This window comes from Puntigrus tetrazona, chromosome 11, assembly GCF_018831695.1.
Source record: "Puntigrus tetrazona isolate hp1 chromosome 11, ASM1883169v1, whole genome shotgun sequence".
Lineage (NCBI taxonomy): Eukaryota > Metazoa > Chordata > Actinopteri > Cypriniformes > Cyprinidae > Puntigrus > Puntigrus tetrazona.
In genome coordinates, this window is record NC_056709.1 from 5,604,413 (window position 1) to 5,676,460 (window position 72,048).

At 37.5% G+C, this 72,048-nt stretch overlaps 4 protein-coding genes across 6 annotated transcripts; 3 read left to right on the top strand and 1 right to left on the bottom strand.

Moving 5' to 3' along the window:
• The first annotated feature begins 1,129 nt into the window (after nucleotides 1-1,129).
• On the top strand, nucleotides 1,130-7,093 carry LOC122354359 (mucin-3A-like). Its single transcript, XM_043252527.1, has 2 exons — nucleotides 1,130-2,900; nucleotides 6,435-7,093. Exons 1-2 carry the CDS (start codon nucleotides 1,241-1,243, stop codon nucleotides 7,091-7,093), a joined length of 2,319 nt encoding a protein of 772 aa, XP_043108462.1. The 5' UTR covers nucleotides 1,130-1,240.
• A 4,275-nt stretch (nucleotides 7,094-11,368) lies between these two features.
• On the top strand, nucleotides 11,369-13,266 carry LOC122354360 (mucin-3A-like). Its single transcript, XM_043252528.1, has one exon. The coding sequence runs from the start codon at nucleotides 11,596-11,598 to the stop codon at nucleotides 13,264-13,266; it is 1,671 nt and encodes a 556-aa protein (XP_043108463.1). The 5' UTR covers nucleotides 11,369-11,595.
• A 9,930-nt stretch (nucleotides 13,267-23,196) lies between these two features.
• Nucleotides 23,197-30,526, top strand: LOC122354618 (mucin-3A-like). 2 transcript variants are annotated; one of them, XM_043252873.1, is made up of 9 exons: nucleotides 23,197-26,648; nucleotides 26,917-27,038; nucleotides 27,154-27,218; nucleotides 27,306-27,508; nucleotides 27,839-28,004; nucleotides 28,246-28,407; nucleotides 28,478-28,542; nucleotides 28,657-28,753; nucleotides 28,883-30,526. In XM_043252873.1, the coding sequence occupies exons 1-9, from the start codon at nucleotides 23,327-23,329 to the stop codon at nucleotides 28,884-28,886; spliced, it is 4,206 nt and encodes a 1,401-aa protein (XP_043108808.1). In that variant the 5' UTR covers nucleotides 23,197-23,326; the 3' UTR covers nucleotides 28,887-30,526. The 2 variants fall into 2 exon arrangements, with proteins under 2 accessions (XP_043108808.1, XP_043108809.1); XM_043252874.1 differs by having other exon boundaries at nucleotides 28,481-28,542; nucleotides 28,883-30,525.
• A 1,190-nt stretch (nucleotides 30,527-31,716) lies between these two features.
• On the bottom strand, nucleotides 31,717-39,609 carry errfi1a (ERBB receptor feedback inhibitor 1a). Of its 2 annotated transcripts, XM_043252039.1 has the most exons (4): nucleotides 39,454-39,609; nucleotides 35,909-36,107; nucleotides 35,637-35,719; nucleotides 31,717-34,765 (listed from the first exon to the last, which is right to left on the bottom strand). In XM_043252039.1, exons 2-4 carry the CDS (start codon nucleotides 36,055-36,057, stop codon nucleotides 33,627-33,629), a joined length of 1,371 nt encoding a protein of 456 aa, XP_043107974.1. In that variant the 5' UTR covers nucleotides 36,058-36,107; nucleotides 39,454-39,609; the 3' UTR covers nucleotides 31,717-33,626. The 2 variants fall into 2 exon arrangements, with proteins under 2 accessions (XP_043107974.1, XP_043107975.1); XM_043252040.1 differs by lacking the exon at nucleotides 39,454-39,609 and having other exon boundaries at nucleotides 35,637-35,741; nucleotides 35,909-36,057.
• Nucleotides 39,610-72,048: the final 32,439 nt, after the last annotated feature.

The window sequence follows — 72,048 nt, forward strand, 5'->3', positions numbered from 1 at the left end:
TGTCTACGACTGAAGGGCAAAGGACCTCAGAATTCACTTCATCTGCAATACGGATGTCTTCATCTAATGTTGAACAAACAAGCCAGCAATCACAAACCACCCAAACCTCCGTCTACTACAGATTCACAGGCTACAGAGACAGCACAATTAACTCATCCAACAGCCGTGACACCTATGAGCCTGACCTCATTACAGTCATCTACCATTGAAGGTAGTTCTACATTGTTCACTACAGGTATGCCATCGTCTCCTGCACAACCATCAACTACAACTGAAGGACAAAGTAAGTCAGAATTCACTTCATCTATAACTGGAAACTTTACATCTAGTGTGGAACAAACAAGTCAGCAAACACAAACCAAAAAATCATCTACCATTCAAAATCCACAACAGGAATACTTTTACAACAGATCTAACACCTATGAGTATGATGTCATTACAATCATCTACCATTGAAGGTGTTTCAACACAAGAAGGTACATTGTCCACAACAGCTATACCTTCGTCTCCTGCACAATCATCGACTGCAACTGAAGGAAAGTAATTCAGAATTCACTTCATCTTTAACTGAAAACTTTACATCTAGTGTGGAACAAACAAGCCAGCAAACACAAACCACTACGATTTCATCTACCACAAAACCAGATTCTACAAAGACAACACAATCAACTTTTACAACAATTGTAACACCTGTGGGCATGACCTCATTCCAATCATCTACCTTTGAAGGTGGTTCAACACAAGAAGCTACATTGTTTACAACAGGTACGCCTCCGTCTTTTGCACCTCCATTGTCTACGACTGAAAGGCAAGGTATTTCTGAGTTCACTTCATCTGCAATACACATGTCTTCATCTAATGTTGAACAAACAAGCCAGCAATCACAAACCACCCAATTTCCGTCTACTACAGAATCACAGGCTACACAGACAGCACAGTTAACTTTTACAACAGCTGTGACACCTATGAGTCTGACGTCATTACAGTCGTCTACCATTGAAGGTGGTTCAACACAACAAGCTACATTGTCCACAACAGGAAAGGCTTCATCTCCTGCACAACCATTGACTACAACTGAAAAACAAAGTTCTTCAGAATTCACTTCATCTATAACTGGACAGTTTTTTCATCTAGTGTGGAAGAAACAAGCCAGCAAATACAAACCACTCAGATTTCATCTACCACTGAACCAGAATCTACATCGAGAGGACAGTCTACTTTTACAACAGCTATAACACCTATGAGTCTGACCTCATTACAGTCGTCTACCATTGAAGGTGGTTCAACACAACAAGCTACATTGTCCACAACAGGAACGGCTTCATCTCCTGCACAACAATCGACTACGACTGAAGGACAAAGTTCTTCAGAATTCACTTCATTTATAACTGGACAATTTTCATCTAGTGTGGAACAAACAAGCCAGCAAATACAAACCACTCAGATTTCATCTACCACTGAACCAGAATCTACATCGAGAGGACAGTCTACTTTTACAACAGCTGTAACACCTATGACTATGATCTCATTACAATCATCTACCATTGAAAGTGGTTCAACACCAGAAGCTACATTGTTCACAAAAAGTATGACTTCATCTCCTGAACCACCATTGTCTACGACTGAAGGGCAAAGGACCTCAGAATTCACTTCATCTGCAATACGGATGTCTTCATCTAATGTTGAACAAACAAGCCAGCAATCACAAACCACTCAAATTCCGTCTACTACAGAATTACAGGCTACAGAGACAGCACAATTAACTCATCCAACAGCCGTGACACCTATGAGCCTGACCTCATTACAGTCATCTACCGTTGAAGGTAGTTCAAAAGAAGAACCTACATTGTTCACTACAGGTATGCCATCGTCTCCTGCACAACCATCAACTACAACTGAAGGACAAAGTAAGTCAGAATTCACATCATCTATAACTGGAAACTTTACATCTACTGTGGAACAAACAAGCCAGCAAACACAAACCACTCAAAAATCATCTACCACAGAATCAAAATCTAAAACAACAGCTGAATCCACTTTTACAACAGATCTAACACCTATGAGTATGATCTCATTACAATCATCTACCATTGAAGGTGTTTCAACACAAGAAGGTACATTGTCCACAACAGGTATACCTTCGTCTCCTGCACAATCATCGACTGCAACTGAAGCGGAAAGTAATTCAGAATTCACTTCATCTTTAACTGAAAACTTTACATCTACTGTGGAACAAACAAGCCAGCAAACACAAACCACTACAATTTCATCTACCACAAAACCAGATTCTACAAAGACAACACAATCAACTTTTACAACAATTGTAACACCTGTGGGTATGACCTCATTCCAATCATCTACCGTTGAAGGTGGTTCAACACAAGAAGCTACATTGTTCACAACAGGTACGCCTCCGTCTTTTGCATCTCCATTGCCTACAACTGAAGGGCAAAGTACTTCAGAGTTCACTTCATCTGCAATACAGATGTCTTCATCTAATGTTGAACAAACAATCCAGCAATCACAAACCACCCAATTTCCGTCTACTACAGAATCACAGGCTACACAGACAGCACAATTAACTTTTACAACAGCTGTAACGTCATTACAGTCGTCTACCAATAAAGGTGGTTCAACACAACAAGCTACATTGTCCACAACAGGAACGGCTTCATCTCCTGCACAACTATCGACTACAACTGAAAAACAAAGTTCTTCAGAATTCACTTCATCTATAACTGGACAGTTTTCATCTAGTGTGGAGGAAACAAGCCAGCAAATACAGACCACTCAGATTTCATCTACCACTGAACCAGAATCTACATCGAGAGGACAGTCTACTTTTACAACTGCTATAACACCTATGAGTCTGACCTCATTACAGTCGTCTACCATTGATGGTGGTTCAACACAACAAGCTACATTGTCAACAACAGGAACGGCTTCATCTCCTGCACAACAATCGACTACGACTGAAGGACAAAGTTCTTCAGAATTCACTTCATTTATAACTGGACGATTTTCATCTAGTGTGGAACAAACAAGCCATCAAATACAAACCACTCAGATTTCATCTACCACTGAACCAGAATCTACATCGAGAGGACAGTCTACTTTTACAACAGCTTTAACACCTATGAGTCTGACCTCATTACAGTCGTCTACCATTGAAAGTGGTTTAACACAACAAGCTACATTGTCAACAACACGAATGCCTTTGTCTCCTGCACAACCATCGACTACGACTGAAGAACAAAGAATTTCAGAGTTTACTTCATCTATAACTGGACAGTTTTCATCTAGTGTGGAACAAACAAGCCAGCAAATACAAACCACTCAGATTTCATCTACCACTGAACCAGAATCTACATCAAGAGGACAGTCTACTTTTACAACCGCTATAACACCTATGAGTCTGACCTCATTACAGTCGTCTTCCATTGAAGGTGGTTCAACACAACAAGCTACATTGTCCACAACAGGAACGGCTTCATTTCCTGCACAACAATCGACTATGACTGAAGGACAAAGTTCTTCAGAATTCACTTCATTTATAACTGGACGATTTTCATCTAGTGTGGAACAAACAAGCCAGCAAATACAAACCACTCAGATTTCATCTACCACTGAACCAGAATCTACATCGAGAGGACAGTCTACTTTTACAACAGCTGTAACACCTATGACTATGATCTCATTACAATCATCTACCATTGAAAGTGGTTCAACACCAGAAGCTACATTGTTCACAAAAATTATGACTTCATCTCCTGAACCATCATTGTCTACGACTGAAGGGCAAAGGACCTCAGAATTCACTTCATCTGCAATACGGATGTCTTCATCTAATGTTGAACAAACAAGCCAGCAATCACAAACCACTCAAATTCCGTCTACTACAGAATTACAGGCTACAGAGACAGCACAATTAACTCATCCAACAGCCGTGACACCTATGAGCCTGACCTCATTACAGTCATCTACCATTGAAGGTAGTTCAAAAGAAGAACCTACATTGTTCACTACAGGTATGCCATCGTCTCCTGCACAACCATCAACTACAACTGAAGGACAAAGTAAGTCAGAATTCACTTCATCTATAACTGGAAACTTTACATCTAGTGTGGAACAAACAAGTCAGCAAACACAAACCACTCAAAAATCATCTACCACAGAATCAAAATCTAAAACAACAGCTGAATCCACTTTTACAACAGATCTAACACCTATGAGTATGATGTCATTACAATCATCTACCATTGAAGGTGTTTCAACACAAGAAGGTACATTGTCCACAAAAGCTATACCTTCGTCTCCTACACAATCATCGACTGCAACTGAAGCGGAAAGTAATTCAGAATTCACTTCATCTTTAACTGAAAACTTTACATCTAGTGTGGAAGAAACAAGCCAGCAAACACAAACCACTACAATTTCATCTACCACAAAACCAGATTCTACAAAGACAACACAATCAACTTTTACAACAATTGTAACACCTGTGGGTATGACCTCATTCCAATCATCTACCGTTGAAGGTGGTTCAACACAAGAAACTACATTGTTCACAACAGGTATGCCTCCGTCTTTTGCACCTCCATTGTCTACGACTGAAAGGCAAAGTATTTCTGAGTTCACTTCATCTGCAATACTCATGTCTTCGTCTAATGTTGAACAAACAAGCCAGCAATCACAAACCACCCAATTTCCGTCTACTACAGAATCACAGGCTACACAGACAGCACAGTTACCTTTTACAACAGCTGTGACACCTATGAGTCTGACGTCATTACAGTCGTCTACCATTGAAGGTGGTTCAACACAACAAGCTACATTGTCCACAACAGGAAAGGCTTCATCTCCTGCACAACCATTGACTACAACTGAAAAACAAAGTTCTTCAGAATTCACTTCATCTATAACTGGACAGTTTTCATCTAGTGTGGAAGAAACAAGCCAGCAAATACAAACCACTCAGATTTCATCTACCACTGAACCAGAATCTACATCGAGAGGACAGTCTACTTTTACAACAGCTATAAAACCTATGAGTCTGACCTCATTACAGTCGTCTACCATTGAAGGTGGTTCAACACAACAAGCTACATTGTCCACAACAGGAACGGCTTCATCTCCTGCACAACAATCGACTACGACTGAAGGACAAAGTTCTTCAGAATTCACTTCATCTATAACTGGACAGTTTTCTTCTAGTGTGGAAGAAACAAGCCAGCAAATACAAACCACTCAGATTTCATCTACCACTGAACCAGAATCTACATCGAGAGGACAGTCTACTTTTACAACAGCTGTAACACCTATGATTATGATCTCATTACAATCATCTACCATTGAAAGTGGTTCAACACCAGAAGCTACATTGTTCACAAAAATTATGACTTCATCTCCTGAACCACCATTGTCTACGACTGAAGGGCAAAGTACCTCAGAATTCACTTCATCTGCAATACGGATGTCTTCATCTAATGTTGAACAAACAAGCCAGCAATCACAAACCACTCAAATTCCGTCTACTACAGAATTAAAGGCTACAGAGACAGCACAATTAACTCATCCAACAGCCGTGACACCTATGAGCCTGACCTCATTACAGTCATCTACCATTGAAGGTAGTTCAAAAGAAGAACCTACATTGTTCACTACAGGTATGCCATCGTCTCCTGCACAACCATCAACTACAACTGAAGGACAAAGTAAGTCAGAATTCACTTCATCTATAACTGGAAACTTTACATCTAGTGTGGAACAAACAAGTCAGCAAACACAAACCACTCAAAAATCATCTACCACAGAATCAAAATCTAAAACAACAGCTGAATCCACTTTTACAACAGATCTAACACCTATGAGTATGATGTCATTACAATCATCTACCATTGAAGGTGTTTCAACACAAGAAGGTACATTGTCCACAACAGCTATACCTTCGTCTCCTGCACAATCATCGACTGCAACTGAAGCGGAAAGTAATTCAGAATTCACTTCATCTTTAACTGAAAACTTTACATCTACTGTGGAACAAACAAGCCAGCAAACACAAACCACTACAATTTCATCTACCACAAAACCAGATTCTACAAAGACAACACAATCAACTTTTACAACAATTGTAACACCTGTGGGTATGACCTCATTCCAATCATCTACCGTTGAAGGTGGTTCAACACAAGAAGCTACATTGTTCACAACAGGTACGCCTCCGTCTTTTGCACCTCCATTGCCTACAACTGAAGGGCAAAGTACTTCAGAGTTCACTTCATCTGCAATACAGATGTCTTCATCTAATGTTGAACAAACAATCCAGCAATCACAAACCACCCAATTTCCGTCTACTACAGAATCACAGGCTACACAGACAGCACAATTAACTTTTACAACAGCTGTAACGTCATTACAGTCGTCTACCATTGAAGGTGGTTCAACACAACAAGCTACATTGTCCACAACAGGAACGGCTTCATCTCCTGCACAACCATCGACTACAACTGAAAAACAAAGTTCTTCAGAATTCACTTCATCTATAACTGGACAGTTTTCATCTAGTGTGGAAGAAACAAGCCAGCAAATACAGACCACTCAGATTTCATCTACCACTGAACCAGAATCTACATCGAGAGGACAGTCGACTTTTACAACTGCTATAACACCTATGAGTCTGACCTCATTACAGTCATCTACCATTGATGGTGGTTCAACACAACAAGCTACATTGTCCACAACAGGAACGGCTTCATCTCCTGCACAACAATCGACTACGACTGAAGGACAAAGTTCTTCAGAATTCACTTCATTTATAACTGGACGATTTTCATCTAGTGTGGAACAAACAAGCCAGCAAATACAAACCACTCAGATTTCATCTACCACTGAACCAGAATCTACATCGAGAGGACAGTCTACTTTTACAACTGGTATAACACCTATGAGTCTGACCTCATTACAGTCGTCTACCATTGAAAGTGGTTCAACACAACAAGCTACATTGTCCACAACAGGTATGCCTTCGTCTCCTGCACAATCATCGACTGCACGACTGAAGAACAAAGTAATTCAGAATTCACTTCATCTTTAACTGAAAAGTTTTCATCTAGTGTGGAACAAACAAGCCAGCAAACACAAACCACTACGATTTCATCTACCACAAAACCAGATTCTACAAAGACAACACAATCAACTTTTACAACAGCTGTAACACCTGTGAGCATGACCTCATTCCAATCATCTACCATTGAAGGTGGTTCAACACAAGAAGCTACATTGTCCACAACAGGTACGCCTCCGTCTTTTGCACCTCCATTGTCTACGACTGAAAGGCAAAGTATTTCTGAGTTCACTTCATCTATAATACACATGTCTTCATCTAATGTTGAACAAACAAGCCAGCAATCACAAACCACTCCAATTTCATCTACCATACTACAGAATCACAGGCTATCAGACAGGACAGTTACTTTTACAACAGCTGTGACACCTATGAGTCTGATCTCATTACAATCATCTACCATTGAAGGTGGTTCAACACAACAAGCTACATTGTCCACAACAGGAACGGCTTCATTTCCTGCACAACAATCGACTATGACTGAAGGACAAAGTTCTTCAGAATTCACTTCATTTATAACTGGACGATTTTCATCTAGTGTGGAACAAACAAGCCAGCAAATACAAACCACTCATATTTCATCTACCACTGAACCAGAATCTACATCGAGAGGACAGTCTACTTTTACAACAGCTGTAACACCTATGACTATAATCTCATTACAATCATCTACCATTGAAGGTGGTTCAACACAAGAAGCTACATTGTTCACAAAAAGTATGACTTCATCTCCTGAACGACCATTGCCTACGACTGAAGGGCAAAGGATCTCAGAATTCACTTCATCTATAACTGGATTTCTTCATCTAATGTTGAACAAACAAGCCAGCAATCACAACCTACCCAAACTCCGACTACTAGAGATTCACAGGCTACAGAGACAGCACAATTAACTCATCCAACAGCCGTGACACCTATGAGCCTGACCTCTATACAGTCTTCTACCATTGAAGGTAGTTCAACACAACAAGGTACATTGTCCACAACAGGTATACCTTCGTCTCCTGCACAATCATCGACTGCAACTGAAGCGGAAAGTAATTCAGAATTCACTTCATCTTTAACTGAAAACTTTACATCTAGTGTGGAACAAACAAGCCAGCAAACACAAACCACTACGATTTCATCTACCACAAAACCAGATTCTACAAAGACAACACAATCAACTTTTACAACAATTGTAACACCTGTGGGTATGACCTCATTCCAATCATCTACCGTTGAAGGTGGTTCAACACAAGAAGCTACATTGTTCACAACAGGTATGCCTCCGTCTTTTGCACCTCCATTGTCTACGACTGAAAGGCAAGGTATTTCTGAGTTCACTTCATCTGCAATACACATGTCTTCATCTAATGTTGAACAAACAAGCCAGCAATCACAAACCACCCAATTTCCGTCTACTACAGAATCACAGGCTACACAGACAGCACAGTTAACTTTTACAACAGCTGTGACACCTATGAGTCTGACGTCTCATTACAGTCGTCTACCATTGAAGGTGGTTCAACACAACAAGCTACATTGTCCACAACAGGAAAGGCTTCATCTCCTGCACAACCATTGACTACAACTGAAAAACAAAGTTCTTCAGAATTCACTTCATCTATAACTGGACAGTTTTCATCTAGTGTGGAAGAAACAAGCCAGCAAATACAAACCACTCAGATTTCATCTACCACTGAACCAGAATCTACATCGAGAGGACAGTCTACTTTTACAACTGCTATAACACCTATGAGTCTGACCTCATTACAGTCGTCTACCATTGATGGTGGTTCAACACAACAAGCTACATTGTCCACAACAGGAACGGCTTCATCTCCTGCACAACAATCGACTACGACTAAAGGACAAAGTTCTTCAGAATTCACTTCATTTATAACTGGACGATTTTCATCTAGCGTGGAACAAACAAGCCAGCAAATACAAACCACTCAGATTTCATCTACCACTGAACCAGAATCTACATCGAGAGGACAGTCTACTTTTACAACAGCTGTAACACCTATGACTATGATCTCATTACAATCATCTACCATTGAAGGTGGTTCAACACAAGAAGCTACATTGTTCACAAAAAGTATGACTTCATCTCCTGAACGACCATTGCCTACGACTGAAGGGCAAAGGAACCTCAGAATTCACTTCATCTGCAATACGGATCTCTTCATCTAATGTTGAACAAACAAGCCAGCAATCACAACCTACCCAAACTCCGACTACTAGAGATTCACAGGCTACAGAGACAGCACAATTAACTCATCCAACAGCCGTGACACCTATGAGCCTGACCTCTATACAGTCTTCTACCATTGAAGGTAGTTCAACACAACAAGGTACATTGTCCACAACAGGTATACCTTCGTCTCCTGCACAATCATCGATTGCAACTCAAGCCGAAAGTAATTCAGAATTCACTTCATCTTTAACTGAAAACTTTACATCTAGTGTGGAACAAACAAGCCAGCAAACACAATCCACTACGATTTCATCTACCACAAAACCAGATTCTACAAAGACAACACAATCAACTTTTACAACAATTGTAACACCTGTGGGCATGACCTCATTCCAATCATCTACATTTGAAGGTGGTTCAACACAAGAAGCTACATTGTTTACAACAGGCAACGCCTCCGTCTTTTGCACCTCCATTGTCTACGACTGAAAGGCAAGGTATTTCGGAGTTCACTTCATCTGCAATACACATGTCTTCATCTAATGTTGAACAAACAAGCCAGCAATCACAAACCACCCAATTTCCGTCTACTACAGAATCACAGGCTACACAGACAGCACAGTTACCTTTTACAACAGCTGTGACACCTATGAGTCTGACCTCATTACAGTCGTCTACCATTGAAGGTGGTTCAACACAACAAGCTACATTGTCCACAACAGGAAAGGCTTCATCTCCTGCACAACCATTGACTACAACTGAAAAACAAAGTTCTTCAGAATTCACTTCATCTATAACTGGACAGTTTTCATCTAGTGTGGAAGAAACAAGCCAGCAAATACAAACCACTCAGATTTCATCTACCACTGAACCAGAATCTACATCGAGAGGACAGTCTACTTTTACAACTGCTATAACACCTATGAGTCTGACCTCATTACAGTCGTCTACCATTGATGGTGGTTCAACACAACAAGCTACATTGTCAACAACAGGAACGGCTTCATCTCCTGCACAACAATCGACTACGACTGAAGGACAAAGTTCTTCAGAATTCACTTCATTTATAACTGGACGATTTTCATCTAGTGTGGAACAAACAAGCCAGCAAATACAAACCACTCAGATTTCATCTACCACTGAACCAGAATCTACATCGAGAGGACAGTCTACTTTTACAACAGCCGTGACACCTATGACTATGATCTCATTACAATCATCTACCATTGAAGGTGGTTCAACACAAGAAGCTACATTGTTCACAAAAGTATGACTTCATCTCCTGAACCATCATTGCCTACGACTGAAGGGCAAAGAACCTCAGAATTCACTTCATCTGCAATACGGATGTCTTCATCTAATGTTGAACAAACAAGCCAGCAATCACAACCTACCCAAACTCCGACTACTAGAGATTCACAGGCTACAGAGACAGCACAATTAACTCATCCAACAGCCGTGTAACACCTATGAGCCTGACCTCTCATTACAGTCATCTACCATTGAAGGTAGTTCAACACAACAAGGTACATTGTCCACAACAGGTATACCTTCGTCTCCTGCACAATCATCGACTGCAACTGAAAGCGGAAAGTATTTCAGAATTCACTTCATCTTTAACTGAAAACTTTACATCTAGTGTGGAACAAACAAGCCAGCAAACACAAACCACTACGATTTCATCTACCACAAAACCAGATTCTACAAAGACAACACAATCAACTTTTACAACAATTGTAACACCTGTGGGCATGACCTCATTCCAATCATCTACCGTTGAAGGTGGTTCAACACAAGAAGCTACATTGTTCACAACAGGAACGGCTCCGTCTTTTGCACCTCCATTGTCTACGACTGAAGGCAAAGTATTTTGAGTTCACTTCATCTGCAATACACATGTCTTCATCTAATGTTGAACAAACAAGCCAGCAATCACAAACCACCCAATTTCCGTCTACTACAGAATCACAGGCTACACAGACAGCACAGTTACCTTTTACAACAGCTGTGACACCTATGAGTCTGACGTCATTACAGTCGTCTACCATTGAAAGGTGGTTCAACACAACAAGCTACATTGTCCACAACAGGAACGGCTTCATCTCCTGCACAACAATCGACTACGACTGAAGGACAAAGTTCTTCAGAATTCACTTCATTTATAACTGGACGATTTTCATCTAGTGTGGAAAAAACAAGCCAGCAAATACAAACCACTCAGATTTCATCTACCACTGAACCAGAATCTACATCGAGAGGACAGTCTACTTTTACAACAGCTGTAACACCTATGACTATGATCTCATTACAATCATCTACCATTGAAAGTGGTTCAACACCAGAAGCTACATTGTTCACAAAAAGTATGACTTCATCTCCTAAACCACCATTGTCTACAATTGAAGGGCAAAGGACCTCAGAATTCACTTCATCTGCAATAAGGATGTCTTCATCTAATGTTGAACAAACAAGCCAGCAATCACAACCTACCCAAACTCCGACTACTAGAGATTCACAGGCTACAGAGACAGCACAATTAACTCATCCAACAGCCGTGACACCTATGAGCCTGACCTCTATACAGTCTTCTACCATTGAAGGTAGTTCAACACAACAAGGTACATTGTCCACAACAGGTATACCTTCGTCTCCTGCACAATCATTGACTGCAACTGAATCAGAAAGTAATTCAGAATTCACTTCATCTTTAACTGAAAACTTTACATCTAGTGTGGAACAAACAAGCCAGCAAGCACAAACCACTACGATTTCATCTACCACAAAACCAGATTCTACAAAGACAACACAATCAACTTTTACAACAATTGTAACACCTGTGGGCATGACCTCATTCCAATCATCTACCATTGAAGGTGGTTCAACACAAGAAGCTACATTGTTCACAACAGGTACGCCTCCGTCTTTTGCACCTCCATTGTCTACGACTGAAAGGCAAAGTATTTCTGAGTTCACTTCATCTGCAATACACATGTCTTCATCTAATGTTGAACAAACAAGCCAGCAATCACAAACCACCCAATTTCCGTCTACTACAGAATCACAGGCTACACAGACAGCACAGTTAACTTTTACAACAGCTGTGACACCTATGAGTCTGACGTCATTACAGTCGTCTACCATTGAAGGTGGTTCAACACAACAAGCTACATTGTCCACAACAGGAACGGCTTCATCTCCTGCACAACAATCGACTACGACTGAAGGACAAAGTTCTTCAGAATTCACTTCATTTATAACTGGACGATTTTCATCTAGTGTGGAACAAACAAGCCAGCAAATACAAACCACTCAGATTTCATCTACCACTGAACCAGAATCTACATCGAGAGGACAGTCTACTTTTACAACAGCTGTAACACCTATGACTATGATCTCATTACAATCATCTACCATTGAAAGTGGTTCAACACCAGAAGCTACATTGTTCACAAAAAGTATGACTTCATCTCCTGAACCACCATTGTCTACGACTGAAGGGCAAAGGACCTCAGAATTCACTTCATCTGCAACGGATGTCTCTTCATCTAATGTTGAACAAACAAGCCAGCAATCACAACCTACCCAAACTCCGACTACTAGAGATTCACAGGCTACAGAGACAGCACAATTAACTCATCCAACAGCCGTGACATCTATGAGCCTGACCTCTATACAGTCTTCTACCATTGAAGGTAGTTCAACACAACAAGGTACATTGTCCACAACAGGTATACCTTCGTCTCCTGCACAATCATCGACTGCAACTGAAGCGGAAAGTAATTCAGAATTCACTTCATCTTTAACTGAAACTTTACATCTAGTGTGGAACAAACAAGCCAGCAAACACAAACCACTCGATTTCATCTACCACAAAACCAGATTCTACAAAGACAACACAATCAACTTTTACAACAATTGTAACACCTGTGGGCATGACCTCATTCCAATCATCTACCGTTGAAGGTGGTTCAACACAAGAAGCTACATTGTTCACAACAGGTACGCCTCCGTCTTTTGCACCTCCATTGTCTACGACTGAAAGGCAAAGTATTTCTGAGTTCACTTCATCTGCAATACACATGTCTTCATCTAATGTTGAACAAACAAGCCAGCAATCACAAACCACCCAATTTCCATCTACTACAGAATCACAGGCTACACAGACAGCACAATTAACTTTTTTGTAACACCTGAGTCTGACGTCATTACAGTCGTCTACCATTGAAGGTGGTTCAACACAACAAGCTACAGTGTCAACAACAGGAACGGCTTCATCTCCTGCACAACAATCGACTACGACTGAAGGACAAAGTTCTTCAGAATTCACTTCATTTATAACTGGACGATTTTCATCTAGTGTGGAACAAACAAGCCAGCAAATACAAACCACTCAGATTTCATCTACCACTGAACCAGAATCTACATCGAGAGGACAGTCTACTTTTACAACAGCTTTAACACCTATGAGTCTGACCTCATTACAGTCGTCTACCATTGAAAGTGGTTTAACACAACAAGCTACATTGTCAACAACAGGAACGGCTTCATCTCCTGCACAACAATCTACTACGACTGAAGGACAAAGTTCTTCAGAATTCACTTCATTTATAACTGGACGATTTTCATCTAGTGTGAAAAAAACAAGCCAGCAAATACAAACCACTCAGATTTCATCTACCTCTGAACCAGAATCTACATCGAGAGGACAGTCTACTTTTACAACAGCTGTAACACCTATGACTATGATCTCATTACAATCATCTACCATTGAAGGTGGTTCAACACAAGAAGCTACATTGTTCACAAAAAGTATGACTTCATCTCCTGAACGACCATATCCTACGACTGAAGGGCAAAGGACCTCAGAATTCACTTCATCTGCAATAACTGGATGTCTTCATCTAGTGTTGAACAAACAAGCCAGCAATCACAAACCACCCAACCTCCGACTACTAGAGATTCACAGGCTACAGAGACAGCACAATTAACTCATCCAACAGCCGTGACACCTATGAGCCTGACCTCTATACAGTCTTCTACCATTGAAGGTAGTTCAACACAACAAGGTACATTGTCCACAACAGGTATACCTTCGTCTCCTGCACAATCATCGACTGCAACTGAAGCCGAAAGTAATTCAGAATTCACTTCATCTTTAACTGAAAACTTTACATCTAGTGTGGAACAAACAAGCCAGCAAACACAAACCACTACGATTTCATCTACCACAAAACCAGATTCTACAAAGACAACACAATCAACTTTTACAACAATTGTAACACCTGTGGGCATGACCTCATTCCAATCATCTACCTTTGAAGGTGGTTCAACACAAGAAGCTACATTGTTTACAACAGGTACGCCTCCGTCTTTTGCACCTCCATTGTCTACGACTGAAAGGCAAAGTATTTCTGAGTTCACTTCATCTGCAATACACATGTCTTCATCTAATGTTGAACAAACAAGCCAGCAATCACAAACCACCCAATTTCAGTCTACTACAGAATCACAGGCTACACAGACAGCACAGTTACCTTTTACAACAGCTGTGACACCTATGAGTCTGACGTCATTACAGTCGTCTACCATTGAAGGTGGTTCAACACAACAAGCTACATTGTCCACAACAGGAACGGCTTCATCTCCTGCACAACAATCGACTACGACTGAAGGACAAAGTTCTTCAGAATTCACTTCATTTATAACTGGACGATTTTCATCTAGTGTGGAACAAACAAGCCAGCAAATACAAACCACTCAGATTTCATCTACCACTGAACCAGAATCTACATCGAGAGGACAGTCTACTTTTACAACAGCTGTAACACCTATGATTATGATCTCATTACAATCATCTACCATTGAAAGTGGTTCAACACCAGAAGCTACATTGTTCACAAAAATTATGACTTCATCTCCTGAACCACCATTGTCTCACGACTGAAGGGCAAAGGATCTCAGAATTCACTTCATCTGCAATACGGAATTCTTCATCTAATGTTGAACAAACAAGCCAGCAATCACAAACCACTCAAATTCCGTCTACTACAGAATTAAAGGCTACAGAGACAGCACAATTAACTCATCCAACAGCCGTGACACCTATGAGCCTGACCTCATTACAGTCATCTACCATTGAAGGTAGTTCAAAAGAAGAACCTACATTGTTCACTACAGGTATGCCATCGTCTCCTGCACAACCATCAACTACAACTGAAGGACAAAGTAAGTCAGAATTCACTTCATCTATAACTGGAAACTTTACATCTAGTGTGGAACAAACAAGTCAGCAAACACAAACCACTCAAAAATCATCTACCACAGAATCAAAATCTAAAACAACAGCTGAATCCACTTTTACAACAGATCTAACACCTATGAGTATGATGTCATTACAATCATCTACCATTGAAGGTGTTTCAACACAAGAAGGTCATTGTCCACAAAGGTATACCTTCGTCTCCTACACAATCATCGACTGCAACTGAAGCGGAAAGTAATTCAGAATTCACTTCATTTAACTGAAAACTTTACATCTAGTGTGGAACAAACAAGCCAGCAAACACAAACCACTACAATTTCATCTACCACAAAACCAGATTCTACAAAGACAACACAATCAACTTTTACAACAATTGTAACACCTGTGGGCATGACCTCATTCCAATCATCTACCTTTGAAGGTGGTTCAACACAAGAAGCTACATTGTTTACTACAGGTACGCCTCCGTCTTTTGCACCTCCATTGTCTACGACTGAAAGGCAAGGTATTTCTGATTTCACTTCATCTGCAATACAGATGTCTTCATCTAATGTTGAACAAACAAGCCAGCAATCACAAACCACCCAATTTCCGTCTACTACAGAATCACAGGCTACACAGACAGCACAGTTACCTTTTACAACAGCTGTGAAACCTATGAGTCTGACCTCATTACAGTCGTCTACCATTGAAGGTGGTTCAACACAACAAGCTACATTGTCCACAACAGGAAAGGCTTCATCTCCTGCACAACCATTGACTACAACTGAAAAACAAAGTTCTTCAGAATTCACTTCATCTATAACTGGACAGTTTTCATCTAGTGTGGAAGAAACAAGCCAGCAAATACAAACCACTCAGATTTCATCTACCACTGAACCAGAATCTACATCGAGAGGACAGTCTACTTTTACAACTGCTATAACACCTATGAGTCTGACCTCATTACAGTCGTCTACCATTGATGGTGGTTCAACACAACAAGCTACATTGTCCACAACAGGAACGGCTTCATCTCCTGCACAACAATCGACTACGACTGAAGGACAAAGTTCTTCAGAATTCACTTCATTTATAACTGGACGATTTTCATCTAGTGTGGAACAAACAAGCCAGCAAATACAAACCACTCAGATTTCATCTACCACTGAACCAGAATCTACATCGAGAGGACAGTCTACTTTTACAACTGGTATAACACCTATGAGTCTGACCTCATTACAGTCGTCTACCATTGATGGTGGTTCAACACAACAAGGTACATTGTCCACAACAGGTATACCTTCGTCTCCTGCACAATCATCGACTGCAACTGAAGCCGAAAGTAATTCAGAATTTACTTCATCTTTAACTGAAAACTTTACATCTAGTGTGGAACAAACAAGCCAGCAAACACAAACCACTACGATTTCATCTACCACAAAACCAGATTCTACAAAGACAACACAAACAACTTTTACAACAACTGTAAGACCTGTGGGCATGACCTCAATCCAATCATCTACCTTTGAAGGTGGTTCAACACAAGAAGCTACATTGTTTACAACAGGTACGCCTCCGTCTTTTGCACCTCCATTGTCTACGACAGGCAAAATTTCTGAGTTCACTTCATCTGCAATACACATGTCTTCATCTAATGTTGAACAAACAAGCCAGCAATCACAAACCACCCAATTTCAGTCTACTACAGAATCACAGGCTACACAGACAGCACAGTTACCTTTTACAACAGCTGTGACACCTATGAGTCTGACGTCATTACAGTCGTCTACCATTGAAGGTGGTTCAACACAACAAGCTACATTGTCCACAACAGGAACGGCTTCATTTCCTGCACAACAATCGACTATGACTGAAGGACAAAGTAATTCAGAATTCACTTCATCTATAACTGGAAAATTTTCATCTAGTGTGGAACAAACAAGCCAGCAAACACAAACCACTCAGATTTCATCTACCACTGAACCAGAATCTACAAAGAGAACACAATCAACTTTTACAACAATTGTAACACCTGTGAGCATGACCTCATTACAATCATCTACCATTGAAGGTGGTTCAACACAACAAGCTACATTGTCCACAACAGGTACGCCTCCGTCTTTTGCACTCCATTGACTGCGACTGAAAGGCAAAGTATTTCTGAATTCACTTCATCTTTAACTGAAAACTTTTTCATCTAGTGTTGAACAAACAAGCCAGCAAACACAAACCACCCGATTTCATCTACTACAGAACCAGATTCTACAAAGAGACAACACAAACAACTTTTACAACAAGCTGTGACACCTGTGAGCATGACCTCATTACAATCATCTACCATTGAAGGTGGTTCAACACAACAAGCTACATTGTCCACAACAGGAACGCCTCCATCTTTCCTGCACCTCCATTGTCTACGACTGAAAAACAAAGTATTTCAGAGTTCACTTCATCTATAACTACACATGTTTTCATCTAATGTTGAACAAACAAGCCAGCAATCACAAACCACCCAATTTCCGTCTACTACAGAATCACAGGCTACACAGACAGCACAGTCTACTTTTACAACAGCTTTAACACCTATGAGTCTGACCTCATTACAGTCGTCTACCATTGATGGTGGTTCAACACAACAAGCTACATTGTCCACAACAGGAACGGCTTCATCTCCTGCACAACAATCGACTACGACTGAAGGACAAAGTTCTTCAGAATTCACTTCATTTATAACTGGACGATTTTCATCTAGCGTGGAACAAACAAGCCAGCAAATACAAACCACTCAGATTTCATCTACCACTGAACCAGAATCTACATCGAGAGGACAGTCTACTTTTACAACAGCTGTAACACCTATGACTATGATCTCATTACAATCATCTACCATTGAAGGTGGTTCAACACAAGAAGCTACATTGTTCACAAAAAGTATGACTTCATCTCCTGAACGACCATTGCCTACGACTGAAGGGCAAAGGATCTCAGAATTCACTTCATCTGCAATACGGAATTCTTCATCTAATGTTGAACAAACAAGCCAGCAATCACAACCTACCCAAACTCCGACTACTAGAGATTCACAGGCTACAGAGACAGCACAATTAACTCATCCAACAGCCGTGACACCTATGAGCCTGACCTCATTACAGTCATCTACCATTGAAGGTAGTTCAACACAACAAGGTACATTGTCCACAACAGGTATACCTTCGTCTCCTGCACAATCATCGATTGCAACTCAAGCCGAAAGTAATTCAGAATTCACTTCATCTTTAACTGAAAACTTTACATCTAGTGTGGAACAAACAAGCCAGCAAACACAATCCACTACGATTTCATCTACCACAAAACCAGATTCTACAAAGACAACACAATCAACTTTTACAACAATTGTAACACCTGTGGGCATGACCTCATTCCAATCATCTACCGTTGAAGGTGGTTCAACACAAGAAGCTACATTGTTCACAACAGGTACGCCTCCGTCTTTTGCACCTCCATTGTCTACGACTGAAAGGCAAGGTATTTCTGATTTCACTTCATCTGCAATACAGATGTCTTCATCTAATGTTGAACAAACAAGCCAGCAATCACAAACCACCCAATTTCCGTCTACTACAGAATCACAGGCTACACAGACAGCACAATTAACTTTTACGACAGCTGTGACACCTATGAGTCTGACATCATTACAGTCGTCTACCATTGAAAGTGGTTCAACACAACAAGCTACATTGTCCACAACAGGAATGGCTTCATCTCCTGCACAACCATCGACTACGACTGAAGAACAAAGAATTTCAGAGTTTACTTCATCTATAACTGGACAGTTTTCATCTAGTGTGGAAGAAACAAGCCAGCAAATACAAACCACTCAGATTTCATCTACCACTGAACCAGAATCTACATGGAGAGGACAGTCTACTTTTACAACTGCTATAACACCTATGAGTCTGACCACATTACAGTCGTCTACCATTGATGGTGGTTCAACACAACAAGCTACATTGTCCACAACAGGAACGGCTTCATCTCCTGCACAACAATCGACTATGACTGAAGGACAAAGTTCTTCAGAATTCACTTCATTTATAACTGGACGATTTTCATCTAGTGTGGAACAAACAAGCCAGCAAATACAAACCACTCAGATTTCATCTACCACTGAACCAGAATCTACATCGAGAGGACAGTCTACTTTTACAACAGCTGTAACACCTATGACTATGATCTCATTACAATCATCTACCATTGAAGGTGGTTCAACACAAGAAGCTACATTGTTCACAAAAAGTATGACTTCATCTCCTGAACGACCATTGCCTACGACTGAAGGGCAAAGGACCTCAGAATTCACTTCATCTGCAATACGGATGTCTTCATCTAATGTTGAACAAACAAGCCAGCAATTACAACCTACCCAAACTCTGACTACTAGAGATTCACAGGCTACAGAGACAGCACAATTAACTCATACAACAGCCGTGACACCTATGAGCCTGACCTCTATACAGTCTTCTACCATTGAAAGTAGTTCAACACAACAAGGTACATTGTCCACAACAGGTATACCTTCGTCTCCTGCACAATCATCGACTGCAACTGAAGCGGAAAGTAATTCAGAATTCACTTCATCTTTAACTGAAATCTTTACATCTAGTGTGGAACAAACAAGCCAGCAAACACAATCCACTACGATTTCATCTACCACAAAACCAGATTCTACAAACACAACACAATCAACTTTTACAACAATTGCAACACCTGTAGGCATGACCTCATTCCAATCATCTACCGTTGAAGGTGGTTCAACACAAGAAGCTACATTGTTCACAACAGGTACGCCTCCGTCTTTTGCTCCTCCATTGTCTACGACTGAAAGGCAAAATATTTCTGAGTTCACTTCATCTGCAATACACATGTCTTCATCTAATGTTGAACAAACACGCCAGCAATCACAAACCACCCAATTTCCGTCTACTACAGAATCACAGACTACACAGGCAGCACAGTTAACTTTTACAACAGCTGTGACACCTATGAGTCTGACGTCATTACAGTCGTCTACCATTGAAGGTGGTTCAACACAACAAGCTACATTGTCCACAACAGGAATGGCTTCATCTCCTGCACAACCATCGACTACGACTGAAGAACAAAGCATTTCAGAGTTTACTTCTTCTATAACTCGACAGTTTTCATCTAGTGTGGAAGAAACAAGCCAGCAAACACAAACCACTCAGATTTCATCTACCACTGAACCAGAATCTACATCGAGAGGACAGTCTACTTTTACAACTGCTATAACACCTATGACTATGATCTCATTACAATCATCTACCATTGAAGGTGGTTCAACACAAGAAGCTACATTGTTCACAACAGTATGGCTTCATCTCCTGCACAACAATTGCCTACGACTGAAGGGCAAAGTTCTTCAGAATTCACTTCATTTATAACTGGATGTTTTCATCTAATGTTGAACAAACAAGCCAGCAAATACAAACCACTCAGATTTCATCTACTACTGAACCAGAATCTACATCGAGAGGACACAATTAACTTTTACAACAGCTGTAACACCTATGACTATGATCTCATTACAATCATCTACCATTGAAGGTGGTTCAACACAACAAGGTACATTGTTCACAAAAAGTATGACTTCATCTCCTGCACAATCATCGACTGCAACTGAAGGGCAAAGGAATTCAGAATTCACTTCATCTTTAACTGAAATCTTTTCATCTAATGTTGAACAAACAAGCCAGCAAACACAATCCACTACGATTTCATCTACTAGAGAACCAGATTCTACAAGAGACAACACAATCAACTTTTACAACAATTGTGACACCTGTGAGCCTGACCTCATTACAATCATCTACCATTGAAGGTAGTTCAACACAAGAAGCTACATTGTTCACAACAGGTATACCTTCGTCTCCTGCTCCTCATCTCTACAACTGAAAGGCAAAATATTTCAGAATTCACTTCATCTTTAATGAAATGTCTTCATCTAATGTTGAACAAACAAGCCAGCAATCACAAACCACCCAATTTCCGTCTACTACAGAATCACAGACTACACAGGCAGCACAGTTAACTTTTACAACAAGCTGTGACACCTGTGAGTCTGACCTCATTCCAATCATCTACCATTGAAGGTGGTTCAACACAACAAGCTACATTGTTCACAACAGGAACGGCTTCATCTCCTGCACAACCATCCATTGTCTACGACTGAAGAACAAAGCATTTCAGAGAGTTCACTTCATCTATAACTCGACAGTTTTCATCTAGTGTGGAACAAACAAGCCAGCAAACACAAACCACTCAGATTTCATCTACTACTGAATCACAGAATCTACATCGCAGGACAGTTAACTTTTACAACAGCTGTAACACCTATGAGTCTGACCTCATTACAGTCGTCTACCATTGATGGTGGTTCAACACAACAAGCTACATTGTCCACAACAGGAACGGCTTCATCTCCTGCACAACAATCGACTATGACTGAAGGACAAAGTTCTTCAGAATTCACTTCATTTATAACTGGACGATTTTCATCTAGTGTGGAACAAACAAGCCAGCAAATACAAACCACTCAGATTTCATCTACCACTGAACCAGAATCTACATCGAGAGGACAGTCTACTTTTACAACAGCTGTAACACCTATGACTATGATCTCATTACAATCATCTACCATTGAAAGTGGTTCAACACCAGAAGCTACATTGTTCACAAAAAGTATGACTTCATCTCCTGAACCACCATTGTCTACGACTGAAGGGCAAAGGACCTCAGAATTCACTTCATCTGCAATACGGATGTCTTCATCTAATGTTGAACAAACAAGCCAGCAATCACAACCACCCAAATTCCGTCTACTACAGAATTCACAGGCTACAGAGACAGCACAATTAACTCATCCAACAGCCGTGACACCTATGAGCCTGACCTCATTACAGTCATCTACCATTGAAGGTAGTTCAACACAACAAGGTACATTGTCCACAACAGGTATACCTTCGTCTCCTGCACAATCATCGACTGCAACTGAAGCGGAAAGTAATTCAGAATTCACTTCATCTTTAACTGAAAACTTTACATCTAGTGTGGAACAAACAAGCCAGCAAACACAAACCACTACAATTTCATCTACCACAAACCAGATTCTACAAAGACAACACAATCAACTTTTACAACAATTGTAACACCTGTAGGTATGACCTCATTCCAATCATCTACCGTTGAAGGTGGTTCAACACAAGAAGCTACATTGTTCACAACAGGTACGCCTCCGTCTTTTGCACCTCCATTGTCTACATCTGAAAGGGCAAAGTATTTCTGAGTTCACTTCATCTGCAATACACATGTCTTCATCTAATGTTGAACAAACAATCCAGCAATCACAAACCACCCAATTTCCGTCTACTACAGAATCACAGGCTACACAGACAGCACAGTTAACTTTTACAACAGCTGTGACACCTATGAGTCTGACGTCATTACAGTCGTCTACCATTGAAGGTGGTTCAACACAACAAGCTACATTGTCCACAGCAGGAATGGCTTCATCTCCTGCACAACCATCGACTACAACTGAAGAACAAAGTTTTCAGAGTTTACTTCATCTATAACTGGACAGTTTTCATCTAGTGTGGAAGAAACAAGCCAGCAAATACAAACCACTCAGATTTCATCTACCACTGAACCAGAATCTACATCGAGAGGACAGTCTACTTTTACAACTGCTATAACACCTATGAATCTGACCTCATTACAGTCGTCTACCATTGATGGTGGTTCAACACAACAAGCTACATTGTCCACAACAGGAACAGCTTCATCTCATGCACAACAATCGACTACGACTGAAGGACAAAGTTCTTCAGAATTCACTTCATTTATAACTGGACGATTTTCATCTAGTGTGGAAGAAACAAGCCAGCAAACACAAACCACTCAGATTTCATCTACCACTGAACCAGAATCTACATCGAGAGGACAGTCTACTTTTACAACAGATCTAACACCTATGAGTATGATCTCATTACAATCATCTACCATTGAAGGTGGTTCAACACCAGAAGCTACATTGTTCACAAAAAGTATGACTTCATCTCCTGAACCACCATTGCCTACGACTGAAGGGCAAAGGAACTCAGAATTCACTTCATCTGCAATATGGATGTCTTCATCTAATGTTGAACAAACAAGTCAGCAAACACAAACCACTCAAAAATCATCTACCACAGAATCAAAATCTAAAACAACAGCTGAATCCACTTTTACAACAGATCTAACACCTATGAGTATGATCTCATTACAATCATCTACCATTGAAGGTGGTTCAACACAAGAAGCTACATTGTTCACAAAAAGTATGATTTCATCTCCTGAACGACCATTGCCTACTACTGAAGGGCAAAGGACCTCAGAATTCACTTCATGTGCAATAGGGATGTCTTCATCTAATGTTGAACAAACACGCCAGCAATCACAACCCACCCAAACTCCATCTACTACAGAATCACAGGCTACAGAGACAGCACAATTAACTCATCCAACAGCCGTGACACCTATGAGCCTGACCTCATTACAGTCATCTACCATTGAAGGTAGTTCAACACAACAAGGTACATTGTCCACAACAGGTATACCTTCGTCTCCTGCACAATCATCGACTGCAACTGAAGCGGAAAGTAATTCAGAATTCACTTCATCTTTAACTGAAAACTTTACATCTAGTGTGGAACAAACAAGCCAGCAAACACAAACCACTACAATTTCATCTACCACAAAACCAGATTCTACAAAGACAACACAATCAACTTTTACAACAATTGTAACACCTGTGGGTATGACCTCATTCCAATCATCTACCGTTAAAGGTGGTTCAACACAAGAAGCTACATTGTTCACAACAGGTACGCCTCCGTCTTTTGCACCTCCATTGCCTACATCTGAAGGGCAAAGTACTTCAGAGTTCACTTCATCTGCAATACAGATGTCTTCATCTAATGTTGAACAAACAATCCAGCAATCACAAACCACCCAATTTCCGTCTACTACAGAATCACAGGCTACACAGACAGCACAATTAACTTTTACAACAGCTGTAACGTCATTACAGTCGTCTACCATTGAAGGTGGTTCAACACAACAAGCTACATTGTCCACAACAGGAATGGCTTCATCTCCTGCACAACCATCGACTACAACTGAAAAACAAAGTTCTTCAGAATTCACTTCATCTATAACTGGACAGTTTTCATCTAGTGTGGAAGAAACAAGCCAGCAAATACAAACCACTCAGATTTCATCTACCACTGAACCAGAATCTACATCGAGAGGACAGTCTACTTTTACAACTGCTATAACACCTATGAATCTGACCTCATTACAGTCGTCTACCATTGATGGTGGTTCAACACAACAAGCTACATTGTCCACAACAGGAACAGCTTCATCTCCTGCACAACAATCGACTACGACTGAAGGACAAAGTTCTTCAGAATTCACTTCATTTATAACTGGACGATTTTCATCTAGTGGGGAACAAACAAGCCAGCAAATACAAACCACTCAGATTTCATCTACCACTGAACCAGAATCTACATCGAGAGGACAGTCTACTTTTACAACAGATCTAACACCTATGAGTATGATCTCATTACAATCATCTACCATTGAAGGTGGTTCAACACCAGAAGCTACATTGTTCACAAAAAGTATGACTTCATCTCCTGAACCACCATTGCCTACGACTGAAGGGCAAAGGAACTCAGAATTCACTTCATCTGCAATATGGATGTCTTCATCTAATGTTGAACAAACAAGTCAGCAATCACAAACCACTCAAATTCTGTCTACTACCGAATTACAGGCTACAGAGACAGCACAATTAACTCATCCAACAGCCGTGACACCTATGAGCCTGACCTCATTACAGTCATCTACCATTGAAGGTAGTTCAACACAAGAACCTACATTGTTCACTACAGGTATGCCATCGTCTCCTACACAACCGTCAACTACAACTGAAGGACAAAGTAAGTCAGAATTCACTTCATCTATAACTGGAAACTTTACATCTAGTGTGGAACAAACAAGTCAGCAAACACAAACCACTCAAAAATCATCTACCACAGAATCAAAATCTAAAACAACAGCTGAATCCACTTTTACAAAAGATGTAACACCTATAAGTATGATCTCATTACAACCATCTACCGTTGAAGGTGGTTCCACACAAGAAGCTACATTTTCCACATCAGGTACATCTTCGTCTCCTGCACAACCATCGACTTCGACTGAAGAACAAAATGCTACATTGTCCAAAACAGGTATAACTTTATCTCCTGGACCACCATCGCCTACAACCGAAGGACAAACTATATCAGAATTTACTTCATCAAAAACAGGAATGTTTTTTTCTAGTGTAGAACAAACAAGCCTGCAGACAAATAACACTCAATTAACATTTACAGCAGAATCTATGAGCATGAAACCATTCCAATCATCTACAAGTGAAAGTGGTTTAACACTGAAACCTATACTATCCACAACAGGTACAACTTCTCGATCTACTATAACAGAAGGACAAAGTATCTCAAAATTCACTTCATCTATAATAGGAATGTCTTCCTCTAGTGTAGAACAAACAAGCCAGCAGAGACAAACCATTATTTCAACTTCAGTCACAGAACTACATTCAACACCATCAATTAATTCAACATTTCCACAATTGGAAAGTACTGGAACAATTTCTTCAGACTCACCAACCTCACCCACTAATCCTAACTCACAACAAACAATTACCCAGTTTTTTACCGCCCAAACATTTAATATTTCTACATCATTCCAGTCAAGTGCCTCTGCTCCAACTAGCACCCAGAAAACGTCATCAAAATCAACAGAATCTCATACAGTTGCAACAACTCAAAACTGTCTAGACAATTGTCAGTGTAATGGGTCCCCATGTATCTTCAATGTAACATCTGGGAAATGTCGGTGTAAATGCAGTCCTTTCACTTTTGGAGATTCTTGCAATTTTGCAAATGATTCTTCCACGGTTACTTGGTGTAAGTATTTATCATACTAATCCTTAATGATCATGCCATTAATCATTAATCCTATATATATATATATATATATATATATATATATATATACACAAACCATTACAAAATCATTACATTTTGTGGTAATTTGTTCACTGTTCACTATGAATATTGGATCAATATTCCGTTCGCGCACCTTGATACTTGTGGATAAATTGTGAAGTGTGATAAATGTTGTCCTAATTTGCAGCTCATTTTAAATCTTTCTCATGTTATTATTTATTTGCAGCTGAAAGCACTCCCACAAGGAATGCAAGTATCTCTCTCAGAATTATAATGGACTATCTTACAGAGTATGAAAATTTGATCTCTCCAGAATCAAAAAAACTAATTTCCATCATAAAACGTGAGGTAATTTCTTCACAAACCATCATATTTTTTTTTACAAAAAAAAAAAATCACAAACAATAATTTATTACATATAAATAATTCTATTTCTAAAATAAATATAAAATTTTTTTGACAGCTTTCAATCCTTTGTAAAAGAGCAGATACACAAAACTTCAAGGATGTGCACATACGTAGGCTAACGTAAGTTGATTTCTTTTGAGTTTTAAATATACAGACTATTTGCTAAGTAAAACACATTAATATATGGCATGTATTTTTCTCATTTAGGCAAGGCAGTGTAATTGCAGAAAGTATTGCAGTGTATAACTATCCTAACAACAACTCACAAATAATGTTTCTGAATAACGATTTGGAACCCACCTTGGAAAAAATCTTTAATGATTCAGATTCATTTAAAAATCTCAGCATAGCTCTTGGAAATGTTTTCATCCAAGATGCCCGAATTACCATGGAGCCAGTTACAATATCAAGTAAGTTTTTGTAAACTTTTTTTTTTTTTTTTTTTGTAAATTTAGCATATTTATAAAACAATAAGCAAGACTTAGTTTAAGGGACATGTGGAATACTGTTCTAATATGGCTAATATGGCCCCAACTAACTCTCCACAACACAAGGCTGCAATTCAACTAAATAAGCACTACATAACAGAAGCAAGCTGTAACACAATAAAATTAACACAACGCAACGGAAATAACCCACAGCACAATTAAATGAGTCCTATTTTGTTGTGTTGTGCTCTACTGGGCCACGGTACTTTTTCTTTAATTAGAATATCACATTTTTTTATCTTTGTTGTGTAGATATAACAGATCTACGTCCATTTGTGCAATGCACAGTGAATTTTGCAAACATAACACCAGAGATTGAAGATAATGAATGGGTGTGTGTGGGACCATGCAAAAAATATCCCAAATTCTGTAATCAACAAGGTGAATGCCGAAATGCAATAAATGGACCACAGTGCAGGTAAACCTTTAAAAATGTTAATAACTAAATGCATAGTGGCCTATATATATATACACACACACACACACTACAGCTTAATTTCAAGAATTTACATCATATTTAAATAAGCAATTCAAACTTAACAATAACTGCATTCAAATGATGAGCAATAACAAAATATTCACAAGTCAATGTCTTTTGAAACATAGAAATAATTTCTTATCAACTTATCCACTCCTATTTATTTTTTATAATTGTCTAGGTGTAACAGTTCTGCCTTTGAGGAGTACTATGGAGCTCAGTGTGAGCTTTACAGCAGAGGAGCCGGTTTCTATGCTGTTCTCTTTGGCTGTTTAGCAGCTTTTGCTCTACTTATCATTGTCTTGGCTGCGATGATTGTGGTGCTCTACAGAGCCAAGAAGAGGTCTGTATAACTGTTTATGTGACTTATTCAAAGTCCAAAACACACAAATAGCACTGTGATTTAATTTCAGCAGAACATCAAGCAAAAGGAGATTATCGTTTTTTGATGATGACTTCTTTGATTTTACATCAAGAGGTATGCAATCAATTTGTTGCTTTTGCATTATTTATTATATATAAACCAGCAGCAGTACAAGAAGAAACCCATATATCAGAAAACATGTGAGAACTTTTAACTATGTTATTTCAGGATCAACAGACAGAGGTTGTGGGCATCAAAACTTTTCAGTCACAGAAGATTCAGAATCTGGGTCTTTCAGCTCATACAATGAAAAAAAACCTGTACGGTAGGATGAGCAATTGTGCATTTCATTTAATAAATATACTATGATACAGGAAACAAGAAACGTATCAAGGTGGTTGTTAATTTAATTGATTAATTTATTTTTTATTTATTTCCCCCCTCTCTGCTACAGATAAAAGAGCAACTGAAGTGAAGTGGTGGGATGTCTGATGAACAGAACTTTTATGAAAAGACATTATTTAAAATATTCTTAAAAAAAACTTGCCCACTCAGGAAGTCAACATAATAATGCATACATTTGCTACACAAGAACAATGTATAAAGTCACTTATAAACTCAAACGCATTTATCTGCAAACCAGCACATGCATAGATCAATAATTAACACATTTGTAATTAAATATGTGGGGGTTGTTAAAATATGATCCAGAGCATTACACAAGCACTCACCAGACAACAGGAGTGACGCCACCGACGCAATCACAAAAGCACCCTGTTGCACACATGCCTTGTATTTTTTATGATTTTTATGATTTCTGTTATGCTTCAGTAAAGGGCACACTTTTTATGGTTTGTGGTTTATGGTTTATCTTGTAAAATCCTTTAAAATATCAGCAACAATAGTGGAATATAAGGAAGAAAAGGAGGAATGCAAAAAGATTTTTAATGTTTGTTTTTGTTGACTGTACTCTGCATAACTGTTTATTTTCTATTGGTTTTGATATCATAGCAGGGTTTTGCTTGTTTACACGGGGGAGGCATTTAATTTAACATATTAAATATTTTTGTGAAATCATATTTATAGTGAAAACAGCTGTGCTGAATATACAGTATCACAGGTTTTTATTTATTTTATTTTTTTATTTTTTTTACGAAAAACAAAGCATACATGTGTTACTATTTATTGGCTACACTGAACATCATGTTCATCAAAAAAATGTCACTAGGAGGCACTACAGACTTAATTATAATCTATGCTGTCTTCCCCTGTTTGGCTGATGTTATTATTTGTAATTGTAGGTTGGTCCATCTCAAACTCTCCAGTCCTATTTCGATTTCAAAATAAAAACATATATCTAACATACCACGTTTAGAACTTTGTACTGCTTTAACACTTTCATAATACAAAAAAGTTCTAAATGTTATTAGCGCTGACACACTGCATTGCACAGATTGATTAATCTGTTCTAATAAACCTCACTAAATTGTTTAAATAAACATTTCATTAAATTGAAGCTGTATGCAAATATGCCACACCTGCATGATCACATATTATGCTTGTCTGCTATGGACAAATAAAATAATATTCTAATCATACATCATCTTTTTTGAGTATACAAAATATTAATAAGTCACCTAACATTAGCCAAATTTTCTCAGCACTGACTAGGAAGTTAATTATTCTTGCAATACATTTAAACCCTTTGTGTGGTAATTAGCCACACTAGTCATAAGCTTACTTTTTCAGATTTTATTTTTTTCAGTCACTATTAAAATGCTGTAAATATGGCAAAGAATAAAAGGAAAGGGGAAAAATATTTGAGGGGGGGGATAGGGTGTGATTTTGGTTTAGTCTTAAGTAATTATAATTAGCTTTATATAAACCAATAGAAGTGTGTCCCCATATATGTGTGTGTGTGTGTGAGTAAGTGAATGTTTTCATTGGGTTGACAGATAATAGTCAGGGCCATCTAAACTAGTTGTTTGCTTTATTTGGACCTTAATGTATGTGGTTCAACCATAGATCCTCCCTATTGTCTGCTTTTGATCGAGCTGTGATTAATCAGGAAGTTTATCTTTTTTTTTAAGAGTTGAATTACTGGTTTGCAAAGCGTCATTTCCATTTTACAGGTGAGGTGAATCAACTTGAAATATTTCTTAAATGACTTTTCTGTGTCATTACTATTATTTTGAATATAACTATTAATTTTCAATAAATTTCACTAGATTAAGTTGTGTGTTTTTTTATACACACACATATATATATATATATATATATATATATATATATATATATATATATATATATATATATATATATATATATATATATATATATATATATATATTCATATAACATAAATGTTAGATAAAAATAGGGATATTGCCTTGACAACTAGCTGAAAAAAGTTTTGAAACTAACAATTAGAGATATATTTTAACTAATAAAAAGCAGAAACACAGTGAACTAAATGCAACTGAAGGTGAACAGGATAACTTTACTTCCTGTAATCTGAGCCAAATTTGTTGAGTAGAAAAGTTAACAGCTTTATCAGATTAACATGAAAAAGTGCAGTACAGAAGTAATTAAAATTTTAATTTCAAAAAGCCAGAAGCAAAATCAGTAACAGATTATGTGACATTCTAGGTGGTCAAAGTTATGGTTAATTTTAGTTTTTAAAAGTTATTTAGCATATTAAATTGAATGGTTTGAGACATACAGGGAATTTATTGTTCACTTCTTTCACCCACTTATCATTTCATCTAAAGCTTTTGGGCACAAAAAAAGACCATACTCATTCATTTCAGTTTCTATATATTAGTTAGTACTTTAAATTCTAAATTTTGGACATATTGAACATACTGTTTGCTCATTTTAACTGCTTATCATTTCATCCGAGGCTTTTGTGCAAAAAAAAAAAAAAAAAAAAAAAAAAAGACCAGAGCAACAGCATTTTCCCCAATCAGCAAGGCAGAAAATACCGGTCTATGTGAGTAATTCCCAGGTTTGCTAGATGGTGCCCTGTAAAACCGCTCCGAGACACGCATCCCTTCAAACCAACCCATTATCTTTGTGAAGGCAACCACAGAACTGATCTAAGATCGGTTTTTAAATGCAAAAGTACAGTTCACCTTCCTCCTGTCTGGAGCCAGGCCAATAGTAATGAGGCAGAGCACAGGGGCGTGGATGTGATAAAACAGGCAAAACAGCTATATCTCTGCGTTTCTCAGAGATACAACATACTTCAGAGAATGAAATACAACAGAATATTAGATAAAGACAAACTTGATTCATAAATATTTATTTTTATTACTTTACAGGATACAATAGGCTAAAAACTATTCAGTTTGGGTAAGAGAACAATGTTAAATACTTTTACACATCACAACATACTGTTCTTCTCAGTGCACTTTGCTAATTATATATATATATACACACACATATACATATATATACATACACATATACATATATATACATATACATATACATATATATACACACACACACACACACACACATATATATACATATACGTACATATGCATACATATGCATACCCACACACACACACACACACACTCAGCAGAGATGTCTATTTCTTCTTGAACTTGCCTTCATTTAATTTTTATTTTATTTATATATAGGTAAGACTGCTAAAAGGAAAATATGGTATAAATGTAAACATTTCCTGATAAACAAACTGGTAAAATAAAGGGTAAAAACCATGGCATCAAATTAATTCAAAATCCTGTGAGGTGGAAAGCTGTACTTGACCTCATAGATTCCAAACAGCGTGTCTTCATACTTTTACTTTCCCCTTTTTTTGCATGGCACTTGCTACATTTACTGAGTTATCATGATGGTTCTGGAAACAATATAGAATAATAAAACATCTCATTCACTAGCTGCCAGCAGCCAAAGTCTCTGGTGCCCACACCCACTGTAATCATGTCTAACAGGAATGCATGTACAGTAACAGGAAGATCAGTATGTGTGAGCTCAGCCAAACGCATCACAAATGGACTTTAACTCCACATAGCTCTTAAAAATCGGTCGAAGATACATTTTCAATGAGGAAGTGTTAATGACTGACTGTTTCGAATGGGCAAAACATGAAGAAATATAAATCAGGGGCAACCGTTTCCTTGTATGGACCTGTGTACGTCAAAGAGATTGTATTTGTTGAGTCTTTGTTGGGTATTTAAGAAGAAGTAGAACTATAATGGGAGGTAGTACTTGAGAAAATCCTATTGCAGACAATGGCTCACAGCTTCAAGTGGAGACAGCACTTTAAAAGAGGGGAGAAACTCATTCACAGGTTTTACAAGTATTGCTTTTTGTGCAACAAAAGAACACACTGCACCTCAGCGAGAAGCCAGGGATCGGAAATACTCCGTTCATTCAGAGGGCAACATTTCAGCTGCCGTTTTAAGCAGCTTATGAAAGCTTAAAAGCAGTGCCAAAACTGGGCAAATGTAACACATTCAGCTCTCAAATCACTCACACACACACACAACGTAGAACAGAAAAGCAATACTTAGCCTGTTCCTTTGTAACACACAATCAAGAATACAAATTGTACAGACAGGCCACATGAACAAAAGCACACAAAAGAGTGTCCTGACAAAAGCAGAAAGCATTAGTCCAACAGAAGAGCTGCGAAATTGTGTGCATATGTCAGATTGCGTGCTTGCATGCAGTATGCAATGCAATAAGATGGAATACCCTTCACTTAAAATGACGGCCGTAAAAAAATGGGGCCTATTTTATACTTCATATATGGTAGACACAAACACAAATGTAAAAGAAGCGTTTACTGACCCTATGTCCCTATGATCAGACGAACATGCTCAACTACATGTTCTGAGACATAAAAATAATCTTCAATGAGATATAAAATGAGACTATGAAAATGTACAACACTGAAGTATGGAGGTACCAGACCAGCTAATACCAAACAACTGCACCATCATTTCAACACTTACATTTCACATAGAAATTAACTTAAAAAAAGAAAAAAAAACAACAACAACAAAAAAAAACAAAATAGTTTGAGCTCGCTCTAAGAGAACTGTTACAACTATTTCCAAAACAAGAGAAATCCCAGTAACTGCAATTCATACGTAACTCGCTCAGAGCGATAGAACAAAGCTGCGACAAAGCAGCGGAAAAAGTCTTCATACCAAGTTTTTTCATACCAAGTCTATTTGGTGCGTCATTTTCTTTTTGCTTTGACAGTCCCAGTCCAAACTTGAATTCGAGGCATCAGTGCCTCGACTCGCCGTGCTGTCTGTTAAATACTTCTCATGTTTGTCCAGATACGATGGACGTTGTGGCAAAAGGAAGTAGTGCGTAGTGCTTGCTTTCCTGCCGTTCTCCATGACAGGCAGAATGCATGGGGAACCTTCACTATTCTGTCGTTGCAGGCCACGACTGACATATTTAGGGTCCGGGGCAAAGCTCTGTGTTGGGGGCATGATCCCGTTGAGGTACACTGGAAGGCTCTTTGGGCTCGGAGTGCGTGAACTACCGCTGGATAAAGGCTCTCTAGGAGGTACTTTCGGAGGTCGGTCGTCGTCGCTGTGGGCTCCAGGTGAGACTTCGGCTGACCAGCGGCGGTAGTCTCCAGTCTTGATTGGTCGTGGCGGAATAGGGACTCTGGGAGGAACTTCCGGTTTATCCAGGCCTTGCATGTTCCGGTGGTGACTGGACAGCCGAAAGGAGGTGGGTTTGTTGAAGCAGCCAGCGGGGCCAGAATGGGAGCGCCGCAGCTTCCTTTGCGTACGTTCCTGCTGTCGGAAACAGTTTTGCTGCTGCTGCGGTTGCTGTTGGTGGTGGTGGTGATCGCGGAGTTCCTGTTCTCTCTGCTGGGTTTCCCGCTCCTGCCTCAGTTTTTGTGGCTGCATCTGTGGCTTCTGCATGGAGGTTGGACCTTCAAAGTATGCGTAGTTTATCTGTCCACAGCCCCTGAAACTCCTCCGACTGGGCATTCCATAGCGGAAAGAAGAGTGTTTTGAGGAAGATTCTGAAACTAGGCAGCGATTGTCATCTCCATTGAAGAACTCTACCTCACTGTCCATAGCCTGATCCGGGGAAAGCTCTGCTGAACCAGGAATCGGGGGAAGGGGTTTGGTGACTCGGCTGGGTGTCTGTGGAGGACTGATGCGGTCAGATACTGTTAGACGTTGAAAGCAGGGAACCACTTGGTCGTCTTCAGCAGGGCTGGATGTAAAAGAGTCTGTGTGCAAGGTGAGCTGGGAAGGTCTTGGTTTTTTGGGGGGCAAGGGCTGGCCTACTGGGTTGTTTGGTGACTGAAGAGGAGTCCGCTGTTCTGTTTAAACAGGAAGGTAGCAGAGAATGATCACATATGAGCACACTTTTATACAAATTATGAAACCTAAAAACATAATCAATGCCATCTATGTAAAAAAAGTGACCACAAGTGACAACAAAAATTGCACTTCATCTTTAAGCTTATGACTTTTTCCAATAGTAATAATCACTGTTTTAATATAGTAATGTATCACTATACATTACATTTGGCAAATGCATTTATCCAAAAATCTGATTTTAAATCAGTTTGTTCAATCCCTGAAATCCAACCCATGACCCTGGTGTTGCTAGCACCATGTTCTACTATTTGAGCCACACACTTCAATGCATTATTGCACCTTTTATTTATCTATTGACAACACTGTCTCTACTATTTAGTACATGAGTTTATGGAACTGATAAACACCATTTTTTGGGCAAGTCATTGCAAACCCATATTTTTTTTTTTTTTTTGCAGATAACTTTACAGTTCTTTCCATAAACAGTCACTATCAGTCTCCAAAAAAAGAGGGAAAGAGAATTAAATATAAAAGTATCACATATAATATATATCACAAAATTAACCTTGTCAGACATACAACAACTTTATTTGAGAAAAAGATTATATGTGCAGTTAAAAACCTTCCCATCCACTTCTTTTAAATTGAATAAAGCTTGTCAACAAATAGCACATGTTGTAAAGTCTATTTTTAACGGGTTATCTGTTTGTTTGTTTGTTTTTTGCTGTTTGGTGCCATTGTCCATGGCTACTCTCAATTGTCAATAAATGTAAATAAAGATGCTTTAAAATCACACCATACAGGTTTGAAATGAAATGAAGGTAAGTGAACTTGTCATAATGACAAAACGTATGTTCTAATGTAACTTACTTTCCGCTCCTAAAAACGATGGCAGCACCTGTTGCCGGGACTGAATGTTATAATCCATAGAAGAATCAATGTTGAAGTATATGCTGTAGATTAAGAATAGGAGACCTAATAAGACACAATCTGAGGTTCATTAACATCATATGAACCATGTTAACATCACAAGCCATTTTCTGTTTTTCTGCTCAGTCATGCAAAGCATGTCCAGGGACTTGTAAAACTAATCCATGTTCAACACGAGAAAAACACACTTGTGCTTTTAGTGTTGCACTCACTTGTGTAGATCATGGTATTTCCAAGAGGGCTTAGCTCCGGCCATGCTATGCCAATGGCTGTCCCGCAGGAATAGGCTTTGCGCGGGTAAACAGATCTCCTGGGCAGTCAAGCCTGCAGTGGACATGCTCCAGCTGCAGTCGGTTCGCATTCAGGCCAGGAAATGCTCCTCCTGCCAAGCTGGCAGCTGCTGGCCTGTACCTGAAACACAGCCATGAGAAGACAAAAGCATAAATCTCAGAAACATCTCAAGTGTCTCTCAAAAGCAGCAATAAGAATAAATAAAGAACAAATACTGAAGACTCCGGCTTCTCAATTTCTCTTTCTCACTGAAAAAAGAACCCAGGAAGGAAGTATTTTCTCACATCTAGACTTTCAGAACAGATCTTACACTGAGCTCATGATGCAAACAATAGGAAAAAAACCCAAATGAGATGCTTCCATCTATAGCTTGAATGGAAAGAAAATTGAGACTTTGAGGAAAAAGCCTTGCAAGTAGAGATACATTCAGAAACTCAAATGTGCAATCAAATCTGATTCACATTTATTATATATTCATTATAATTAACTACACTTGGAAAAGAAATTGCTAGTAAATTTTACAATTACAAAGAAATGCCAATGTGATTTTTTTAAATATTAAAACACGTTTCAATATTTTGTGCTTAACTTATCTTATTTGTGTCTATTTTCATTTCGTCAGGGAATTGTAAGAAAAACAATAAAAAAAAAAAAAACAACAGATAGAAATGCAACCAAGAGCTCCTTTTAAGCAATGAAAGAGGAATGTTTCAGCTGTAAAATTTTATCATTACCTCAATTACGACCATATGAACATTCAAACCTAACTGAGATCACTGCAGTGGTTTTGGTGCTGTTGTGGAAGAACTGAGACATTGTCTACTTGTTTATGGAGCAGTGAGCCCTGGGCTATCAGCACACCATCCAATGCACCTCCTCCTCGCATCCTCTCACTTTGCAATGCAGTCAGCCATGTGCATGGGACTCCAGTCAAACTCTTTCAGAAAAGAACATTGAGCAACATTCTGCTGAGCTTTACGGCCTGTGGTATGACAAGCGCTCAGTTTGACAGCACTAAACAGCACTTATGCCCCCAAAGCCCCGAGGATAGAGCCAAACCGAATGCTCTTTTAGATGTCACACACATGAAACAGTGCAAACCGTGAAAGACTCAATCCAGTCTTGTAGGATTCACTGACAGAATGCGATTTATCACATTGCTGCATTCGATGAAATTTGTTCCCGTGCAATTGCTTTCTTCACAGAGGAAGCCATGTAATATCAATCAATGTATGCAAATGAGTCTCAAATTTCATGCCTTGGGAACACAACTAATGTTTTGAAGGAACTTGTTTCTAGTGTTACTATTAGGTGTAACACTAGAGATGGTCTAAAGCAGTAGCTTCTAAAGTAAAACGTTTTCGCTCTTTGAGAAACCAGCTTTACACCCCTGAGAACGTAAAGAGTGATGGACCCAGAGGCAAGGTTCATCCAGGTTTTAGCTTACAAACACATATCACACTCACAAGCTATCAAATCACCAACATTACGACAGTCTTCCAGAGATACAAACAACTCATGTACCCTATTAAACAGCAATTATCATTTTATAGAACATTTTATTGCAGGGCTGTTTTGCAAGCAACAGACACAATGTGTAATCATGGCACAATGCTTTTCTGCAGAACTCATTGTGATATGCGACAGATGCCTTCATGGAATATTGCAATCCAACCAATATCACACATTTTTCAGATTGTTTGTGATGCAGTAAAATCTAGTTAAAAGAAAGCAATGCACTGTCATATCATAAAAGAGTATGTGATCAAACCGGGTCAATTGGTTCAATATGGACGTGCATTTCTGTTTACCATCCCTGATCCGGTTCACAAATGCAAGCAGTCATGCATCCTGAAAGCTTTGGACCTTGGATACGGTCACTATGAGCACACAATGCAACCTGATCTGTGATAAAGAACCCCACGGGACAAGCGCTTCCTCTCACAACAGGTGCAAGACGGGCAGACTTCCTAGTGTCCGGCGCAGACATTTCTCAATGCCTTCGGGAAGACAATGCCAATGTGTTGCAAGGATGTTAAGTAAACAAAGTGTGGAAATTGTCCTCGTTGTGGTGTAAACCCCATGAACCATTCTATGAAACACTGACAGATGAACATTCATTAATTCTACCCTTTTTTACATTTAAATCTACTATCTCAGAACCAAAAACGTACATTTTGCTGCATTGTGCAAGAACGAATCAGCGAATCTTACAAAACCTCTCACTACTCACTACTTATTTTAGCTCTATTAAAACTAAGATGTCTACGATGAAGAACCACATTTATTCATTAAATCAGCATAATGTCCACATACAAGAACTGCAATGATATAACATTATAGTAAATATACCCTAAAGAAAATTTTATGCGTATGCATTGTCAAGTCGTCACTTTATAGGCTAGCGCTTTATACAATAAAGAATAATTCAAAGCAGCTTCAAAGTATTAGTGTCAATTATGCAGACTTGAGTTTGCATAAAAATGTGTTCTCTACAAGCTCTATTAATACAAGTGTCGTTATTTCATTATATTTTTAGATTACAAATCTTTAGATTACAAATGTGCTTAATTGGCAAAGTGAGGTATTTAATACCAATAGTTATAAAAAATAAGCTTATAATATTTAACTAATTTTCTTGAAGACCAGCATGCATCTGTTGGTAAACCCTAAAACACACGGCATTTCAAAGTGGCTCTAGTACACATCTATTTGTGCATATTCACAATACAAACACAAGTGTATACAACTATTTTAGGTCAATCATACCGACCAAAAATATTTCGAAAAGAGGTCGAGCAGTAAAGTGTAGAGTCATTGTACATGGCCTCAAATTACGAAATATCTGCGTCCTGACAAACCACTGATATGACATTGTGAGAAGGTATGAAGGAGAGACAGTCGCGCGCGTTCACACCCCGCTCTTGTCACCTCCGCCGCGGTTTCCTAGCAACCATACCCGATCTACCTGTCCGCTTCCGCAAACTGGCGGGATGAGTCACTAGCACTCTATCACACCTGACAAAACACACCTTATACATTTCTTGAAGTGCGAAAAAAATGACTGATATTTGCACTAAATGAAGCAACATTTGTTAACGTCACATATTGTGACACTATCACGCGTGTCTTGTCAGCTGATCATCATTATTATTGTCATAATTATTGTCAACAAAAAAACAATAAATAAATAAACGTAATTACGTTTTAGAACTTTTTCTGCACCACACTCCTAACTGAACACAAACGCCGCACGCACACGCACACGCACACACAAACTCCTTATCGGATGTCCTGTCACAGAATCTGATAATATCGTTACACACGTCACTGTCGTCATCACACACACACACACAGAGAGAGAGAGAGAGAGAGAGAGAGAGAGAGAGAGAGAGAGAGAGAGAGAGAGAGAGAGAGAGAGAGAGACCACAAACACAGACACTGCGACAAACGCAATAAAATTCACCTTAATCTCCTGACAGATTCTAGGTGTCCGGTATTAAAAGTTCATAATGCCGTAATGATCCCGTTAGGCCCGTTGGAAAGCTTTAGTTTATCGCTATAGATGCTAGAGGATGTTCATTGCAGCACTCGAAAGGTTCGTTCACAAACGGGTCTTCTGTGTGCGCGGTGCTTTAAATGCTCACTGTAGTCAGAGGACTCATAGGCCCCGCCCCTTTCAGGCTGGATTTAAAGACACAGTGCGCAAGCTGATGTTTATCTGTGAATGGCTCTGCAATAATGTTACCCTCTATGTGTTGTGCGGTGGCTTACTGTACATGTTTTGTATGGAAAGACATATGAGGTTTGATTTAAAAAAAATATAAAAAATGCAGACACACACATACTTGTTCTCAGTGTTAATGAGGGCTCTTAGGCACAGTTGTATTTATATAAAAATTGATGGTATTTTTTCTAAACGTCAAACTGCTGTCTCCGTCAAACTTGCTGAGACAAACCATGACACATAATTTGGAGAAATGTCTTTATAATTAAAAATTGTGTTTGCATTTTAATTTGTAGCCTAATGCACAAATTATTTTAATACTAATACAAAAAAATTACATGATATAATCAAAACAGTAAGAAAATGATGTCATCTATTAGCCTCATACATCAAACTTTACAGTTTCAGTCCTATTTACATTCAGAAGGTTTTTATAGATGGGTTTGTTCATATATCGCTTGCCTGATTTTATTTTATTCCGAAAAGCATGGTGAGCATGTAAAGAGTTCAGATGCAAAAGTGTCATATAAAATTGTTATAAAATTAGCATTTTTCTCAAGCTTCTATATGTGTAAGTTCACATTAATGGCAATGAATAGATTCTTTGAATAAGAGCCTGAGACAACAATGCTAATTTTAGAAGAAAATATCAGATACCACTTATAGGCTTCATGTTTTTTCTGGCTGCTGACAGAATTTAACATTATAGAATAGCTGACAAATATAAGTCAGATTATTAGTCTGAACATATTCAGTGTTCCCTGTATAGAAACACACGTCCCAAAGCAAAGTGCGATTAAAAATGAAATCCCCCTTTCTCTGAATCAGTATGAATGAGATTTGTAGTTTATTTCAAAGCCATGGTTTAAACAAACCTGTGCATTTCAAATATAACTAATAAAACAATAGTGTTTTTTTAAATGTACCTTTGAGGCAGACATCACAGCAAACAAACATTAGGTACTTGAAACCGGACAGTCTGCTGACATGTATGAGAGTCCAGAGTCCTAGAGTCAAGAATGATTTGAACAGACAGACAAAACCATGCAAAGCTAAAGGAAGTGAAAAGTGCAAGGAGAGACATTTAATGCACAGAATGAAGAAATAAGGGCCTACAGCCAGGTGAATCCACAGAGACTGACAGACATAAAGGTGTCTGACAGACATAAAGGTGGCTCCACGGCTGATAAGAAGCTAGCATGGATGAACAATGTTACGTTTTACTGCTACATTATGTTTACCAGCCTGTAGAAATGGAGCCCATATTGTCTGCAGGCTAAATGGATGTAGGTGATGTCTCTTCATTATGATCTGTGCAGGTCTGAATAACAGCTGTTGTATTATATATAATACACCTATGATTCACACCTCATATCCAGATGCCCATGTGAATGTTAGATAATGAAATCGCTTCCCAATGTTTATGCACATTTACAGTGGGATTTTAGTCAGGTGGCAGGTCTGCTGTGGACAGTACAAACCCTCAAAGCTAAAGACAAATAATAAAATGCAGCTTACCATATAATCATGCATTCTGTCCCAACCAAGCCTTGCCATGACTTGAATTGCCCTTATACACAAAAATCATGAAGAAGATTAACAGAAAATGTAACCCACACTACATTAAATACAAGCTACAATTATGACATACGTAATACCAAAGACATTTATGTTTGTTTTGTTTTTAAATTTTTTTAGCCTTTTGTTTTTGACGTTAAAAGCTGTGGGTCCAATCAAATTTTGGTGCAAATCCATTTGAAATTTGACAGGCTAATAAGGACAAATTGAGTGACATACCTCTTTTTACAAACAACATGAAGAAAAATACTTAAGTAAATAGAAAAGGCGTCTCAACCTACATTAAATGGTTTAGTATACAATATACAGTATACTGAAGATAAATGAAGATCATGTTTGGAACGACATGAGGAGGAGTAATTAATGACAACATTTTATTTTTGGGGTGAACTAACCATTTAAGTTTAACATCAAACTTTAACTTTTGTTTTTCACAGTGTAATTTTATTTTTAAAATTTTTACTGCATTGTAACCAATAAAAAATTCTACAATACATTCTATACAAATACTTTTAAAGTGCTAAATAAAATATGACCGCTAACTCCATGCCATAAGACTATTGTACACATGCACACTAAGGGTAAAGATTCGCATACGGTCAAACACAATACCACACCAAAAAAACCCTCAAAGTTCTAAACAAACAGAGCTGAGAGGCAGGAATGCAGCAGGAACAAAATGTGCTTGTGTTACAGTGTTGCAAATCTCTGTGTCTGGCCTTGGCCTCCGAACCCAATAGGCTTATCATCCGATATTTGGCCACGGATGAGCCGACTCACTTTAATCCCCTTATAATTTCAAGAACATTCCACACATTCCAGCAGGCCAATTGTGGCCAGCAGGAGAGCGAATGAAATGTAGATTTTTGGTGAACATGCACGCATGAATCGATAACCGTGCAGAGTTTGTGTGTAAACGTGTATGCTGTCATGAAACAGCATGCATTCACAAGGATTAGAAGCTATTCAGTTTGTGTATACATTAACCCAGCCAAGTCACAGTTTTTCCACCTGAATGACTCTGCAGCAGGATGCATTGTCACTTAAATAAAGGTCTGTTTCTGTGTCATTCGATGTACCTCATTTTGCAATCAGGTGTGGAGACAGAGCTGAGCTGATCTGAGCTCAGATTGCCTTGTGTTGATAGAAACACGGCCATGAACTTTCCTCTGTTGCCAGATCCCTCCCAACTCCCTACACACACATCATGCACACAAATTCAACATTCAACCACTCTAGTGTTGATATGATGTCATTGTACGCACACATAGGAAGTGCCTTATAAAGTCAAGCAGTCATGCACCTTCGGAGCAGTAAGGGTGTCTTAAGCAGGCTTGAAATGTTTGAATAACACGATAACATCAAAGTAGAGTTGGATACGCATAAGGAATACTGACCTGGATTTAACAGATTTTAAAGGCAAAATATGTTGGTGAAGTTTAGTAATGAAACAGGATATTCAGTGAGGAAAAAGATAATAAGGTAAAAAAATATATCATATTTGTCAAACCCTCTACACATTCCCTTAGTCCCAGTCACCAGGATCAGTCACCACCAACTTAATCCCGAACACACCGCCCCTGTGAACCATCACTTGTACTTCGACTAGTACACTACCTAGTTTTCCATCCCGAGAGCCAGCACCTCCACAAGATTCCGTAGAACCTATGTGCACAGACTCCTACTGCTTGGATGCTACTGAAAGGCGGCACCATGTACATAACAGACTCTGCCTCTATTGTGGCTCCATCCCCGTCGCTGCTCTCGGATGCCCGGAGTCATGCATGGAGGGGAGGTTAGTGTTACAAGCTCTACACGTTCCCTCAGTCCCAGTCACCAGGATCAGTCACAGCCCACTCAATCCCGAACGCACCACCGCCGTGAACCATCAAATTTGGAATCAAATTTACATGGACACTATTCCCTTATTCTTCTCTTCATCCTTATTATCTCTCTGTACTCCAAGAAAGACTGTTTTTGTGTACCTGAGGATAAACCAACACCAGTATTGAGGGAAGTGACTCTTACTTGTACTGGAACTTTAAATGAATGTGAACTTACCTGATCACACGTGCTTGAAGATATGTGTGTTGAACACGTCACTTACCTACTTCACTTGTGTTGTTTATATGAACTTCAATAAATGTCATAAAGCTTATAACAGCCTTTTCTCTTCTGTGTGTGGATGTGACAATATTTGTATGAAAATTTAACAGTTGCAGACCACGAAAACCATTTCAGCAGTGGAGAAAATTATAACATTCTGATGAAAGATTATAATCATGGATTTCTTTAGAATTTTGCATAAATACACCTCAAAATTAAAAACTCAAAACGTAGGCTAAGGATGAACCTAACAGTCCTGTCAATCATCATTACAAGTCTATATATGCTGCACTCATTTCACTGTCCCAGTGAAAATTCTTCCGCCATCCCTTCCTTTCCCCATCTCCTTCTCTATTTCTGGTTCAAGCAAAGCCTCAAAAGCAAGTTTAGATGGCCAGGTGAGTATGTAAAGAGTTTTTAGCTAGAAGCTTCAGTTTATATTAATTTATGCACTGGTAAGTTTATTGGATATTTGGCTTTTTATATTTTTTAAATATATTTCTTTCTTTTTTTAAGTGAAAAGAAAGCATCCAAAATACACTATTGGTGTTTATTTTGTTGTACTTTATCTATTTGCATCTATAGATTTCAAAGCCAGTTTCCCCAAATGTGTTTTTTTTTTTTATTTCTGTCAGTATTCTAAAGGTTTTAAAGAGAGATTCATATAACGTTTGCCTGATTTTATAAATCTTTTAGACATTTTCTTTATAATTACATGGTGTTTTAATATTTAAATTTAAATTTTTTGACTGGCTTAAATTTGCTGTGTGATAAAAAGAAATCACAAATTTTAAAATATGGCAATAAAATGAAACAAGAATTTTGAACATTTCTTAAGTCAGAAAACTGCAATACAGAAAAAGTTTCTCAAACCAATCTCACATTTGTCAAGTCTTAAATCAAACTAAGAGATCTCAATACGAAGGTTTCTCATGAAACAATCTGAAATGCCATCTGCATTCATCTCATAGCAAATGATCAGAAGAAAAAGTATCTGTCTGTACTTCAATAATACTGCATATGTTATGTTGTAGCATGATTATGTAAATAAACTAGTGAATTAAATCAGTTCAAACTATCTAATAGAACCAGTTTGGAAAAGATTTAGATTTCTGTTTGCCTAATTAATAATGATGTTCAGTTTTTTGCTCATACTAATAATTTTCCTTTATAAGATCTCAATATTTTGTCAGGAGCAATGATTATTAATTTTGCGTTTCTTGATATGGTTACTTGCTGTTTACTTGAATTTGATACATCACCAAGAACCACAGTTTCAGGTAAAAAAAAATTAAATAAAAATAAACTTTCACTGACCGATGTAATGATCTGAAGATGAGTGAACTAACATACATTTTTAATTTTTGGGTGAACTATCTCTTTAAATAAAAATCTAATTCTCTTGAATTTCTCTTGCAACACCTCTTCAAACCATCTCCATATGTTCAGAAGAATTCACACCTGTTGATTAAATCTAGATGGAGATGGGCTTTCTCTACAAAACCAAAAGTGTGACATGCTGGCATATTGTCATGGAGTTCCACAGGGAAAGGGTGTGCCAGTTATAAGGGAAGAGGTTGAATCATCATTCACGAGGTTACCAGGTTAAGGACCTGCACCTGTTGATGTAATCTCACTTTGCACATTCCCAAAGACAGGAACAAAGTTCAACCTGGAGATAAGGACAGAATCCAATGAATTTAGATCTTCATGTGAGACGATTAAAAATATGTAAGCTGTTTTAAAGTTTAATATAATATTTAAAAAGTCCAGGTCAATGACCTTTGAATTTTGCACTACAGACATGTTTATTATTAAGTTTATACTGTACACGTGAATGATCACATGGACTTGATGAGGAGATATAAAACTTACAATTTTAATCTGGTGGATGATGAAACTGATAAAAATATCATAATTAAGCTGTGAGGGGAGAAAGAATATAATAAACCTCTAAGGTTCTTCTGGTTGTTTACTTACAAAACACTACCTAGCAACCACATGGTAACACAGTAAATATCACTCAGAAGACCTTAGCAACCAGGAATGACAACCAAGATGATGGTTTTACACATACATACACCAAGTTTCAAAATCATGTTCCGCTGAAAATTAAAAAAGCTGCCTTTTGCTTAACACTGACTATTGCAGCATAAGTTGGAACCAAATAAGAAGCTGAAAAACTTTATTTTATTTGAGTCAGAGCAAATACCTGATTGATTATGCGTGAATGAATGCATAAACTTTACATGTTGGACAAGTTCTGCCTCTAACATGTGGTCTGGTTTACACAGACAAACTATAACAAATGTTTGGTTATGATGATGATGATGACTTTAGAGCCAGCCGGTCCGACTTTGTTTAGTCATTATCATAGAGACGTTAGGCTGTCTGGAAGGCAGACATGCTTCTGCACACACACACACACACACACAAACCAGACACACATTTAAGCAATGACACCGGCAATGATTACAGAATCCTTACTCAAACTTTTCTTCCACCCACAGCAAATATTAATCTTTTTTTTACATGCAGTTAATATTGTTGTTTACAGGAAATGGTCTTTAAGACACATAGATGTTTCGGTGATGAAGCATGAAGGTTTTGTTTCATTCTTTCTGTTTGTGTTTTATTTAAGACATGTGCTTCACTTCAATTGAAGGTCAAGAATCAATAGTAAAGGGGCGTAGCTGTGTGTTCGTGAGAGGGTGTGTTTGGTCGGTTCATAAAATACTGCTTTCTTACTTGCTGGCAGCTACATCGTGTGTTATGACATAAGGACAGATTTAAAAGTGTGAGCTGTCTCATTTATCTTACTTTTTTTTCTCCTGCTCTGTCACTTTGATATAGTGTTCAGCATATCTGCTTTGTTCAGCGCAACTTGCATACAGTTTGTTGAAGAGCGTTCTAGTGGTGCTTGGCTACGCAAAATTTTCCTGGGAATTTTCCCTTGATAATATCAGACAACTAAAGTCATTCTTTATGATAATGACACACAGGCAGGATCATCTGTCTTTCATGTGGCTCACCTCCCACGTTTCCTCACATCTCTTCTTCTGCCTATCTCTGTCAGACGGGTTGCAGGATGGAAATGCTTCTTGGCTGACGGAGTCTCCACATCAGACAGAGTCATAGTGAGGAAGACTGTAAAATCCAGACCCTGCGGTCTGATCAGGAAGGTCCCTACATAAGTAAGCCTCTACTACTGTTTTATAGACAAATAAAAGAAAAGAATACTATTAAGCTTCTAATTAGTACTGCCAGCTAAAATAATAATCTAATCTGACAATGTGATGATTTGTAGATTCAGTGCTTAAATCACAGAGTTACGTATCATTTTATCACATTCAGATATAAATATATTTCACATGCGTTCCCTGTGGCTAGACTGTGTAAGAGTTAACAAAGTTAAATAAATTTGCACCATATGTATACTTTGAGAAAATGTTTTTTGTTATTTATTTTATTTTACCCTCTAATGCAGTGGTTCCCAACCGGTGTGCCGCGGCACTAAGGGGTGCCGTGAGATCTTTTGAGGTGCCAAAATTTCAACAAAATTTTTTTAATTAAGGCAGAATCAGTGTAAACAGTATTCTCATATCATCTAGGACTAGGTATAAGGTGTTGTTGCATGCAAACTCTCGAAATGAAACAAATAAATAAATAATAATAAAAAAGCTACGGAGATTTTAAATATCTATTTCCTTATAAGGGTGCCGGGAACTTTTGAAAGGCTTTCCAAGGGTGCCTCAAACAACAAAAGGTTGGGAACCACTGCTCTAATGCTTACAAATACAGGTCCCATGCTGTCCAAATATGCATTTTATCAAAAATACAGTAAATTGTTGATAAAATTACCTAAAAAAGAACAATATATTTTATTTGTATTTGAAAACTGTTGTGTTTAACAAGTGTAAATTTATAAATGTTTTACTATGAATAATGCATGTTTGCTAAATGTGTGTGCAACACTTATCTGTAAACCACAGCTTTGTGTTAAAATGTTTAACGTTCTGCATCCTAGCATGGGGCAATGCAGATTCCAGGTTTTTGCTCTGTTTCCTGAAGTTGTCTTCAAAAGTCAGGGTCACTGTTTCATTAATGTAGCAATCAGTTTGAGTAACGTGAGAGCTGACGGATGAGGGAGTCTCTCGCGCTCCCCTGGTTTCCTGTTCCGGAGGGCCTCAGGGACACTCTGGAGAAACATAAAGACTCATACATACTGCTAATAAAGATTTCAGATGTGCTGCCCAGAGGGAAACGACCAGGGTCTGTGGTGTACAAACCCCTGTGAAAGCTTTCACGATAAGGGCACCTCCAGTACAGCTGTGATTCTCTGGATGTTCATCATAAAAGCAATGTAATGTTGACAGCTTTTGGAATTGTGTCACCTAAAATGTAGCCTTATAAGGAATTCGTCCAATACACACAATATAGGTGTGACTCGATGATGTAATCATCTTTCACAAAAGCAAAACATATTAATATGGCATCATTGTGAATAGGGTTAAAATGACATTTACCTAACCCAGTTGCTGATTCATGAGAAATGGATAGCATGGAAGCAATATTTGTTCCTAGTAAAAATAAAATGAGTTTCATTAATGGCTTCAATGGATGATGAATCTTTCCATTCACAAGCTCTTTATAGTGGAAAAGGGTTCTTTAGACTATTCAGATGTTCTGATTATGTTAGAAACTTTTCAGTTTAAAGGTTTTTTGGGAAACCATAGCATTGGTGCAAAACCCCTGTTGGGAAGTTTTACTTCAAAGAGTGTAATAGGCTTAAAACCCAAGAGGTTACTACCTATCTCTTAAAAAACCATAACCAGCAACATACATTAATTCCTGACAACACAGCCACCCACACATGAGCACAGAACAACTTAATGAGGCCCCGTACTAGCCCCTGGGGCTCACCGGCATCACTTTTTCCATCTTCTAACACAAAGTGTCCATGTGAACGCATCTGAGTTGGGATAAATGATATGTATATAGGCGAGTTTGTATGCATAGTCCTGAACAAAGCTTTATCATGGGGACACGTTGAACTAAAAGGCACTGCCTACTGAACTACACTCTTAACAATAAAAGTTATTTTTTTGCATCTATGATCCTATGAAATAACCTTTAATATTTATGGAATCTTCATAGTAAAAGTTCTTAAGAAGTAAAAAATAGTTATTTCAAGAACTTTTCACTGAACAGCTCACAGGGGAACCTAAACTGGTTAATCTATGCCATTGTCCCTTTGTCAAGAGTAAATATACTTTTCACAGCAAATGCCACAGAAGAACTATTTTTTGTACCACAAAGAACATTTTGGTTTAGTAATTTTTAGGTGTGTGAACCTTGTCCATTAAAACCTAAGCAGCCACAATAGCCTTTGTGATTAATTTGATAGGCACCTTGGTTAAATATGATCAAATTTTCACACCCACTTTCAAAAGAAGTTATGTTTAAGCTTGGCTACAATAAAATGCAAAGATTAAAACAGAAAGTCTTTGGAAAACTGACCAGCAATGCATGTTTTAGTACTTCTGAGAAAGCAGAGCATGCTAACATCTGTTGGCATTCAGAGGTAAATGACACAAGACAATGGCCTTGTACAAACACAATGTGATTCTCCACATTCTTTTTTGTGATTCAAAAGAGAAACTGAAGCAATGCAGTTACTACCTTAGCAACTCACTAAAAAGGCTATCATGCAGTGAATGCTTTCTGGGTTAGAGGGGAAAACAGTCTATGGCTCTAAGTCGGTCATATTCTGGTATTACGTAACGCTGACCTTAATGAGACATGTTATAAAACTAAACCTGCAATGCAGCTATACACTCTTATGAATGAAACAGCGGTGCATACAAAAACTACAAAAAGCCTGCATCGAAAACTTTGTGATCTCGTAGTCTTATCAAACAAAGTATGATTAGTCAGTCATCTGACTTTAATTGTTTAATGTGCTAGCTAAGCAACACTGGTTGCAATAATATGTGTTTTGCTGCTAAGCAGAGATAATGGTGTCATAAAGGTGTGCTGTCACTGAGGAAGGATGTTTTACCAAGCGTGAGGGTCTAATAAATTACTCTTAAAGTCTCTTTTATGCATGCTTTCCGGCCTTTTGCTAAACAGGAAAGCTTTAAACCTCTAAAGGGCTTGGTAAAATATAAGTCAAAATGTACAGGTTGGGAATGGTGCTTACACACTGGGCTTTAGGTGTTTAAAGGTCTAATCTAATACACAAACACACACAATCAACACACACAATGTTTTGTATTTGCCACATGGCACAAAATGATAAGGACTTTTTTTTCTCATATTTATTATAATTAAGGAATTATGTTTGAGTTTGCCTTTCAATGTAAGTTTCTTGTCCGACAGAACAGAAAAGAAAAAAATACTATTTAGTGAGACACATAACATGATGAATCATTCACTTCTGAACCACTCATTGTGCAGAACAGGTTATATGTGGTTTAAAAAATATATGGTTAGGGTATGTTAGGTAAGCGTGAGCAATAGTAATAGTCATGCATGCCTAAACAAACACCACTAATTAAAAACACACAAACAGGGCAGTAATATCTTGATTTTAAATATATACATTAACAGTCAAAAGTTGTTTTACAGTAAGATTGTTAATGTCTCTTCTACTCACCAAGCCTACATTTATTTGCCCCAAGTATAGCAAAAGCATAAAAAAACTATTTAAAATGTAATTTTTCTGTATGAATATATTTAAAATTCTATTTCATAATTTTATATTTATTCCTGTAAATTCAAAGCTGAAAAAATCTTGGAAGTGTATATAATATATATATATATATATATATATATATATATATATATATATATATATATATATATATATATATATATATATATATATATATATGCAAACTAACAAATTGTGTTATTTTGAACATTTTAATTATCAAAGACTCCTGAATGAAATTTACAGAAAAATATTAAACAGAATAACTGTTTTCAACATTGATAAAAAGAAATGTTTCTTGATCAGCATAACACATTGAATTCTGAATGATCATGTGATGCTGAAGACTAGAGAAATATTGCTATAAATTCAGCTTTGCATTAATATATTAAATTGGAAATAGTTACATTACATAAAAATAATATTTCACAGTATAGCTGTTTTTAATGTATTTATTATTACTAGTTTGTTTTTTAAAATACATACAGCGTTGGTGAGCAAAACAAAATTCTATTAAAAACATTAAAAAAAGGTACTGACCCACAAACTTTAAAAAGTACTGTAGTAAACCTGTTTTAATTTATATAAAGAGGAAAGTGGAAAGATTAAGCTCTGTTTTCTGTCAAGAATTTCTGTTCATTGAATCCGGAGGTGGCCACTCTGATCTCACACTTTCTAGTTTTTGGCAGAGTAAATGAGGAGCATGCAGCAGTGATTTCATGGGATCATGGCATTAGCCCATGTACACACTCCACATGGAGCAAACACACTGACCTCTAACTCACATTTTCCACCAAACACCATTATTTATCTAATGACCATATATCATAGTGTTTATATAATGTCATATTATAATCTAGTGTTTTAAATAAAGTTCATTCTAATTTATTAATAAAAAATGTTTCTATGTTTATGATTTTTCAGTTTATGTTTCTAAGATGGAAGCATGCTGTTTTTGTAACATGGGAAATTTTCTTGAAAATGATTTTCAAGAGACATGTTGCTGACACCCAGATTTTTGACTGTAGAGAAAGTAACAGTACTTCTGTCTAGTTGCAAATTGTAATCCAAGAGACTGCATGTACTGTTTTTTTAGTCCAATAAGTAATATCTGTGTCTTTTCAGAATTTAATAGAATATTATTGGTCATCCAATCTTTTACATTTTTAACAGACTCTGTTAAGTTAGATCATTTAAAGATTTCATCTAGACTTGCTGAGCTATATAGTTGAATATCATATTCATGGCAATGAAAATTAATGTTTTCTAGTAGTGTTACCAAGGGGCAACATGTATATTGGAAATAGCAGAGGACCTAGGACAAATCCTTGTGGTACTCCATATTTTACTGATGATAATTGAGATGACTCCCCATTAAAATAAACAAAATGGTAGCGATCAAATAGGTAGGATATCGTAAACCATCTTAAAAACTGTCCTGGAATACCCATATTTTGCAATCTATCTATGTCATGATCTGTAGTGTAAAACACAGCATTACGTTCAAGTAAAACTAGCAATGAGATACAACCTCGGTCTGATGCAAGAAGCAAGTCATTTGTGATTTTAACAACTGCAGTTTCTGTGCTGTGTTGGGGCCTTTCTGGGGCTGTGTTGTTCTTAATAAGAGGCTGAATAACCACCAAATTGAATTATCATTTACTCAAAAATAATAATTTGTTCAAACTTTCTATCTTCTGTGGGATACAAAAGTTCTGACATTCAAACAATTGAAGACAGTTTAATTTAATCTTTTGCATGTTAGCTCATGTTAAAGTACACCCAAAAATTAAAATGATGTCATCATTTACTCACCCTCATGTTGTTCCAAACGTCTATGAGTACCTTTATTCTGCTGAACACAAAAGAAGATAATGTATAGAATGGTTCCCATTGACATCCACAGTATTTTTATTTTATTTATTTATTTGTTGTCTTTTTCTTTTTTAAGACCACACACTTAATAAGGTTGAATAAATGCTGACAGAAAATTCCTTTTAGGGAAACTATCCCTGTTAAAGGGGCCACGGGATGCCTATTTTCCACAAGCTGATATGAGTCTTAACTAATACTCAAGTTTCTCAATGGTAGTGTAAAAACACCTCCCTTGCCCGGTCAAAATCAGCTCTGTTTTCATCAAGCCATTCTAATCCATGTTGCCTTAAATGCTGATAAGATGTGCTATCCCTGACCCTCTCTTCCATGAGTCATGCACAGATTATATAATGCTGGCTAACTAGCACATTATTAGAAAACATTATTTACATAAATGAACATTTGATGTAGATCAGGGATCTATGCATTTACTTCAAAAACTAAAGCATATTAATCCTCTGCGTCTTCAACAGCTCAGATCTTGGGGGTAAATGACGACTGCTATATTTATTATTATATCCAACAACTAAACACTTCAGTCACTGCAAACCCTGCACCAGAGTCGACAAAATTACTGATGACAGCTCACTTAGGGCTGGTCTAAGGTAAGGCAACCTTGTCAATCAACTATTGTGGGAGGGGCCTGTGCAGAACTACATTATTCTGACAGGAATCTCAGAACAGCTTGATTTTAAAAAAGGGGAATTAAAAAATATATTTTGAGCATTATAGAATGAATGTGTACACACAGACCTACAAAATTAAATAAAATTGAGACATTAATAAATACATGTTCTTTTGTGTTCAATAAATCCTAAAAATGCATATGTCATTTCAAATGACATGAGGATAAATAACTGGATTTTCGCTTTTTCCTTTAAATATATCCCAGAAGGCTGACTATTTATCTTGCTTACAGAGACAATTCTCCCCAAACCCACACACACTATCCTCAGATTACCTTAAAGTGATTCATTTGCCCTTTAGCTATATAACGACTTACCCATCCATAGCATATTTCATTTTAAGTTAAATGTCACTATATGCTTTTCTGAGCCTGGTTATATTTACATTTGAACTCTTGCATCTGCTCTGATATTATTTTTAAAGCTCAAACGCAGCAGCCTCTGGAAAAAAATAACAACCTCTATTTGCTGCAAAGTCTGTCTGAACTCAAAGACAAACACTACACGCTAATTAATTCTCTCACTTTCTAATTATACAAAGGCAATGTCTGATGCACTAATGCAGCACAGCGTACTACAAACATCTGGATATCTGAGGATATTCGCCGGTCATGGAGGGACATATGTGTTCTTGCCATTATAATTACGTATGTGTGTAAATGTGTGAGTGCAGGCACGTCAAAACACATAAATGTCTTTGACACTCAGAGTGGGTGGACTGTGGGTTGTGGGAGCCCATGTGGCAAAGTCCCAGTGCATGAGTTAAAAGTGCCATGTGTGCCTCCTTGACACTGACATTCCAGCATAAACACTGACACCTCATCAATCCAAATAACAGAGGAGTTGAGGTAAATGCCAGCACTCCCCCACAGGGTCAAAGCCGAGCTCACCCTTTCTGGACCCACATCTGGACATCAAGCATCTGTTTAACACTAAAGGAAGGTGTGCGAGGAGGCTGGTGATTTTAAATATACTAGATCGGAGCTACACCTCATTTTAAGATTATAAAATCAGAGCAGCATAAAGTATGTACCTGTTTGTGGATAGAAATTAGAAGAGACACTGCTGAATCATTTATACCACAATACACTGTGTATTTCAAGTAATAAATAATGTGAAAAGGCTATGTTTTTATGAATAATCTGGTCATTTTGTGACTGACAAGTTGCAAACAAATGAAAATAATCAAGTGATTTTCAAGTATTATTAAAAATGTTTCACTGGATTAAAATTGTGACTAAAGCTAAATTTCAGCATCATTACTCCAGTCTTCAGTGTCACCTTCGTAAATGAGTTAATATGCTGATTTACCGTTCAAGAAAGATTTGTTGTTATCAGTGTTGAAAATATTTAACAGTACTGTTAAACAATTAATCAAATCCAAAATAATATATGTTTGTGCATTATTTATTATGTATATACATTTACACACATGCGTGTATATATTTAAGAAATATTTGTTATATTTTATGAAGTTTATGAAAGCTTTATTAAAAGACAAAGTCAAAATAGGCAGAGAGCAGCAAACAAGAATAGCAGAGGCAAAGCACAAGAACAGTCCAGAGAGAAAGTGAGGGTCGGTTAATCGGCAGCGGCAAACATAATCTGTAAAAGGGCAAACCAGAGCAATACTGTCAGTACACAGGAAAACTAAACACAACAAACACAAGACTAGGCTAGGAAACAACAAGGAAACGCTTTTGTACGACTAGGTGAATATTCGGAGAAAGAATCACAAATAGGGCTTTAAGTACACAAGATAACAAGAGGGATGAGTTAATCAGTAGCTATTGGAACAAACAAGGGCAAGGAATGGGGAACAAAGGAACAATAGGAGACACACGGAACGGGAGCCCACCAGAGTGGGGCAGGCTGAACTGTAACAGAGAGCACAGAGAGGTTAACAATGGCCTTTGCCTCCATAGCCATAACAGGACAGGATGACAGTGCACAGGTGGCTTCTTTAACAGTGATGCGGGAGGGTAAAAGTTCATAGGTGGCCTTCATAGCCATGACAGGGCAGGACAAGGACTTAAGAGCAAAACAGGGTAAGACGAGGATTCAAAGGTGGCCTCCTTGGCCATTACTGGGTAGGACAAGGATTTAAAGACAGCCTCCGTAGCCGTGACAGGGGTTGGATAAGGTTTCACAGGTTTTGGGGATACCGAAAGGTCTGCCAAACTGAATGCCTTAAAAGCGCTTCTTGTGCTGTGGCTCTGGGTTGGCGGTCATCTTGGGAACAGTCTCTAAAGTAGCAGCCATCTTGGGACGTAACTCTGAACTGGCGGCCATCTTCTGCCGTGGCTGTGGACGATCAGCGTGGACATGACGCAATTCTGGATGATCAGGTTGGACATGACGTGGCTCTGGATGATCAGACGAGACGTGCGTGACTCTGGAGGAACAGAGGAGATGTGACGTGGCTCTGGATGATCAAATGATGATTCTGGAGGATAAGATTCACATATTGTCTGGAAAGGGGCAAACCAGAGCAATAATCCAAGAGCAGAGCTAAGGTTGTTACACAGGAAATCTAAACATAACACTTTGTGCAACTAGGCCAATACTCTGCAAAGAAAAGAATCACAAACAGGGCTTTAAGGGAGAGGTTAATTAGTAGCTATGGGAACAAACAAGGGCAAGAAATGGGGAACACAGGAACAATGGGAGACACACATATAATATAATTTATATAAATACATACATGTGTGTATTTATTTATACATAATATACACAGTACCCACATATATTACATATATATATATATATATATATATATATATATATATATATATATATATATATATATATATATATATAAATATAAGCAATAGGACAAAAAATTACAGTAAAACAAATAAATGAGTAATGTTACATTGTAAAACATAAATGTATAATGTATAAACATTGCATATTCTTAAGTAGTAATTATAAAGTAAATTACAAAATAATTATATATTTCTTCTAATGACAGTTACAAAAAAACGATTTAGTCCAGAGCAGTGCAATTTTCTTTTTTGTTGTTTGATTAACATGAATGACATACAGCAGGAATATTAGACTGCTGTCACTTTAAGAGCTATACAGATCCAGTATACTGTTACAGTTAATAGTTGCATATAGCTGTATAAAGTATATAGTAGTATAACGCAACTGATGATCTTCAGAGAGTTAAACGACTTAGTCCAAGCTGATTAGTTCATGCTGCACATGCAGCCAAAAGAGGTGGACAGTAGTGAAGTACAGTAGTAAAACACAGGTTTAATACGTAAACCCTCACATTTTTTCATTATTTTGATATAGGTAAGTATTGCTGTGTTTTTATTACATTGCTTCAGTTACATATTGCCACGGTTCAGTATTGAAATACCCATGGACTGTTAATGCTCTATCATGTTGGAAATATGCCCTACAGCAAATTCAACCCTAAACCTACCCAATATTGTTAACAAATGGAAAACAAATATCAAAAGGCATTTGTTGATGCAACTGTGCCATTTCAACTTCTTTTACACAGAACTGAACTGTTTTGTTGAACTGTAGTTACACAGGATTCAAACTGAAGCTTTTCATCACCTAAGTGGAACGCTAAGTGGAGTAAACCTACGATGGTTGGAAACCCATAGATATGAAGCTAGATATGTGTGATGCTAGCATTCAAAAGCATCAGTTTTTAATCAGCATCAGCTAGCATATTAATATTGTTTTTAAGTCATAACATGATATAATTGTTAGAAAATTACACTCTGTAAATTTGTAAATCTGTAGTGTCCATTTCTTTTCGCCCTGATTTACTTATTGGTACGTATTTCAGGTCTCGACCAGGTAGAATAATCTACAACAACAGCAATAACCAACATCAGCAGCAGCAATTCAGCAGCAGCGCAGCAGATGTATTCCACCAAGACCAAATACATTAACATTGTCATATCCATCATCATGTTAAAACCTTTAGAGAGTTGTCATGATTGATCTATGAGAACCGTCTTCATGACCTCTCTGACAGCACATACATATAGCGGAATGAGTTCTCTTTTAAACTGCAATGCTTAAAAATGCATGCAAACAATAGGTTTTCATGACAATGTAGCACAGCAACGTCAAAATCTGTACCAGTTAACAAATTTCTACGGTTAATCGTACCTCCCAGAATATCGCCCAACCCTTAAGCAGAAGCTACCAGAATAAGACCACAGACGTGTTCCCCACACGCACTCGCAAAGACCTCTAATGACACTTTTCAGTTTCACCTCATCAAAACCAGAGTTAATGTTGCTTCGGGTCTCTGGTGTCATACATATACAAAATGATGCTTTGTTTACAGCAAAGACTGCAAATCATGCTAAAAACATCTGTGTTATACCTCACTTAACAAGAACAAGAGCGGTTCTATTTATCAGACACAAGCAGGAGGGCCGAATAGACAGAGGAAGTGGCCGACACTGTTTACATTTCTGCCTTTCTGAGACACACAGCCAACATTTCCCACGCACCAGAGACTTCTTTCACCAGCACACATTAAGCTCCTAAACATATCTTAATTATAAGTATTGAATGTAAAACTGTGAATGAAACAAAGCTTGTCTTCAATCAAAATGACAAAATTGAGATCTAAGTACTATTATTTATCCAACACCTGCAAAACAGCATAAATAAACACTGTTTAATCAACACTGATTATTTGAGTTGTCCCATGAGTTTTGCGATGACTGTTCTTAAACAAAACCTTCTGTCATAAGGGCACTTATATTTCTCCTCAGTAAAGTTTGGAGCATGCTGCCTGACTGCATGTTTCTTTTTTCATTATATTTTATTCAATGGTTCACGAAACGAGTGACTACAGGGCCAAGAACAACATGTGTGGGAAGCCATGTATGAAAGTATAAAAGGAGATGATTTCAGGGAGAGTGTCTAGACATTGTGAGGGAGGAGAACATGCGATTCTAAAAGTAGATATACGCAGGAGTAATAATTAAACTGTCCTAGGTCTAACAAACCTTCTTGGCTTCCTCCATTTTATTCCTATTCTCCTTTTATAGCTGTTTAAAACAGTGCAGTTTAACAAGTTGAAACTACCTATTTAAATTACATTGTAGGAAAAAAAACTGTGCTAGTTGAACATGGAAAAAAAGATTCCCACCTTGCTCAAAGGTATTTGAGGACACGTGCATCCTGAACTATAAATAATTGCATTTCTATGAATAGTATATTTACATTTACTCTCGTGCATTTTAAAATAATACAAATCATTGCTAAACTTAAAAAAAGAAGAAGAAATTTAGTGCAACTGTTATGCCATGGTGCAATTATTATGTCATGATGATTTAAATTATTTTAATTACATTTAGATTAAACATTTTGCTACCGGTGTTGCATTAGATAAAAAAGAAAATCAAATAAAATATATCATTTGTTTGGTGTAAAAGTGGTTTTCCAAAATGCATGCAACAGTATTAGTGTTATAACTAGTCTAGTTATAGTGTTACACTCCTGAAAGTGATAGAGAAAATAAAATATACACAAATGAGATCAATGTTGATATACATTCAACAATCAGCAACTTATTCATTCATGGTCCCATAATAAATCTTTAAAATCCATGGAACCTTTCTATTAGATTAAAGGTTCTTTAGAGTGGAAAAGGTTTTGATTTCTAAATGTTGTTTACACTTTATTTTGATAGCCCACTTTAGACATTCTAATAACCATAAATAAATTTGTAACTACATCAATTCATTTTTTAATTAATTTTAATGATTTTGCAACTTTCTGTCTATAGTAGACTGCTAGGGTAGGGTTTAGGGTTGTTCTTCACACTAGGGGAATAAAAAGGAACTGTTCACTGAAAGGTTTCAAGGGAAAACAAAAGTGCTATTTTATGGCATTGCTTAGAGTGTGCACAAGATTGTAGAACTAAAAAACAATTGCTGCTTTAGATCATACTGACTTTTGTTTGCAGACTTTAGTTATTCAAGAAAAGTTACAAAATATTTCTGAACTGGCCCTCTGCTTAGCTCCGTTAAAATCTAAAAACAAATGTGATATTAAATAGATCTCACTTGCGATCTTTAATTTGGGAAGAATGTGGGGTTTCCAATTCATTTTCACACATTCTGCTGTATCCCAGCAGACACATTCCAAACACTGGTCAGATAAGATTGGTAGTCAGTGAGAACTGGCCTTTACCTAAACTATCCCACCCAATGGAGAGCACTCCATACAGGGCTATCGTAGCAGCTCCTGTATCAGCACAGGAAGCACCCTGCTACTGTTACAGGATGGCCACCCTTCAGTCGCCTGAATGCCTGGAAAACTGGTGACAGCAAATGCGTCATTGCCTAGAGCAGGGACCTCTGCTTTATGTTAAGTCAATGTGCGTGACAAAATGAGAGACTGGTGAGAAATATACAGAGGAACTAGATCCCATGGGTATTGGGTGGTCTATCTTACGCCACTGTTTTTATAGTGACGTATAAGCATGTGACGCTGAACAGGTTTTGAACACTTTGCCAATTCATTGGCCTCGGTGCACAGCTTCTCCCGGGTGAGCAATCAAGTTAACCATGACCACAGTCCAACATGTTAATAGAGCGTGACAGTTGGGCTGTGGAAAAAATAAATTATATTCGACTACTGTACAAATTGAAAAAGAGTGATTTCAACTTCATTCCATATTATTATTAAATATCTAAAAGTAAATGACAGATAATCATGAAAACAGATCAATCAAGTTACTATTATTATAGAAATAAAAATTGTGTCTACTTCTATAAATCTTTGTGAATGACATTATCCAGTCCAACTAGGACTTTCTCTTGCAAATCAGGCCTGTAGCCTATAATAAATAAAAGTTTTAATGCATTAATTATTGTAATTGTTATACTCTTTAATAACCCTTTATTATAGATTATACAACTGAGTTTATACTTCACATTTCAGATTTTTACAATTATTACATTTTTCTCAGAATTGTATTGTACTTACATCCTTTATAATGCTTCAAGGGATGCAGAATTCACTTTTTTAAAGCTTTGTATTTTAATTTATCCATTTCTTACAACTTTCTGCTGATCATTATAAGAAATCACACACTCTATGGGCAGTCACTGTTGTGATCCTGGCTTCAAAAACAGTTAGGGAGCAATAAATAAAAACAGGGATGCTAACGGTCAATTCTTATGAGGCAAACAATCACCCTGTGTACATTATAGGTCTTTGACATTATTTACAGACTCATGTTTATCCTTTTGACAAAGTGGCGCCATCTACATCGGTGATTCACCCGGGACAGTCTGGTGTGAAGAGAACCCATGGTTGCTCTAGCGACCAAGGGTAAAGAGACACCTACACTGACCACGGCACAGTCAGTGAGTCATGAGAATGAGGCTGGTTCACAGGAAATGCATCCCACACAAGTCCTGTGGGCTGAGCACTTTGGGTCAATCAGCTGTGCCAACATGAATGGAGCAGGCACACCATTAGACTTTTTGGCACTGGGTGAGAAATGAAAGGAAAAGGCACTTTGTGTTTGTTCAATTCACTGTAATGCATGTGTTTTTACAAAGTCAGTTTCAATAATCCAAATCTCACTCACAGAGTGTGATGTAATTTGCACAGATGGGCAATTTGACAGAATGCTGTCAAACCCTAAGATGACCTAATTCTGTTTATTTTTGCCAGGGAGAACTCTAATTGGATATGCACAGTTTTTCAGAAATGGCCAATGGTCAGTTTATACTGTTGAAAATTCAACATCGGCATTTAAATCTTTAGCAGTACTTTGTATCTTTCCTTAATTCACCATTACTCAATGCAATAGCTCATAAGATTGGACACTAATTAATTATTCAGTTTTCCACATTTTAGAATAATGTAACCTGAAAACCAAGAAATATCACAAATAGGGAAAAATTTTAAGAAATCTTACATTTGAGCGCCTTCATCAACAAACTTTACCAAGTCCATCCTGGGAAGTTTTAAAACAAGAGTTCAGTAATACATGTAATCTAAAAGGGATGGCTCACCCAAAAATGCTGTCATTAATTACTCATCCTCACAATATTTTTTGCACACAAAGAAAACAAAAACAAAGACTTTATTGAACTTTATTTCTTTGAAGGTTGTATTGGTTTGGATAATTTTTGACTGGCTATGTACATTTTATTGGACGGACATCCCATGGAAATTTAACCTAATGCAAAGGTCCTTTTTCACAGTTTTGCAGCAGTATTGTAGAGTAGCTCTCTTTAGGACTGTCTGATAAACTGGAGTGTCATTACACACTGAACTGAGTAAGTGGGAATTGAACAATGGCCGTATTATTGCCAGTGTCCTGGGTTCCATTCTGGCAGACTCACAGCATCTGGCACAATGTGCATTTGTTACGAAGGTTCCGTCTCATCTACACCATTGAAATTATATAACAGACTGTTCACTTCTCAGAAAGACGCAAACAGCAGACAGTATGTGCACCCTAAATAGTTTGGATGATGCTTTGCACCAGGTACATGTGATGATAGATCTATCTATCCATCTGGCCTATAAACATCACAATTTTTAGTTGAGGTACAAGTTTTGTTAAATTAAAATTTTTTGTTTACTTGCAATTCCAAAGTTACTTATACTGTAGTTAGTGAAAAATCTAAAATGGACTATCAAAATAAAGTGCCCATTTAAATTTACATTAAAATACAAATTGCAACCTATTTGAATTTCAGTTTCAATTCTACTTCTTTGCATTCAAATCCAAACTGTATTTCTGTTTGCTTTTACCATTCAAATTAATTTCAAATTCAAGACTACTGTGCCTTAAGCATTTTCATGTGTGCTGAGTCTCAAAAGTTATCTTTTCAGCAGCAAGTCTAGTAGTATTGCACTATATCAAGTTCCTATCTGTCTGTCTTATGAATGTTTACCTTTCTGCAGAATCTGTTTTTCCTTACTATCCTGGTTGTGTTTACTTTTCTCCCTGGTGCTGAGTGTTCCCAGGACATCCACGTCAGCTTCCATCTACCTACAGTTCTGATAAAACAAAGTGTTATGCACACTAAGATAAGGCTCACTAAGTCAATACCCAAATATCCTCTTTAGCCAAAAACACTCTCCACATCTTTACACAATAAAATCGTCTGTTTTGGAATGAGCTGGATAGGGGAGTAACTAAATACAAGTAGAGACACTACCTCAGTTAGAGTTTTTCAGCAATCTGACAGCAGTTTTAAAACTTTTCCAGTAAAAACTATTTTCCAATAAAGAAACAGCGCAGTGCAACCTAACCCAACATCAATATTTTTACATGCCACATTGTATTTGGCATGCAACTTACTTCAAAATGCGTTGAGAAAATTCATTTTTAAAAATGAATTAATTCCAGTTAATACTTTAATTTAGATGCATTTGTTTTCATTTGCCATGTGTATTTTAGCAACAAGGTACACGTTTCTATGCGAGTTTGTGTTATCAGAACAATTTTAAAGTTGGTAGTGCATGCTCCTCGGTCAAGTATATGATGCCCGATTTTCCTTTGTCAGTATTTACAGAGTTGGTAAGTGTATGATGCCTAAAGTTTTTAAAATTTAAAAAAATTGTGTATTCTAGCCTTTAGTCTGAAAAATCACAGAAAGTGCCCAAGTCACATAATACATGATGGATAGATTGTTAACAGCTGGTCTATGTGGTAAGTTCAGAACATTGGTCAGGACATGCAAACGTTTATTTTGTTCATCAACCTCAAAAGAAAAATGTGCCCTGTTAAAGTGTTTGTGCCAAGTGTGGAAGCTGAATGGTAGCTCATTTTGCATTTAATTTAAAATACACCAGAGTTTTTGGTCATACAGATAAGACTAATACATCTTTAAAAACTGTAAAAGGTCTCTCATTTGTGTAAACACTAACATCACAACATTAAATAATTAAAGCAAACGGTGCACTTTATAGAGCAATGTGAACCTGTGCACGTCAAAAAGATATAAAAGTAAAAAATAACTAAAACAAAACACAATGGCTGTGCGATAGTCAGACTTTCATGATGTAAAATTCAATACCTTTGCTTACAAGAATTTCAGTAAAATACCAGTGTTCATTTAGTTTATTGCAAATTTAGAAGAAATGTTTTGTTGTTTTTTTTTACTTCAAAGCCAAAGTAGTTTTAAAGCATTCATTTAATTAAAATAGCACAGCATGCTGTCACAGGTTCTATTCTTAGAAATTCAATAACTGATAAACTCTATACTTAAAAATGCAATGTAAGTTATTTTGCACAAAAGCATCTGCCAAATGCATAGATGCAGCTTCTCTAACACTGCTGCGTTAATACAAATTGCATGAACACATACACACACACACACACACACGACTGGCCAGAGGGATGATCAGTCGTGAGCTGCCTAACAGAGCTAATAGACAAATACTTCTATGAATGATGTTGAACTGCTCATTGTGAAGGGAAGGGGGGTTTCTCCAGAAAACCACTGCTAATTGGTTGGGCTGTCACATGGAATTTGTCAATTGGAATTTGTAAAACATTGTGGTTGGTCTAGCCTGCAGCCAAAAAAGTGACTGGTGTCCTTCTAAGGAAGCCAAATATTTGATTTAATTGAAAAATGGCTTTCCAGATGAGACACTTGTGACTCATGTTGAATTTGCACGGTCAGAAAAAAACACATTCATGAGCATTAAAGTCATAGCATGGCACTGAATGCATCCATCCGCCTGTAGATTAAGAAACTAATTCTTTATTCAGCTGTGAATAATGTATTGACATTCATTATGTAAACACTACAAAAAAAAACAAAACTGTTTCTTTGGACTTAGAACAGCCATTGGTAAACAACTTCCAAAAAGATTACTGGTTTGTTTAGACACATACTGTCCGTTCTTAAGGAAGCTGCTATTTTGATCAACCCAACTGTAAATGGCAATTGTGGGTCTACTGTTTCATCTATACGCAAAACCCACGCATTGTTTGTTTTACTTGTTTCCATAGTGATGTTGTCATCCATTAGAAGCTGAACTCAATAGCCCAGGCTGAGCTAAGATAATAGTCCTGGAAGGGTTTGCGTCTGTCGGATTCCTCACATCGTTCACATTGTTCAACCACTCGATGAGACCAGCGTTACTCACTGGCCCCTTTTCCGGTGTATTAGAGGAAACAGTATGACTCAGATGGTTTGCCTAAACCCCCTTTCTCTCGATTCGCCCAGCTTGGCCAGGGAACGACAGTCATGCAATGTGCAGATGTTGCTCATTTTCAACTGCTTTCAAAGAAACGATTCTTGAAAAGTGGTATCCCAGTTGGGCTGGTCAAAATTAGCTTCAGGAGAAAGATCCTAATATTTATTTTCTTCTGTATTTAGGACGTATTTTATTTGTCAGCCTCAGAGGTTTTATTATAGGCTGGTGGAATAAGATCCTTCAGACTATAATAAGTAAGTATAGTCATAAGTAGTAACAATTTTATGTTTGCCAAAATTAGCAACTGTAAATCTAACATGTGGAATATGCCGGCTATGACACTTAGTTAAACCATCGTGCATTTTTTATTCTGTCAGAAAGATATGCTTTATGGCTCATTGGCACCAGCCTGTCTGGCCCAGGTACAATCATCACCACAGCTTTAAATCAAATGACAACCACAAATCACAAGAGATAATCCTGAACCAATCGATAAAATGTATTTTCCTTGCAATTTAATAACATTTCAGTTAAAAATAACAAACTAAAGATAGTCAAACCAGTTGTGGATTAAAATTAGCGTCATGCAATACATTACACTATTCGGCATATCTTTATTGAGTTGGTGATAACCAGTTTGTTTTCACCACTAAATAAAAAAATGTAAAAAGCCAACTCTGCCTTTTTTGTCACATGATAGAAACTCACAATTCTGAGGTTTTTTTTACTTGTAACATAAACTTGCAGTTCTAAGAAAAAAAGTAACAGTTGTGAGATGTAAGCTTGCAATTCTGACTTTTTTGTAGCACTTTATTTTAGAGATATATATATATATATATATATATATATATATATATATATATATATATATATATATATATATATATATATATATATTCCACATCCCTAGCCCAATACCTAAATCTAATCTAATTACATATTAATAGACAACAAAGTCATGGTTAATAGTGAGAAAATAAAGTGATCAACTTTTTGAGCCTGTCCTCCAACAAAAAATGGCCCCATAGGTTGTTTGTGCAAGCACCTTATTATGACCTATATTTACATTTTAAAGTAACCCACTAGGGCATGTAAAAATAATGGCAGTGTTGTGTTGCGTCTGTGGAATGACGTATGACATTATTTCTATTTATATAAATTTAATGTGTGGACCTTTCACACCAATCTTGCAGTAAATTTTACTAGGTGTAATTCATACGAATGATAACACCTAATCCTACGCCTAAACCTAGGACTTACAGAAACAGTGCAAAATTATGACTCATAGTGCATATACATTTTATGAGCATGTGTGTTCTCTGGGATCAAACCCATGTTTGCATTACATTTCTTCATATAATGCAATGTGCTACCAACTTAGCTACATAAAATGATTTGGACAAACGGTCGTACTGGAGGACAAGTTGGACCTTTTTTTAGCTTAAATCTTGCAATTGTGACTTTATCATATGTAAGTTGCAAGTTAAGCAATTTAAAAAGTCTGAATTGTGAGACACTAACTGACAATTGTTTGAAGTTAGAAGATTTTTTTTCTCAGAAATAGCCTTGCAATTGTAAGTTTATTCCTCACAATTCTAATATAAACGTCAAGAAAAAGTCAGAATTGCAAGATTTAATTTGTGCAAGAAAAAAAGACATCCCAATTAAAATTGTATTACGTCTCACGATTCAGAGAAAAAGAGTCAGAACTGTGAAATAAAAAGTCTCAATTACATTTTTAATTTTATCTTCAGTGATAGAAAAGTGCTTCTACGTGTATCTCCAACCATAACGTAAAGGCTTGCTCCACCCCCAAATGAAATTTTGTCATTTATCATCCACTTCATCCACTTATATGTCGTTCCAAACCTGTAAAAGCTTCTTTCATCTTTGGAATATTAATTAAGGTATTTTGGTTGAAAATCAGGAGGGTTGTGACTGTCCCATTGTTCTGTGTCAGCCACACCACAAGGATTCACTGTTTTTGTACAATTAAAAGTGTAAATACATGTAGAAGATGTATCCTTGCAGACACAGAACTGTGTATAATATGTGCATCCAGCAGATACTCTCCAAAATGGTGCTACACTGACAGTACGGTGCCTAATCACTAAATAAAGTCAATATTTTTGTTCTCTTTCCATGCAAAAATATTATTGTAGCTTCATAATGTTATGGTTGAACCACTAATAACAGATAGAATATTCTGATGATGTCTTTTATATTTTTCTGGACCATGACAATCTCATTACTTGGCAGTCAATGGGAAAGTCACCGACCTCACAGTTTTCATCCTAAATATCTTATTTTTGCTTAAATATCCTAAATATCTATCTAAATATCTGTGTTATGAAGACAAATTAAGTTTTTATGGGTTTGAAGCAACATAAGGTAAGTGATTCATGGAGTTGGAGTAAAAAAGTACCTTTAAAGACAAAGTACTAAAATGCATATTCCTAAATAATTATAAAATACATCCTGACATTAATTATTTTAACTAGTTGTACCATTATCAACCTAACTTTAAGACAAAATTGTGAAAAAAAGCATGCATTGCACTTCTTTACTTTCCTTAATATATGTGTTTTCAACAGCTCAGCAAAGAAGGTGCATAAATCTCAAGCTTTGGAAGCTAAGGGCAATTCTAGAGGCTTGTCCTTGTGCACTTGCAGAACCAGCTCTGTCGGATATGTCAGTGTCCTTTCCCCTGTCGCTGTGGGTGAGGTTTGATTGAACCTTGGCTGCTGTTGCAAAAATGGTTTTTGCAGGATAGTTATCAATTGCAATACACCAAGTATCAAGGTTGCTTGACATAATTCAGCCAACTTCCAGCTGATTTGTAGCAAATCTGTACTACATGTGAATTATCATGCTCTGATTCTTGGCTAATTTATCACTAAGTTTATTAGTGTATCTGAGTTTGTGCTTCAATGAGTTTTTTTTCCTGTAATATTTGTGGAGCAGTTAATTTTTAGCTTTGTGTGTTGCAAGCTCTTATTCTGTAAAGTAAGTTAACCTCTAAAAATGTGTGTGTGTGTGTGTGTGTGTGTGTGTGTGTGTGTGTGTGTGTGTGTGTGTGTGTGTGTGTGTGTGTGTGTGTGTGTGTGTGTTTATGTGTATCTCTTCAGGTGGGTGTGTTTGCATGTGTCCTCAGTGCTGTATGTTTGTTGTAGGTTTATGCATTTAAGTGGCTGCTTGTATCAGCATTTGTGATTGCAAATGTGTGTGTATGTGTGTTAATGCTATTATCCACTCCTATTTGAATAGATTAAGCCTTTCTTTTTCAGCCCATTTCACACCACTTGTCAGAATCAAGGTCATGACATGTTTTAATGTTGCAAAAAGAGAGAGAGATAGATAGAAAGAAAGAGAGAGACAGAGTGAAAAAAAGAACAAAAAGAAATGGTCAAACTGGAAAGTCAGGATTTATGACAGCAAGAAAAAAAATGTGCGACTGCAAGGATCTGATGAGAGATGAACAAGACGTACCCTTCCTGCAACCTAAAACTAGAATCTGTGTTACTCCTCGTGAAGGTAACAGTATATTGGATAACTATTATTGACCGTTTCCTGTTACTGTGCCATTTACTATGACCCATTTTGTCTCTCTACTGTCCAAGTGGACGTCTCCAGGCAGGCTTCAAGGGTCAAGAGGTCACATTCCTAAAAACCTCTTGGCATTCTTCCACTGGATGTGCTCTGTGTGTGTGTACAGCAGAGTTTTGCACATGGTGTGTGTGTGTGTGTGTGTGTGTGTGTGTGTGTGTGTGTGTGTGTGTGTGTGTGTGTGTGTGTGTGTTACATGTTTGAGAGCGTGTTAAAATGTGTAGTTTTTTGTAAACAACATTTCTGCTGAGCAAAAGTCGGCTGTGCTCGCACTGCAAATATGATACATGTGCTATAGTTATACTTTTATTTGCATGTTATGCATCTGTTTGGAATAGTTAATTAATTAATTTTTTTTTTACATGTCCTAGCTAAATATTCAGGTTTTGACCTTGTTTTCCTACTTTGGGTATAGAGCAAAAAGTCATTTGACCAATAATGTGCAGGCATTGTACATAATCAATCAATCATCTACACAGAACAAAGCAAATACATATAAATACCAAGGTAACATATTTAGGTTATTAAAAAAAATTATATAAAGGTTTCAAAAATGCAACTTATAAATATTCAAAGTTCAAAATACCGTTTTAAAACTTTTTAGTGTGTCTTGACAGATCACCGTAGTATTTACGTTCAAGCTGCACATAAATCGATCATCTCTTCCTCTTTACAAGCTATAGCATTAAAATAAACATGGATGGACATCAAAAGGTTTTTTGTTTCATCTTCAGACATATGCCAATAAACTGTGTTTTTCAAGTTCAAATCCACCAAAGTGAATCTATTCTCCTATCTGGATTGTTTGGCTGCAAAAATGGCAGATTCAGCATTATGATTGTTCAGATCACCTATCAATCAAGATCCCTGCGAAAAGTCAACTGTTTCATTTGTAAATGTTTAAGCTACAACCTGTACTGACACCTTTTCAATCACTTTGAATTTAAATTACTGGTAAAGATACTCAATTTGAAACTTTTAAAACTCAAACACAAGAGTAAAAAGGTTAAATTGTGTTAAATGGATGGAAACAAAGGTATTGTGATAAGATAAAAATGTATCTGTCCAAGCAAATCATGTCTTGGATTTAGTATTGATGATGCATTTATGTCCTGATTTCAAGTCCTGCTTTGTCATTCTGAAATGTCCACAAACTAAAAAGAACACTGATGTACAGTTCAGCCATATCTTCTACATTTGTCACTGAGGTGTAACCATTCTGGGGTGGTTCATTAATATTTTCTAGCAGTACAATCCAGACTTACAATGTGACAAGGAGGAGCTCCCTAATGGGCCTGTTGCAAAGATAAAGGGCTTCCCCAGACCTCAGCAGATGAGCCGGTTCTGAGTTTTTCAAGGTGGAGCATGAAAGCCACGACCGGGCCAGGGAGGAGAAGGCCGACTGCTGGTGCTTTTGTCCACGGCTGTTTGTTTTGACAGCACGCTAAGAGACAAGAGGCCTGGTGAGCCCACGTAATCCAGACACAAACACATGGAAGTATACAGCATTACGAAGGTGTGGTGCATTAGTATAACACGTCTCGCTCGCTCGTTTTGAACAAGCCATTTGGGCACTGCTTATGTCATCATTTCCAGCCTTTGCCACTCTGGAACACAAAATAAACAATGACAAGAAAAGAAGTCTCATTTTAAGATAAACATGATGGGGAGGGTGCTAAACCTTGCATATTACTCCACGCAATGACTCAGTGTTTAGACTGATGCTCTAATTCAGTGTTTGGCGGCACTAAACAGGACGCTGTTGAGAAACGTTGAAGACCCACTTCCCGAAATCTTGAAACGGTTACCGGAAATCTGACATAAGGCAACAAGCGACCCCTATTAAGGGGTGTGTTAATCTACACATACTGACAGACACATTGAGTCAGCAGTCACATTCCACTGGAGTCAAACAGCAAATTAGACCACTATCCTGAAACATACACTCTTGCTGCTGTAATTAGTGGGGTTTGCTAGGACATGCATCACTATTACTGTTAGTCATACTTAGGTTAGCGATCAAAAATCCTCTACGTATTAAACTAGAGCGTATAAGAACCTAAAACAAGGTTGATGAGAGTATGCCATTACTTTTATAAGCAATCAGACATACATCATCCCATATTATTCAATTTGAGAATGTATTTGAATTAACTTATAAAAGTAAAAAATTTAACACAGATGACTTTTAATTTGGGGGCACTTAATTTCCAGTGATTATCGTCAATTTGATTGCACAGATACTATTTAAACTGAACTGAGCTGGACAATGATGTCTGTGAATTCAAAAGTGAAATCAGTTTAACTAAAAATCGAGTGTTTGATCTTGTCACTATTACTGACACTCTATTTGACTTTTCACTACTTCCAGTTTGATGCTGTTTAGTGCTTTGACAAAATCTGTATTGTTAAAAAGCTATATTAATAAAGGTAAAAAATACAAATAAAAATTACATGGTGCCTCACAATAAAATAAAATAAATGTTAACACTCATTAACATACACATTTTAGGGTATCTTAATTAGTTAATTATTAGCATGCATATTACTAGAATATTAGACATTTATTAGTAGTACTTAAGAACATATTAATTCCATCTACATTACTAATCCTACCCAATACCTAAACTTAATGACTACCTTACTAACTTATTAACTATTAATTAACTATTAAGATATTTATTGATGAAAAAGTCATAGTTAATACTGAATAAGTGCTCCCTATTCTAAAGTGTTGCAATAAAAAAAAAATAGAATAAAATAAAATATTTGCAACATATGCAACTATGTAGCCACACAAAATTATATGGAGGAGACTATGTTCTGACTAATTTCTAAGCAATCAGACCTATTAGCATTATCAGACAAAATTATTTTCTTTTTAAACTGGCAAGGTATTTAAATACACAGTTTAAATTAAAATATTTGACATGGATGACATGGAATGTCAAAAAAAACTAAAAGTAATAATATTAATTCAATTCAGTTAATATATATATATATATATATATATATATATATATATATATATATATATATATATATATATATATATATATCAAGACAATAGAGGAAAAATAAAACATCATATTTATTGTTTGTTTGTTTAACTGGAACAGAGCCAGCTCTTTTCATTTGAGCCACTAATAAAAAGCCATACATATGTTTTCTTGTTTTCCTTGATGTCTAAACATTGCATTGATTTGAATTCCCAAAGAAATACGATAAAAATTTACAAGTGAGAATATGTTAGGTTCAGTTTTTCTGCTGAAGTCATTCATATTCATAGATATTCAGTTGCAGACACACAGTTAACTTGCTATGGCTATGATCGTTCAAATATGGCCTTGACTTGCATAAAGCAGCGGCCCATAGAAACAGCTGCTAATCTTTATCTCACCGTAAGTGGTTCTGTTAAAGTGATAATCACCCAAAATACAAGAACTCTCATCATTTGCTCACCCTACTGTCATGACTTTAATTGTATGTTGCATTTTTCAAATATTTAATTCAGGCACTGAAGTAGGTCATGTACCGTTCCTCAGTAAAGCTAATCTCATATTTGTTTTCTTCTTCTGCATCTTTGTTTTTTTTGGTTTTGTTTTGTATTGTTTTTTTATTATTGTGGTTTTTTAGCCTTTCTCACATACAGTGAGATTTCTGAGTGCGTTCTTTTTATTACATGTTCTGTTAGTATTTTCTTTTGCGTTCCACAGAAGAATGCAGTACAAATTTGGAATGGCATGAGGGTGAGTGCATGATGACAAAATGGAATTAGTTTTTTGGTGAACTATCCCTTTAATCTTCTTTAATCACCTATGAGATTTCAAATTCGTATCATTGCTGTTGTCTCAGAGGAAGCATTCGTCAACGCAGCGCATCATAATATCTGCTGGGAAAGACTCAGACTGAGAGCCCCCCTCTATCATCCAATCACCTTCAAGTCTGGATTAGGGGGAGCCAATGGTTGCACACTAAATCCAATGGAATCCACATGAGTCACTGATGTGTGAGAAGTGACGTATAAAACAGGGGTATACTATTGCTAACATGTGACAGAACAGAGATCTAAAGTGCATCTCAGGACAAGCGGTTTCCTGTAAGTTTTCCACACTGATTATCAACAGGCAACACAGAGAAGGTGGCCAAATCCCAAGGGCCTTAATTTCAAACATATGCGCCTAGAAACATGTTGAACTCTCTTTAGCATCAAAACTAAATCTGCTTTCTAACTGACAAACAGCAACGTTTTATTGATCAGAGGCTTCTCCGTCTCGACTCATGAGATTGATGGAGTTTTTAGTTATGTTTGAGTGAAGTATCAACATTGTTGTAAAAACTAGAAGAAATAAAAAGCCACAAGTGAGTCAACAGTTGACATACAGAGCTAATTGGATAGCAGTCTGGACCATTTATAGATTTTATAGATGACAGGCTTTCTTGGCATGCAATGAATCAGGCTCTTTGCAGCATTTTAAACACACAAACTGTTTATTCTCTGACTGTAAGATGTAGTATTTCCTAGAACATTTGCTTTTCTAGGGGTAGTTTAGTTCTGTCGAGCTCAGTGATTCAGGTAAACAGCTTAATTTGGAA

Bases quoted from the DNA above. Each gene is read 5' to 3' on its own strand.
- LOC122354360 (XM_043252528.1), top strand. From the start codon at position 11,596: ATGACTATGATCTCATTACAATCATCTACCATTGAAAGTGGTTCAACA.
- errfi1a (XM_043252039.1), bottom strand. From the start codon at position 36,057: ATGCGAACCGACTGCAGCTGGAGCATGTCCACTGCAGGCTTGACTGCC. The intron at 35,720-35,908 runs GTGAGTGCAACA...CTTAATCTACAG, and splicing joins AAATACCATGATCTACACAA to CATATACTTCAACATTGATT. The intron at 34,766-35,636 runs GTAAGTTACATT...CTGTTTAAACAG, and splicing joins ATCGTTTTTAGGAGCGGAAA to AACAGCGGACTCCTCTTCAG.
- LOC122354618 (XM_043252873.1), top strand. From the start codon at position 23,327: ATGAATCTGACCTCATTACAGTCGTCTACCATTGATGGTGGTTCAACA. The intron at 27,219-27,305 runs GTAAGTTGATTT...TTTCTCATTTAG, and splicing joins GTGCACATACGTAGGCTAAC to GCAAGGCAGTGTAATTGCAG. The intron at 27,509-27,838 runs GTAAGTTTTTGT...TTTGTTGTGTAG, and splicing joins GGAGCCAGTTACAATATCAA to ATATAACAGATCTACGTCCA.
- LOC122354359 (XM_043252527.1), top strand. From the start codon at position 1,241: ATGAGTCTGACCTCATTACAGTCGTCTACCATTGAAGGTGGTTCAACA. The intron at 2,901-6,434 runs GTGGTTCAACAC...CTACCATTGAAG, and splicing joins ACAGTCGTCTACCATTGATG to GTGGTTCAACACAACAAGCT.